We start from the raw sequence: 72,089 nt of genomic DNA on the forward strand, positions 1-72,089 counted from the left end.
GATCGAGGCTGATTCCAGCGCTGCCTCCGCCGTAAGTAAGCCCAGGAATTTACCCCAGGCTTTAAGCTGGGCTAAAAGGCACAAGTGTGCCCTTCATCGCAGGTTCAGGGTCGTGTGTTTGCTTGGGCTCCATGTAGCCCAAGCAGACACAGAGCCAGGCTCCTAGAGTGCCCAGCTCATGGGGGAATCCCTAAATGCACTGCACATTTAGGGATTCCTGGAGGCCGGGATTCATTTTTCCAGCCTCCAGAGATCTGTACAATCTTGCGGGTGTGCAAGCAGCGTGTCCCATAGAAGGCCAAAGATTGCCTGGGGGTAGAGTTGCCATGCCTCCTAAAATTCCGGGTTTCACCCAGTTTTTAAGCATCTCACCCAGATTGCTGAGTCCACCCAGATTTGCCTGGATTTCAACTTTCATTTTAAAAAAGAAAAAAGCTAAGCTCTAGCCCTTGTAGAAGCAGAGTTATGGAGCAAAACGTGCAGGCACTATTCCGCTCAAAAAAAAATTTCAAGCCAATTTACATAATATGCAAATTAGGCACCCAGATTTGGAAAGCCCAGAATGTGGCAACCCTACCTGGGGGTAAGGTAAGCTCGATCTTGCCTTCCCCTCGTGCCCTGCCTACAGCAAATGTTAGTGTGCGCGACCTTACTAGATCATTGCAGAAGTGATAGTAATACCCAGATGCTGATGAAACCAATGTCCTAGAATGGATATGGGAATCCTTACAAAACAGATGTTGTTCCAAATGGCTGAAGAAAATAGCATGTTGCATCAAATCCTTTATGACTTCCAAGTCCCTTTGTGGAGTTCAAGAGTTCTTCCATTTTTTTTAATTTACTAAATGTCTTCATTGTCACATCTTCAGGATCACATCATTCCAGTTCAATGTCTCCTGCATACAGGGTGATCAGCAGTATTGCAGCAAACCCTGTAAGCAAGCCAGCATTTTGGATCAGGAAGAAGGCTAGATCAGTTTTCCTTCCAGTTACTTTCTCTCTCAACATGTCATTCATCTCTGGGAACTAGAGAAAGAGAAACATTTTTAGGTCAGTTTTGCCATCTGGTGGTGATTAAACATATTACATTTGCATTCCAGCCTTGTGTTTAATGCGTCCATTGATTTATTGTACATTACTGTGTAAGATATGTCTCCTAAACTACCAGAAAAGCAGTAGCTTGGGCCTATGCCCAGCATGGAGCTTGGGGCCAAATGATGATTTCACCAAGAAAAGAACAAAAAATGTGTTTTTGACTTAAGCATCTCTCTTTTCAGTTTCAGAGGCATATTCCTATCTTCGACATTCTCTGATACTGGGAAGTAGTGAGCTTTTCTGTAGCAATGGGACTTGTGGAGGAGAACCATGGTTTGAACTCCAGGTCTGAACAGTGCAGAGATAGTGCAAATGCCCTTATTGTGTTTGAGGGTTTATTGGCTGGATGCAGCAGATGCAGGGAGTTTATGCAGTGTGCAGAAAGGCTGCTGCTAGCTCAGTCAAAGTCTTGCCAAGCAGCAGAGTGCATGAATGAGGTGGAGACAGAAGAAATGTTCATTGCTCTCCTTTACTCCCTTAAGTGCTCTTTGTCTTCAAAAATATGTCCCTGAGGGTTGTGCAGCCCTCAGGGACATATTTAGCAAAGAGCACTTACAGAGGGAAGGGAGAATAGCAAAAATTAACCCACTCCCCCCTGCACACATTCTGCTGCTCAGCAAGATTCTGGCTGAGTTAGGAGCAGCCTCTCTCTGTGGGATGCAGTTCCAATGCATCCCTAGATTGCTGCTCTGTATCTCAGCCACTATCTTCTATTTAAAGATATTTTATTTAGTTTATTTGTACAAGCAATACTAAGACCTATTCTTTTCCTTTTTATCTGGGCCAACTTATAATAGCCATGATTAAACTAGTATGGACAGGGGTGTAGCAAGGTTGGATTGGGCCCAGAGACAAGGTTTTAAAATGGGCCCCCCTTACTGAAGCTCAGCTCATGAAGTAAAGAAATCTTAAATGAGGCTGAATAGTGGTAACAAAAAGCAGAGTAAAATATAACCTATGTGCCACAATAGAACATCATCCTAAATTTTTTTTTAAGGGTTTGTAAATTGTGCATGATGCAAGTCATTTAATGGTACTAGAGAAAGACATGCTGTTCTGGTAGCTCCAGGTCTTAACACTCACATCAGTTTCGGAGGATAAATACAACTGAAGAAAGCCCGGGAGGGTGAGCAGCTGGGGGAGTCAGTCATGTGACTTGACTCTGGGGTCCCCCCCAAGGCAGTGGGCCCCCAGACAACTGTCTCCCCCCCTTGCCCTATTATAGTTACGCCCCTATGGAGTTGGCATCCTTGCGGCAGCATCTGGTGAATCACTTAGCACATAAGAGCCACTGGCCACTACTGTAGGAAAATCAACAGAGGGAGGAATTCCCACCCTTACATGCAGCCATTGGAGACATGGGGTGCCTCAGGCAGCCCCATTAAAGTACACATTTGCTGACTCGGTCATAGCCCCAGTACACACTGTGGGCAGCAGCAGGCAGCAATCACAAGCTTGCATTCCCTGCCTCCACCTGTCATTACTGCTACTGCTAAAGGTGGAAATTCCCTTCCCTGTCCCCTTGATCACACTGCAGTACTGACCTTGCAAAGCACCAGGAATGGGGAGGTCTCAAACCAGATCTCCTAATAGCCAGTAACCAACCCTTTTGTCCTACACCAACCATGTCCTGGTCCATCAGTAAGCTGGAGAGATGAAAAGCTCATGGACCAAGTGTGTCCTCTGGGGTGAATGCCAAGCTGAGCATTTTCAGCTGATCTCAGCTTGGCTATGGATGGTTGACCCCTTGGCTCAATAAAACCCCAGTCTGAACAACTGATCAGTGCAGCAAGCAGACTTATCACCTCACTCTGCCTTGCCCTGCCCCTGCTTGACAGACCCTCTACTGGACTGTAGCCCAGTGCCTGACCAGGCCCATCCTCAGCTGCTTTACCTGCCTCTGGCCCTCCACTTCTTACCTGTCCAGATCTCAGTGAGACCTTCATACCACAACCAGTCTTGGCCCCTAATCAAGGCATGACCAACCAGCTTGCAGTTCCTCCCTGTGAGGTGCTACATTGGTCATTGCTAAATCTGGTTGGTGTTTGTATATCTAAATACCATATTGGTACCCACCATAACATAAACAACTTTACCCTGCCTTTGGGATGGGGCGGGTTGCAAATCCATTAAACAAGCAAAAGAAATTCATTCCCCTACTGAGTCATGCTGTTTATTGAACCATTGGTTTTTCTATCTCTATTTAAGCTGCCTTATAGGATTGTGTGGCAAGGATAGCATGAAATAAATGTAAATCAGGCTGAGCCTTCAGAAAAAGGAAGGCACAACATCTAAATCAACAACAACATCTGAAACATTGCACTCTGTCTTTGTTTCTTCTGCAAAACAAAGAACGAATAGCACACCCTTTAAATAAAAAAAAGATTTTCCAGGACTAATGAACCATCAGAGGTTTTGTACAACAAATCCTGATTCTATGGTCAAGGCACATAACAGTTTTCTAGATACACACACATGTATGTACATGTGTACACACACACACACTCAAATGTGTACACAGATTCAAACAGAATAAGAAGAAAGCAAAAAAACAAAACAAAATCCAGAAGCAAGCTTAGGCTGGCAGGTAGGTGCATCCTTTCCACTTATTTGCAGTTTATTATTGCAATACACTCTCCTTGGAAATAATTAATTCAAAGACACTGAAGAAACTTCAGCTTCTGAAAAGTGCTGACAAATACAGATCAACAAAATTGCTGTGCTGGCTGCTTATCAAAGATGAGGTAGGATCAAGTTCAAAGTTTTCAAGCCCTCTGAAACTTAAGTAGTACAAAAACAGGCTCTCTGGAAACATCTTCCCAATACAGCTGAAATCCTCAGAGCAAAAGTGAAGCTTTTTATGAATACACGAATAAAACAGCCAATCTCCCAAGAACCTGCAAAACAATCCATGAGATGGTCCACCCAAGGCCCTTGTGAGAAGGCCACCCAGTGGTCTGCCAGGTGAGGATATGACGGCCTTGCCCCAAGGACCATGCCAGGCATGATCATCTAGCACACCACCAGGTCAGAGAAGGTCAGAAGGTGACCTCCTCACAAGGGCCTTGGGTGAACCCCCACCCCATCCTCCATGAGCCCTTTGATGGGCTTGCTCCCATAGAATCAGGAGGCCTCTGCTTAACAGGCCTATTCCCACCTTCAATTTTGAAGGACGATACACAAGGCCACTGGATGGCTTCGTGGCTGCTTCACTCACTCTGAGGACTTCAGGCTGTGGCTTGGATATGCCACCAGAGGCATTGGCGTAAGGATGCACCAGCTGGACCGAAACCATTTTTCCATGAAGAGCCCCATGGAGTTTGATACTGGATGGTGGTAGGCAGTCCATGCTAATTTTCCCTGTCCCTTGCTGGGAGATTGCTAAGCAACAGATGCCCATGATGTGATTCCATAATGACCACCAGACAGAGGAACTGCCAGTGTCAGTTTTGTGGTCTAATTACCACCTATCTTCCCTCCCCACCTATATTTATTATTTATTACAATCGGCTCATGAGCCATTGCAGGGTTGACCACATTTTTTCTCAGCCCTCGCTGGCGATACCAGGGATTGAACCTGGCAGGGTTGGTTTGATTTAAATCAGACTGGTTTAAATCATGATTTAGATCACAGTTTAAATCGCTTCACAGAAGGACTCAATTGTAATGCTTTAAATCACAATTTAAATTACTAGTCAGGAAGATTCTATTTAATCATTATTTTCTATAAAAGTACATTATTGTTGTCTAATATAACCTTAATTCATAATTAGAGATAGATGTAGGTTGCATATTTAGAAGGTAGATACAGACTTCTTGTAATGCTATTTCATTTGTCCAACCAGGCCTTGTGTTTTGTTGTTGCACTGTTTGCATTTTGCATGCATGCCACAGGAAACTTCATTCAATATCCCATCTGCAGATTAGGACTGATCTGGTCTGTTATCTCTTGTACCCATATACTGCTGTTAACATGTTCATAGAATATAATTAGAAGTTACGATTAATATTCATGATTACATCTTTGACCTAGGTTCTTTATGAAGTGTTTTTTAAAATCAATTTAAATTTTTAAAAATTGATTTTTATCAACCCTGGAACCTAGGACCTTCTGCATGCTAAGCAAATGCTCTACCACTGAACACGGCCACATCCCCCTAAGTCTCTCCGGTTCCATTTTGAAATCCATATTTCATCTTGGAGGTCCCATGCAAGTGGGATGCAGATGGTCCCAAGCAGATGACTTCTGAACATTGTAGTGATGACTTATCCATTCCGATTGGCTTTAAAGACTCAAAAGCACTCTCTCCTCCGAAAGTTGACTCTTCCAGGACAGGAATTGTTAAAATCCTCTCGACTTATGGAAATGAGCCAAGCACCTCCTTGAGCATGCTTCTCTCCCTGGAGAGGCAAGGTTTTTCTTTGAGACTCAAGGCCTTCTGTACTGTGACACCAATTTTCATCTGAATCAATAAGTACAGAATGACCCTGGTTCAGACAAAGAGGCAGCAGTTTTGTTCTCTATGTGCTGTGATAAACAAGGCTTTGTTCTCAATGTGTGCTATGGTAAATAACCACTTAAAGACTTGATTGAATTCAGCTGTGCCTTAGCCCATTCTTCTGGAGAATCTGAGTTCCTTTCTGCAGGACAAGGGCTGAACACGCACCACTTCTTTTGTGAGGACACTATCTCATCATGTCCAGAATCCACAGACGATAAAATGATATCAAACTGAATTCACTGAGCAAGTGCCTAGCTTGGGTACCTGTTACTCCAGGTTCTCAGTAACCCCTTCCCCATCCCAGCAAGATGTGCTCTGACACCGCTTAGCACAGCGGGGGATGGCTGGTCTCAAGCATTAGGAGGCTGAGCATTGTTGGGATGATATCCCACAGATCTCCTTTCAGGTCTTTCCATAGCAGATAGAGATGGGGATACTTACTCACTGCTTTTGGGGGGGAGAGGGGGTTAAATTAAACTGCTCTAGCTTGTTGGCTTGACAAGGCCTTCAAGGCCTCGGGCAAGCCGCCCCCACTCATGGGGATTTTTGAACATTCCCTCAGAAGGTCTGTTGCCTCCGTTCAGTCTACAGCCATGAGTGAGAATGTATATAAGGCAGCTACTTGGTCGTCTCTCTCCATTTTCACAATACATTACATAATCCATTTTGGGTCCAGCTAAGATCGCCATTGGTAGAATTGTGGTTCAGAAGGTGTGAGAGCACAGACTTCAGACAGGGCTTTCCTGCCTGCTCTATTATGCTTCAATGTTTGGGCCACTGAGAGGTGACGAGTAGGGAGAACAGAGAATATGGCTAACATGAGTTCTCTTATTTGTTCATAATGCTATTGATGAATTTTGTACTTACTGGCTCGGAGGGACCGGCGGCCTCGAGGGTGCTAGTGCAGCCATCGGGGGGGGGGTGTCTCCTTAGTCTTCCTCTTCCCCCACCAGCCTCCCAGGTCATGCCAGGCCATGCAGAGGCTCATTGCGCAGGCGCGGTGGCCTCCAAAATGGCCACTGTGCAGGAGGGAAGGCCCAAATGGGTCAAAGAATGGCCAGACAAGCCAATTTTGGAACTAAAGGAGGCCAGCGAGGGGGGACCTCCATGGACACCCCCACCCTGCTAACTTGGATAACTCCCCTGGAGGAGGTAAGTTCAGAAAAAAACTTACTAAACTTTTTTTTTAAACCCACGAACCCCCCAAACTGGGGTGGGGGGGTGGTCTGAGGTTGGACCAAACAAGAGGTGGTTCGGTTCGACCCCGAACAATCAGACCAAACTGGTTCGATGTCAAACACGTTTGACGTCGAAACTGTTTGCACACCCCTATTTTACTTGTGGCTTGAACAGGTGTGTGTGTGTGTGTGCGCGCGCACGCGTGCTTGTGTTTTGATCCTGCCATGTTAGATACAAATCCACATACTACTGTAGTCCTGCTAAGGGGGGAAGAGCTGGTCTTGTGGTGGTGAGCATGAATTGTCCCCTTTGCTAAGCAGGGTCTGCCCTGGTTTGCATTTGAATGGGAAGCTATATGTGTGTTAGCTTTGTAAGATATTCCCTTCAGGGGATGGGTCTGCTCTGGGAAGAGCATCTGCATGCTTGCATGCAAAAGGTTCAAAGTCTACCCCACAGCTTCTCACTACCTGTGACTCCATTTTGCCTAGCACCCCCCCAACCCCACAGTCCCAGGATCCACCAGCCACCACAGCCAACATGTGGAACAATTTAATGTGGCCTCCATACAGTGGCCTGATCAACTGCCTCCAAGGCCTTGTCTATTACATACATATTATATGGAATAATGTTATAGACTGACATTATAAATTCTGGACTTCGCCTCTCCAGAAAGTTCCATGCATGATATACTAATTTACTACATACAGACAGTTTCTTACATGGAAGAATATTTACAAATATGGCACATATCCCACATGCATTTTGAAGTGCTACAGTCCAGAATTGTACCTGATTCTTCATAATCTCTATATATCTCTTAAAGAAGAGCGGGGAAAGAGAACAAGAATTCTAACCCATCCTACCTGTTTCTAGACAGAGAAGAGCAGTGTGAATTCAGCAGAGAAGCAGAAAAGCAGGATTCGGTTTTGAGCATTCACACACATTATCTACAGTTTGTTGGGACATGGCAATAATGTTTCCAGTCTAACTGAAAGACAGAAAGGGTTGAGAGGGAGACAGAGAAACCTATCACCTTTTGTGCCATCTTGGGCCTAAAAGCAGGAGTGTAACCACAGCCAAAGACAGAAAAGAATCAGAAAGCTCACCTGTGATTTCCTAGCTTGCTCTGTGTCTTTCCAAGCTTTGATCTTAACTCTCAGGCAAAGGTAGAAATATAATCCCATTGGGTATCTAATGATAAGGTGGAAATACAGCCCCGTTGGATATCTGTCAATCAATCCAACAGGGCTATATTTCCATCTTAGCCTGAGAGAGTCCTACTTCATCAGGCTCAAAAGGAAAAGAGCACAAACATGCCCCAGAACTCACCAAGTCCACAATGAACCTGGTGCTGGGTCTGATTAATTTAAATTTAATTCAATTTAATTTAAATTTAATTTATTTAGCCAATTTGTATACCGCCCACTACCGAAGTCTCTAGGCGGTTTACAGCATAATCAAACCAAGAATTTAACAGTTAAAACATATAAAAGATCAAATTAAAATCTCCAATGGGGGCTGTGGATGCTGGGATGCGGATGGGGATGGGGGAGGAATGTTGAGTATACCTTTAAGAACATAAGAACATAAGAACAGCCTTGCCGGATCAGGCCCAAGGCCCATCTAGTCCAGCATCCTGTTTCGCACAGTGGCCCACCAGATGCCGCTGGAAGCCACAGGCAGGAGTTGATCTCACCTGCCATTACTCCCCTGCAACTGGTACTCAGAGGCATCCTGGCTTTGAGGTTGGAGATGGCCCACAGCCCTCCGACTAGTAGCCATTGATAGACCTTTAATGATCAGTAGCTGCTGCTGCTGCCACGTCCCAGCATCCCGCGTGGGTAACTCCCTGTGCATCCCACTACTGCCACTCAGCTAGCCGTCACATATACGCATCAGCCAGCTGAGTGGCAGGGTGTGTGGCAGATTGGCCACTTCAGATGCCAGGTAGCAGCGGCAGCAGCTAGGTATACTCCAATCCAACCTCCCTGTCCCAGCTTCCAGTGCTGCTACTATTAATCACTCCTACTCTAAACAAAGTGTATTGATAATTGCATTGGGCCCTCTCTACCCCACTGATTCTTTCCCCCACTGATTCTTTTCCATCATCATTCTTCTGTTTAGTTGTTATTCTTTTAAACTCAAACTCTTGAACCATACTCTGCAAATCCACAGCTGCATATGTGAGCGCACCTTCCCCCACTCAGATTTTTTTTTAATTTGGCAGGCCTTGCATACATAGGTACACACCACTTGAAACACGCACAGTTTGAAAATGCAGTTTTTGTGACTTGGTGGAGAGTTTCTGAGCTAAGAACTGTAAGAAAAACTAAGGTGAAAACACTATTTATGGCATGCAAGCTGCTCGCTCTTCTGGATCATGCACTGGCATTTTAGACTGCAATCCTGCACACAGATTTTCTTCAAATGGATGGATGCATTTGAACTGCACCGAATTGCAGCCAAAGTACCAAGACTAGGGGAAAGTGACATTAAATGAGTACTATTCCAGGTGTCTGTATTGTACAGTACAAGTGTAGTATTCTAAGAAAGACCACAAGAAATTAGTTTCATGATAACAACTCCATAATTTTCACTGGCCAACATGATGGGCAGCTCTCCATCAACAGTAGGGACCTACCAGGGCTGCTGCTCAACTTAAAGTCCTATAGATATATATATTTGTGGAAGGAAATCATAGTGGTTGACATGATAGAAAGCCCTTCATCAGCAGTAGGGACTTGCCAGGGCTGTTGCACAACTTAAGAGGCAGCCCCAACTCTGTTGTCTTGTTTTTATGCTTGTTTTTAGCTTGATGTTTTTACTGCTTTTTACTGTATGTTTTAATTTTTGTAAACCGCCTTGGGGTTTTCTTTTAACGAAAGGCGGTATATAAATGTAAAAATAAACAAACAAACAAAGAAACAAACAAACAGTGTAGTGATGGGGCTGTCATGGAATGATTAAAAATATGTGTGGAAGGCAAGCACAGTGGCTGACATGATCAGCAGCCCTCCATTGACAGTAGGGACCTGCCAGGGAAAGGAGTGCTACACTGCAGAAACCAGCAGTGCAGCATTCCTTTCCCTAGTAGGTCCCTACTGTCAATGGAGGGCTGGTAGTCATGTCAGCCACTGTGATTTCCTTCCACACATATTTTTATTTATAATGCTCTACATAAACACTCACACTCTTATACAAAATAGATGCAAGATGTCACAAGAGCTTACCATATCTGCAAGGGAAATGTACAGAAACATGCCTCCAGCTATTGCGAAGATAATGTTTGGAGCAAAGTTGTTGCCCACTAGTATACCAAAAGCCAGTCCAACATAACAAGAACATGCTGAAAGGAAGTTGAAAAACAAGGCCTGCCTTGTGCTCATTCCTGCATTAAGAAGGATGACAAAATCGCCTGAAAAAGAAAAGAGGGGGAAATGGTTCACCAGCATGTAATATTAATTATTATTGGTATGGTATGTGCTCTAAACAAAAAAACAAAAAAAAAAGATTTGCGATGTATATGAAAATTACAGGAGAACACCCATTTTTCCTTTTAAATGCTGCAACACATGTTTGGATCAGCTCTTGCTTAGAGGCATTTCTTAATGCATTAATTGAACACCTGAATAAATAGAAAATATCTTACCCAGTTCATGAGGAAACTCTTCACACAAGATCGCTATGGATGTGCTAATGCCCTGAAGCAGGGAGAGGGTGAAGGAGGCACCAATGGCTAGCCCATCGATGAAGTTATGGAGAGCATCACTCAGTGTGATCATCCAGGCAATTGTTCCAATATCTGACAATGAGGGTCCACTGAAACATTTACATGAACTGCTCTGAGTTTCTTCTTTCTGTGGAAATAAAAATAAAAAATCAGTTACATGAAGCCTTAAATGGCTGAAAAGGAGCTGATTCGTTGCTTTCTTGTATTTTAGGAAAATATATTACAGAACTGCAAAGGATTTGATAGGGATGGGGCCACAGCTCAATGGTAGGATTAGCATGCTGAAGGTCCCAATTTCAATCCTTGGCTTTGCCAGGTAGAGCTGAACAACATTAACAGCAGTGGTTGGTGAGAAAAAATCTTCCTGGCCTTATTAATTAACACTGGATTTTCTTCAGATTACAAAGAATGCCATTCTATTATAAAATATTACAGGAAGCAAATAATCTGCTGAATTAAAATGTATCAAGTGGTTTGAGCCTATACAATCAGGCTTAAATTGGGACAACAGTCTCCTGTCACATCACAGGTGTTAATTAGCAGGGCTAAGATTTTGTTCTCAAACACTGCTTTGAATTGCCACTGTGCTCATCTTCTATACATATACACAGAAGTGTCACAGACACTTCTTGCATTCCATGGCCATTTGACCTCTCTTTACAGTTTTTTTTAATCTACCCAAGTGTGTATGTTTCTATTATGGTGTATATTTAAGAACATTAAGAACAGCCCTGCTGGATCAGGCTCAAGGCCTATCTAGTCCAGCATCCTGTTTCATACAGACTGACGAACACAATATGTAGGCAAACCATCCACAAATTCTCCATCTTAACAAAGAAATTGAAACGAACTGTAGCCGGACATTTCAACGGAAGCAACCGTAGTCTCACTCATATGGAAATATTTCCTTTTGAGCAATATTCACTAGGCCTGTGCACAGGTGCAAAATTCAGAATCAGATCCGACCTGATCCCATCTGACTCCAAAAATGTTGGGTCAGGTCCTTTGGACCCTTCCAAAACTTGGGGTTGGAGTAAGAATTGGAGTTGTGCTTTGCATCAGAATGAGAGTTGGGAATGGGTTTGGAATCAGACTAAAACATTTTTTTAAAAATTATAAATAACTGCTGATACAGTGAACTCAAAAGAAAACACAGAAATTGCCTGGCACTTGCCAGTGTGAGTGAAAAATTGGCTAAAGAACTTTACCAAAAAAATTAAGATAAGATAGGAATGGGCAGGCAGGGCAGATTGAGGGCAAAAGATTCACACACACACACAGAGAGAGAGAGAGAGAGAGAGAGAGAGAGAGAGAGAGAGAGAGAGAGAGAGCCATGATCACGAACAAACAAAAAACTCACGCCACCATTTGGAGCTCTGGAAAGCTCCAAATTTTTCTGAAGGGAGTCAGAGAAATCTAATCCAAACTGGGGAGCTTAAGTTCAAGTTTGGACTCTCTCTGAACCCCTCTGAATTTGGTAAAATTGGACATGGGCTGATTCTACCAATCCGGTTTTGCACAGGCCTATTATTCACATTGTGAGATGCTGGACAAACAAGAACATTTTTGGAAACAGAGACTCAAAACGCTCACAGCTCATGGATTAACACACATAAAACTGATACGCAACATATGTCCATCATTCTTTTCCTGTCACCTGCCCTGGAAATCTGCCGACACAGCATTTGTAACTGCCGCCTTGTGAGCTGTATGTTGTTGTTGTTGTTGTTGTTGTTGTTGTACACACATCCAACTTACCCGGGGTTGGAGAAGGCTGGCGGGGAGGCAGGATCCTACCTGCTTCCCTGCACATGATCACCTGTTCCCTCAAAGCTCTGCCGTTCACCGCGGTGATTGACAGAGCAAGGAGCTGGAGAAGGAAGTCCTCCGGCATCCTTCAATGCACCTCACCAGGAGCGCAGAGAATTGCGAGATCCTCTCTCAGCCAGGGGCTCTTGCTACCCAGCTCACTTGAGCAAACACACGAAGAGGTGCCAGGTTTAAGGGTGCCCTCATGCCCTTAACCCTGGCTAAAGGCTGGGATTAAAATTTGGGTTAGGTGGGGTGGAAGCGCCAGAATCGGGAGCAATCCTGGTGCTCCATACGAGCAGCTAGCTGGGCTGCCCTAGCCTGGGTTGGGCAGCTCATGAGAATGGCCTTGTTGTTTTTTAAATCCATCTGATGATGATGAAGGTGTAAGCCAAAACATTCAACTAAAATGTTGTTAACTTTCCATTGTCAGTCATCTTTTTGTACTGTATGTACACACACACACACCTGCCAAATGGGGATAACACAACATGCATCTGATGGACTACAGTCCACAGAAGCTTCTGCTACAATAAATGAGTTAGTCTTTAAGGTTCCACTAAATTCTTTGTAATTAGAATAAAATGTCACTCAATAATTTATATTCACAGTCTCGATAAATGAGAATACAAAGCAAACTATAAGCATCATGAACATCCTACGATGAGGCAGGTCTCACAATCGGTGAGACCCGCCATAATGGAGTTTGTGAGCACGCAGAACATGCTAGAGAGACCTCTGAGCCAGGAGGCTACTTTTTAGCCTCTCGGTCGGGGGTCTCCTCATAAGTTGCCACGGCGCGGCAACACACAATCCGAAAGCCCGGGCTAGCGGAGCGCTTGCTCCACTAACCTGGGCTTAGGGGAGGGGTAGTTAAGCGGGTGACCCGCTTAGGAGAAACCGGGCTCGCCTGCAACCCCAGTGGTTCTCACAGTCTGGCAAAATTGGGCTAGGCTCCCTTAGCCTGATTTTGGCAGACCATGAGAATAGCCTCCTTGTATCTCAGTTACCTGGTTCTTATCTCTGGCCTAACAAGTTTGATTGCACAGAGGTTGCCCTCAAAAGCTGAGGTCCCAGAACTCCCTGCAAAGTCCTCTTTGCTTCCATAAAAGTAAAAGTTGGTAACACCTTGGAGGAGTCACTACAATAATCATAAAGCACTTGTTGGCAGCCTGTACTGGAGTGTTCTAAAAATTAGAGTGATGCTTGGTAGCTGATCCACATTGTCATCCTCCAACATATCTGACTTTGGAGGAGATAAAGAAATATAGATATATTTTCATATGCCAATAATAAGTTTGTGCCAGAATTGCTACCAGAGTGTAACATTGTACTGAAGGGTTCAATTTTATCCCTTGATGAAGAGGCAGCCCTGTAAGGAACAGCCAAAAAAAGCAATCCCCATTATGAAAGAACTGCCTTGTATAATTATCCAGAACAGAAAGTTAAGGCTCATTATGGCGTTACGTTAAGGTCATAATGAGACAAGCTAAAGTCAGGCAGCGAATCATCAGGTGAAGTGGCAGAGGGGCCCAGGCAGCATTACCAGAGGTGCTGCACCCAGGTGGTAGGCAGGGTGCCAGCTGCTGCACCCTGCGTACCAGAGATGTCTGTGATGGCTGGCATACTTCACCAGCTTCCTCCTCCTCCACCATCCTTGCTGCCCTTCTCTTTGGCAGTACACAAGTTCCTCCAGTCTCCTCCCACACTTATTGTCACCTTTGATAAAGAAGAGGACAGAGGAGAAGAAGTATGGAGGAGAGGAATGGTGAACTAGAGCAGGGATTCTCAACGTTGGGTCCCCAGATGTTATTGGACTTCAACTCCCATAATCCCCAGCCCCAGAGTCCTTTTGTTGGGGATTGTGGGAGTTGAAGTCCAATAACATCTGGGGACCTGACGTTGAGAATCCCTGAGCTAGAGCATCTCCTGGGAGTTATTCGCACTTGTCTTCATGATGCGGGGTAAATGTTGAGCGAAGCCATTTCGAATCACACGCATGGCATTGAGGGAAGCAGCCCCTCCACTCTGCTCTCGGGTTTCGTTTTGATGCAAGTTCACATGGCATGCCTCTGTGTTTTCCTTCTAGCCAATGGGCGGGGGAGAGAGAGCTTTTTAAAGAGCTATATCTGCATTTCTAAAGAGAGTATCCCTCTTACCATGCTAATGACTCTACTGGGAGCTTTTACCTATTTGCTCCAGTGTTTTTATTCATTCATTCATTCATTCATTCATTCAAATTCATTCATTCATTCGATTTCTATACCGCCCTTCCAAAAATGGCTCAGGGCAGTTGACACAGAGAAATAATAAATAAATAAGATGGCTCCCTGTCCCCAAAGGACTCACAATCTAAAAAGAAACATAAGATAGACACCAGCAACAGTTTTCAGAAAAAGTAGCTTAAAACCAGCATTTTAAAAACCCAGAAACACATCAAGATAAGCTAGAGTTTGGAAGACAAAGCCTGATTTGTGCGTGGAGTGGGTCCTAAGATCTCAAAGGGACTTCAGGGTAAGTTTGGCTGTATGAACGCATACACTGGGGTGCTTCACGTGATGAGTGTGAAGTGCCAGATGGGGTTTGTGCAGGGAGAGCGGGCTTAGCCCACTCTCCCCACACACAAGCAGTTGATTGCTGTTGACCGTCAGAACCACCGGGCTCGCAGCCGGGCCCAGTGGTTCTGGGGCGGCAAACCCGCTCTGGAACCCCTGCTAAAAAGCAGATTTGCGGAGCAAGCGCTCCAGCAAACCTGCTTTTTATGTTCGTGAGTAGCCGCAGTGCAGCTTCGCGCTGCACCTACTTACGAGTAGACCCCCCGGCCAGGAGGCGAAAAGCTGCCTCCCAGCTCAGGGGTCTCCTCAGTATGCCCTGCGCACTTGCACAGGGCATACTGGGGGCTTGTGGGGGCCACACGGCCCTGGTCCCTCCACCCCCCACCAGCTCTGTCAAAGAGCCGACCATCGTGTGGGCGGCCGATCCGGCTGCCCAGGGCTCCCTGCCCACTCATCTGCGGGGAGAGTGGGCTTAGCCCGCTCTCCCCGCAGTTCTTACAAAAGCAGGTCTCACTTAACAGCACACTTTACCTTACCTGGCAACCCTAAGACTGGCACATTCTCAGTGTGTTCCATTTTAACTGTGTGGGAAAGCAAGGTAATTAATTGTTCAAACTGGCCCACTGTCTTAAACAGCACCCTGAGATTTATCAACTGCAACCAAGTAGTACAAAATACTGCCTCAGGGGTACAGGCATGCAAAATGGTGTCTTGGGGGTGGAACCAATTACCTATTGGACCCCATGGGCCATACACTGGGATAAATACAAGACTACATCTAAGTTACTACAAGTTAGGACTCTGACTGCAAACTCTAAAACTGAGCCACAGAGATGCAGTAAGTCTTGGTCAAAGGCCATGCCTGGCACTAGGGGTTGGCATCACTGGGCAGCTGCTGCAGGCTCAGGGCCTGAGACGAACCCACTCTGATTTCTGTGCCCTTAACCTCTGTGCCCATAACCCCTTCTACTGGTGGAACAAATCTCTCCAGGCCTACCTAGGTAGGAGGGAGCCCAAGGAGGGCAGTTTGCCAAGGGCCCTGTGAAATTTGGAGCCAGCCCTGTCAAAGGCAACCAATTAATATTCATATTCTACAGCTGAGGAACACTGAGGCTGAGAGATAAGTGATTAGCACAAGGCCAGCCAGAGCAGATAATGAGGTAACTCACACAATCAAAAAACTGTGATCTACCTGGGTTTGGGAGCTAGGGGTACACCCAATTTTCAGTTGTGTGGAAGCAAGATAGGAGGCACACCTGGGTAGAGGTGATTTTGTGGAAGCAAGGCAGGAGGAAAACCTGCACAGCTTTTCCTCCTACCTGGCTTCCACACAATCACCTCTACCCAGGTTTTCCTCTTACCTTACTCCCACACAACCGTTTCATCCTCAGTGTCGTACCACGCACCCCTTCTGACCTCTCTAAGCTTAAAATAACCACCAGAAAGGATGTTTATAAGAATCTGGATTTTTATTAGAACAAATGTTCCCAACCTTGGGTCCCCAGATTTTGTTGGACAACTCCCAGGGAACCCTCCCTGGGCAGCCGGATAAGCCGCGCAGATGATTACCGGCTCCATCACGTTGAACCCTGTTGGGGCAGCAGGGTTCAAGGGCCTCCTGGCCCCTAGGAGGCCCATAAAGCACTGTGCGAGTGCATGGTGCCTTGTGGTGAGCCTCCCGATGCCAGGAGGCTTGTTGGAGACTCAAGTGTGTGGTGCCTTGTGGGGAGCCTCCTGACACTGGGAGGCTTGTTGTAGATCCCGGTCGTGAGGCTACTCGTGAATCGCTGTGGTGCGGAGCCACACTGCGGTGACACACAATTCTTTAACCTGCTTTTCAGGTGCTCTCGCACCCAAAACCCAGGTTAAGCGGCAGGCTCCATAAGCGGGCTTACCGTTGAGCTGCCTCCGGGACCCGCGTGGTTCCCATTGCTGCACATGAGCAGCAGGAACTGGTCTGGGCTCCCTTAGCCCAGTTCCTGCTGCTCGTGAGAATAGCCTTAAAGTCCCTTGTGCTGGCTGGTGATGCAAAACCTCTTAGCAGTTAGTTTCTGTTGGTTGTTGTTGCCTTCCTTCCTTTTCTTCCTTCCTCTCTCTCTCTCTCTCTCTCTCTCTCTGTGAGGCTATTCCCACAATCACTGGAAAGCGGGCCAAGGGAGCTTAGCCCACTTTCCAGGGATCGTGGGAACCACCGGGCTTGCAGGCTCCCAAGGCAGCTAGCCCGCCTAATTCCCCCTCCCCTTAAATGAGGTTAACGGAGCAAGTGTTCTGTTAACCTCATTGTTTTGCTCTTGTGTCGCCGCGGCATGCAGTGACACACAAGTAGACCCTTGACTGGGAGGCTCGAGTAGACCCCCGACCAGGAGTGCCCGGGCTTGGGGGTCTCTCCAGGATGTCCCGCACACTCACACAGGGCATCCTAGAACGTCCAGGGGCCATGTGGCTCCCGATCCCTGCAGCCTCTGCCGGCTCCGTGACGGAGCCAGCAGTCATGTGGGTAGCCAATCCAGCTGCCCAGGGCTGCTTTTTGATCGTCTGCAGGGACAGTGGGCTAAGCCAACTCTCCCCGCAGACCTGGAAGAAGCTCTTCTCACCAATAGTGAGAAGAGCTTCCTTTTCTCTTTCTCTCTCTCTCTTTCTGGTACATCACCTCCATTCTTGGGGGGGGGGACTTTACAATGTGACTGCCTGAGTAAATATTAATTTTGTGTAAACACAACAAGAGGATTTAAAGGTTGCAGTTGCAGCTGTGAGTGGAATTTAAGAGCACGTGACTAATTAGACATTGACAGGGGTGTGGACAAACAGGCATCAGAAGAAGGCAGGCAGGCAGGCCTAGCTTCATAAAGAAAAACACAGTTTGCAGCCAAGACTGAAACTTGGAGCCTCCAGGATAATGCACTGGTGCCCTTGACATGAACCACAAATTATTTTCCCCCAAGTTCCAGTACAGCATAGCTCCACCCTGACCCCTACGCAACCCATTGGTTCCTTCTGATGTAAACTGGCTATAAACACTTCTGGGCCAGCCCTGGGCTTTTGCCTGGTCATAAGCCCGACTCTGGCCTTGTCTATGTGGCTCCCACGTCACTGCCTATTTCTTCCTCTCTATCCCATGCTTTCCCTGCTTTTCTGCCAGCCTCCTTAGCCACCTGTTTGCCCCCTGCCTATTATTTTCTGTGTTCTTGTTTCAGCTTCTCAAGTAGATTACCTCAGGTATGTCACGTACAAGCTGACTTCCTGCCCAACCTCATACCTTTCAAATGACTCTTACTGTCTGAGGGAGCCCTGATGTGAACCTAATTTTTAAGCAGAGTCTGTTTCTCATTACCCTTGCAAAGCTCATGTGTTCTTTTAGATATGCAAGCAGCTTTGGGGTTGTTTCCCAGGTGACCTCTCCCCCCCACCCTTCATGTCCAGATAAAACTGAAGACAGTAGAAGATGCAAAGAAAGTGCCTAGCAGTGTTCCCTGTAACAGAGATTCCCACAAGTTGTTGACTACAACTCCCATGATGTAGACTACAACCCCCAGCCAAAGGCCATTGCAGCTGAGGATGATGGGAGTTGTAGTTGAGAGCCAGCGTGGTGTAGTGGTTAGAGTGCTGGATGAGGACTGGGAAGACCCGAGTTCAAATCCCCATTCAGCCATGAGACTTGCTGGGTGACTCTGGGCCAGTCGCTTCTCTCTCAGACTAACCTACTTCACAGGGTTGTTGTGAGGAGAAACCTAAGTATGTAGTACACCGTTCTGGGTTCCTTGGAGGAAGAGCGGGATATAATGTAAAATAATAATAATAATAGTCAAGAACATCTGGGGATCCCTGTTACAGGGAATACTATACTGCAGCCTAGTTAGCCTGCACTACATTTGCAGGGAAGTTATCACACACCTCCAGCAAATGTAGCTATGGAAAGCAGGGGGAGGGACCTTTTGCGTGGTTCTTCATATAGAATTGCATACATTTTCCCCACCATTAAGAATATCACTGTTGGCGTCGGGAGTGGGGGAGGAATAGCAGCAGACATCCTGAGTAACACTGCACTTGTGCAAGGGTGTTATGCCACCAGCATAACTAGCACTAGCTGTGCTAGCTAGTTGCGCTAAGTCTGGAGTTAGAATTCCAGACAAGAATAGTGCAAGCATCTTTCTACTTGCTCAACAGGTGTGCAAACTGGGGCACGCCTCCCATGTTTTACAGGGAACCTTTGCACAATTGCGCCATTCCAAAAATCCCCATGGTTTGGCGCAGCTACATGACATGCTTGCTCCAGCACAACTTGGTTCATTATGCAAGAGCTCCACGAGGATGTCAGCCATGATGGAGCAAGTCTTCATTCAGGGGCTGCTAGAAGCCACTGAGGCTGTTCTTGCTTTCAGCCAAAACCAGGCTAAGGAAGTCAAGCCTGGTCTTGGCTGATCGTAAGAACCACTGGGATCATGCCCAATCCCAGTGGCACTTCGGCGGCAAACCCGCCTGTGGAGCCAGCCTCTTAAACAGGGTTAAGGGAACTAGCACTCCCTTAGCCCTGTTTTCTGGATTGTCTGCCAGTTCCAGCTGCTTGCAGCTGGGGCTGGAAGACTGTGGGGCTCCTGCCCATCGCCCACAATGCACTGTGGATACCCACAATGCACTGCACACTGGCATGGTGCATTATGGGATTTTCAGGGGCTGGGACAACACATCACTGCCCCCAATGCTCCGAGCTGTCAGATGAGGCAGCTGAATGTCTGGACACATGGAGGTCATTCATACAATCGAAAACTGTGTTCTACCCGGGTTCAGGATCTGTGTGTACTCCCAATTTTTGATTGTGTGGAAGCAAGGTTAGAGGAAAACCTGGGTAGAAGTGATTGTGTGGAAGCAAGGTTAGAGGAAAACCTGGGTAGAACACAGTTTTCAATTGTGTGAATGACCTCGTGATCTCCATGCCTAGACCTGGAAAACCCTTCAAGCCTTCCTTCTCACACACCCTGAAGCCCTTCTCACTGATTGTGAGAAAGGGTGCATTGTAGTGTCTGTAAAACAGGAATGTGTTCTGTATTCAGCTGCTTAAGGCAACAGAGGGAGCAACAAAAGAGAAGCAGAAACGTCTGATTTGGCATGAAACACAAACCAAGTTGCCAGATCTAAGGAGATGAGAACTGCAGGGTGCAAAAGGTTTCTTTCTACCTCGCCTCCTCTTTACAGGGTTCTTTCAAAACCAGGTCAAACTCTTCCTCGATAACTTCAAAAGGCAGATTCACATATTACACTTCTTTAGGTATACCTTAAGTCTTATTTGCACATTGCATTTTGTGTGTGTACTTCAATCTTAAGTATACACACAAAATGCAATGTGCAAATAAGACCATCATTTGCATTATGCAGGTACATTATTCAGAGAGCCAGAGTCGCTCCAGCTATCTGTCAACGCTTGAGTCATAAGCCTGAGTTTGCTGCCACTTAATGAGGTCATTCACACAATCATAAATTGTGCTCTACCTGAGTTAAGGAGCTGAGTGTGCTCCCACTTTTTGGTTGTGTGAGAGCAAGGCCAGAGGAACTCCTGGGCAGAAGTGATTGAGGTGCTTCACATGACCCGTGTGAAGCGTCAGGAGGGTTTGTGCACACAAGCAGCCTCCAAGTCCTGAGCAGCCAGACTGGCTGCCCACATGACTACTGGCTCCGTCACGGAGCTGGCAAGGGCTGCAGGGATTGGGGGCCACCTGGCCCTCAGAAGTTCCAGCATGCCCTGCCTTGTTTTAGCCTCCCGGCGGGGGTCTCCTCATGTGTTGCCACGGCGCAGAGCCAAGCCATGGCAGCACATGATCAACTGAACGGGGTTAGCGGAGTGCTTGCTCCACTAACCTCATTTAAAGGGAGGGGTAGTTTCGGTAGTTTGCTGCTGGGAGGCTCACATGGCAGCAGATGACCAGGAAAAATCGGGCTAGCCTCCCTTAGCCTGATATCTCCTGGTCGTGGGAATAGCTTCATTGTGTGGAAGCAAGGTAGGAGGAAAACAGTAGCTGTTCCTCCTTCCTTGCTTCCACATAATCACTTCTACCCAGGTTTCCCTCTTACCTTGCTTCCACACAACCAAAAATTGGAGCACACACAGCTCCCAAACCTGGGTAGAACACAGTGAGCCGGGTCTCACAATCCATGAGACCCGGTTTCTTCGGGTGAGCGGGGAGGGAGCCGTGGGTGGCCGGATCGGCCGCCCACACGATTGCTGGCTCCGAGACCGAGCCGGTGGGGGCTGGGGAGCTCGGGGGCCACGCGGTCCCCGCACGCCCCAGTATGCCCTGCGCGAGCGCACAGGGCATACTGGGGAGACCCCTGAGCTGGGAGGCGGCTTTTCACCTCCTGGCCGGGGTTCTACTCATAAGTAGGTGTGGCACGAAGGCATGCCGCGGCTACTCACAATTGTAAAAAGCAGATTTGCGGAGCGCTCGCTCTGCAAACCTGCTTTTTACCAGGGGTTCCAGAGCGGGTTAGCCGCTCCAGAACCACCGGGCTCAGCTGCGAGCCCAGTGGTTCTGACGATCAGCAAAAATCGGGCTAGTGGAGGCTAGCCCGATTTTTGCTGATTGTCAGAACAACCCCAGTTTTTGATTGTGTGAATGACCTCATTGTGCAGGAAGGTCAGAGTAGTACAGGTGAAACTCGGAAAATTAGAATATCGTGCAAAAGTCCATTAATTTCAGTAATGCAAATTAAAAGGTGAAACTGATATATGAGACAAATGCATTACATGCAAAGCGAGATAAGTCAAGCCTTAATTTGTTATCATTGTGATGATCATGGCGTACAGCTCATGAAAACCCCAAATCCACAATCTCAGAAAATTAGTATACAGTGTACTGTGCTTGATTGGCCAGCAAACTCGCCTGACCTGACCCCATAGAGAATCTATGGGGCATTGCCAAGAGAAGGATGAGAGACATGAGACCAAACAATGCAGAATTGCTGAAGGCCGCTAATGAAGCATCCTGGTCTTCCATAATACCTCATCAGTGCCACAGGCTGATAGCATCCATGCCACGCCGCATTGAGGCAGTAATTGCTGCAAAAGGGGCCCAAACCAAGTACTGAATACATATGCATGCTTATACTTTTCAGAGGCCCGATATTGTTCTATTCTTCAATCCTTGTCTTCTTGGTTCCATGTAATATTCTAATTTTCTGAGATTGTGGATTTGGGGTTTTCATGAGCTGTACGCCATGATCATCACAATTATAACAAATTAAGGCTTGACTTATCTCGCTTTGCATGTAATGCGTCTGTCTCATATATCAGTTTCACCTTTTAATTTGCATTACTGAAATTAATGGACTTTTGCATGATATTCTAATTTTCCGAGTTTCACCTGTATTTGTAGGAAGCTAGTACTTGACCGCTTCGTATCTATTATTTTATAAGGAAGTCAGAGGGCATTTAATGTTAGAAACTATCCACACTGATTAAGAGAGCAAGTATCAGAGCCAGAGAGAATAGGAACAAAGGAAGCTGCCTTATACCATTGATCCTTCTAGTTCAGTATTGTCTTCACTCACTGAAGTTAGTCCTCTGCCAACTGAGCAAAGAGGCACCTTTTAAAATGGCGACTCTCTTCTGTTTAGCAGGGGCAGAGCAACAGGCCCTATCCAACCCCAGCACAGTATCTCTCCAGGGGCGGCTGCTGGTGTCTACTTTATGTTTTTTAGACTGTGAGTCCTTTGGGGACAGGGAGCCATCTTATTAATTTATTATTATTTTCTCTGTGTAAACCGCTTTGAGAACTTTGGTCGAAAAGCGGTATATAAGTATTTGTTCTGTTCACTGACTGGCAGCTTCTCTCCAAGGTTTCAGGCAGGGGTCTCTTCCAGCCCTACCTGGAGATGCCAGGAAGTACACATGGTACACATGATTGACAGATGCTCAATCACGGAGCTACAGCCCTATCCCCTAAGGGGAGTATCTTACCGTGGCAAAACACGAGCAAAAGGATGAGGCTAACGGAGCTCACCTAAGAGGAGGGGTAATTAGGCGGGCTAGCCGCCTTGGTAGCACCGGGATCGCCTGCGAGCCTGGTGGTTCCCACGATCCCTGGAAAGCGGGCTAAGCTCCCTTAGCCTGCTTTTCAGTGATTGTGAGAATAGCTTCAATGCTTACATCTAGTCACCCATCCAAACACAAACTAGGGAAGCCCCTGCTTAGCAAAGGGGACTATTCACGCAAGACCAGGTCTCCTTCCCAGGGATATTTAACCCCACATTCAATACTAATATGTACATAGTTTTTCTCTCTCATTCTTTTTCTCACTTCCTCTTGCTTTTGCTATGTAAACCATGTTGTGAACTTTTGTTAAAAAGCAATATATATATAAATATCTATAACCCTACTACTAACCCTAATCATATTAATGTGTTCTCGACTGTTAACAAAACAGCACAGCTGCCTTTGCAACCTTTCTAAATGCCAACGTTCTGATTGCGCTGGAATGAACTATCTACTGGAGGTTGCTTTTTTTTTTTTTTTTAAGGATCAGAGGTCACATGCTCACCCCTTCCTGAACCGGCAAGAGTCTGTTAATTCATACCTGGTCAGAGACCACACTGAGAGTGTCAAAATTCAGATTTCCATTAGCCTCGGCTACGGCAGGATTTGCATAGCACGTTGTTCCATTAACAGGTTTGACTGATTCAACAGGAGGAGGAGGATTCTGGGGATGTTTCAGTTCTTCAGGTTCAAAGTGATGGTGGCCCATCTAAAGACAACAGAATTAAACCAGACAGGAAACCAACAGATCTCAGAAGAAGAAAAGTTGCCCAAATACATCATTGTGCCATGTGAAAGAAAACTACTGACTATTGAAACTGAAATACACAATATTAATCTTCATATCATAGAAAATCCAGAATCTTTATGATGGTCCTCCAGAAATCTCTGGCTTGGTAACATAAAACCCACAACATACATAAACATAAAACCTTTACGACATTCTTCACTTCCATCTAAATACCAGTGCTGCTACCCCTGCACTGGTGCTACAAGAAAGGGGCCATTTTCAATTAACATATTTTTGGGAGGCATAAGCATAAAGGGCTTCAGAGGGAAGGCAAGGTTGTTGGAAAATGTCCCTCCCCCCTTCTCTCACAACCGCACAGCATTAGTCTGGTTGCCAGTACCTGATGCCTCCGTACAGTGCTGGTGTGGATGTCATTATTATGCTTATGCTTTTAAAATCTGTGAATGTATTCATTTATTCATTCCTTCATTATTTCCCCAGTTGGGGGTGAAACATTCCAAAAGTATAGAAGTCCTGAATATGACCAAAGCAGAATCTGACCAAAGCAGAACCCATAGGGTACTGGAATCTTGAGACAATTAAGGAACTGCACTGGAGGATTCTGTGCAGCCCTAAATAAGACTGCACAATATGAATGTTGCATTTAATTACTTTTTAAAAAACAACAAACCTGAATAATAGTTGGTTTAAACCAATGCTCATTTAAAAGCCTAAAATTCTACCTAGATAATGTGCTAATATTTTAACAGTTAAAATTTTGCCCAGAACAGAACATTCATGTATTTCATGTTACGATACCTACTCACCTGGCTATAGGTTTTTAGTATCATTTTAAGAACTCTTTCCACAAAGAAGAGAATGTAGAATCCACCAAACACAGCCACTGCTTTTTCAACATAGTTATCTACTCTGGGATCAAATCCAAATGCCTAGGAAGAAAGTTTAACAGTGAATCCAAAATGTTCTGTCTTTGGTTGGACAATCATATAATAGAATTCTTATTATCCATTTTTTAATTCCATCTGTTCAATAATTTCCATTTGAATTCACCTTGCACTGTCTCCCCATTATAAATTGTTGCTAGAGTAAATATACAGGTGGTTCCAGAAACAGAATCCACCATGGTTCAGATTATGCCTTTTATTTAAGGTAAAATAAGGGAAAGTGTGCTGTCAAGTCAATTGCAACTCCTGGCAACCACAGAGCCATGTGCTTTTCTTGGTAGAATACAGGAGGAGTTTACCATTGCCTCATCCCGCGCAGTATGAGATGATGCCTTTCAGCATCTTCCTATATAGCTGCTGCCCGATATAGTACCAGCGGGGATTCGAACCGCCAACCTTCTGTTTGTTAGTCAAGCATTTTCCCGCTGTGCCACTTAAGGAGGTTATGCCTTTTATTTGGGATCTATTTTAAAAACAAACCTTGATTGAATAGTTTTAGTGGTGTCTGTGGCCTGGTTCAGATTTCATTTAAGTCACTGCTGGCACTAACTATGGTTGATTGCCAAACATACAGTGAAACCATAGTTTAGGTTGCTGAGCTAAGCCCTGCCCCAGAGGGCATATATAAGATGACAACAGCAAGACCCACTTTTCACCTTGTAAGCAGAGAGACTGGAGGATGGAGAAACAACTTTAAGAAAGGCATGCTAAGTGCAGATGAAAAAGTGCAAACCCACTTCAAACACTGGTTTCACATCCTGGTTTTGTAGTTTATACTAAAATACATAACCAAGGTTTCAGTATTTAGACATAAAGCTTAAGCATGCCTAAGGAAAACAAATGGAAAGGAAAGGTTGTGCCATCAAATCGGTGTCGACTCCTGGAGACCACAGAGCCATGTGGTTTTCTTGGTAGAATACAGGAGAGGTTTACCATTTCCTTCTCCCGTGCAGTATGAGATGATGAGTTTTTGTGAAAGGAGGAAGTAGGGAGAGATGGAATTACTCCAGGTGATGATGCACACTTTTAGAGAGAGCTTTGGTCAACAAAAGGCTCCTGGTATCATCATGTTACCAGCTCTACCATAATTATTGCAGTTGTTTCTTCCTTACCTCAGGGATAAGCTGAAAAATTGCATTGGAAAAGAGAGTTCCGATGGCCAACCCCACAAAGTAGGTTAAAATTTTGGGGAAATATGGCTTCCTTAAAAGAGGAGTTAAAACCAAACCAAGAAGGGAAGCAAGGCTGATGATAGTCACAGCGAGGAATCCAAAGCCCCAAACTGTGGAGGGAAAACACACAGTATGAACATCAGAATGAGGTGCTTTCTGTTGACTTTTTTGTTACCATCCCCACAGATAATCTTCTGTTACATCATCAGCATGCTGCCGCATGCCGCATGCCCTCATAATCCATGTTGCTCCATGCCGCACGGATCATACCTGTCGCTAATCCCATGCGTGGCAGCTCTTGCGAGAAGCTGCTGGACTAGTGACGGGACACGGAGAAAACGGCTGGGCCGGGCACAGAGCATCTGCGCCTCTGATGGCCCACCTGGCCTGCTTCTCCCCCCACCCTGTGGTTTCTGGCCGGCTTTCAAGCCGGCCCGGCCCGGCCCCTCCTGCTGCCGCCTTCTCATCCCGGCGACTGGGCCCGCCGCCGCCTCCTCCTGGCAGCCCAGCCATCTCCTCACCCAGCGGCCAAGCCGGACCCACAGCCACCTCCTCATCCCAGAAGCCGTTTTCTCCGTGTCCCGTCACTAGTCCAGCAGCTTCTCGCAAGAGCTGCCACGCATGGGATTAGCGACAGGTACATCTAGGAGAAATAAATATATCAATAACAATAACAACAACAACAATAATAACTACCTTCTGTGGTAGATGGTTTGGAATTTCCTTTGGATATGGATTTTTCACATGGATGGAAAATCAGCTGTTGTAAGAGAGCAGGACACATTGTGGAGAAGCTGGAATCTGTTATCTTACTGCTATTTGGCATTCCATAGGCCGAAAAGATGTCTTCAGCAGACATGCACTGGAGTAGAATGAGATACTCTTGTTAGTTTGAGACTGACAACCAGCAAATGAAGATGATGGCAGTGGAGAGATCTGCCTGCACAAGACTGTGATGCTTCATCATTTAAAACAAAACTAAATTGTCTTTGACTAGATACAGTAAGAAATGCTTGGAGAGGCAATGGGGAGAAAATCCCACCACTAATATATTTCTCATGCTGCCTTTAAGGTTAACATTAAGACTTAACTCTTGATTTAAGGTCCTGCCAGTTTAACCTCCCTGGGTTTTCCCCCCGCCAAGTGAAGAAAGATGACAATTCTCTTAGGTGATTTCAGCTTTTCTTCATGTAGAAAACAATCATAAGGGTGTTAAATTGCCAGGACAACAGGTGCTTGGTTAGGCAGAAACCTTAGACTGACCTTAACTAGACTTAAGATTAATTCCTAAAGCTAACCTTACGAGCAGCATGGGCAATGCTTGACTTCAGTGTGCCCCATGCTTGCAAGCCACACTTTCAGGGGCAGATCTACCACTGAGTGCCCATTGCCCCCAACTGGGGGGGAGGGCAGTGCCAAGGGACCACAGGGCCTGCCATTCACTGCCGCTGGCATGGCCTCCCCCCACTCCTGCCCCACTATTGATTGATTGATTGATTTGATTTCTATACTGCCCTTCCAAAAATGGCTCAGAGCAGTTTACACAAAGAAATAATAAATAAATAAGATGGATCCCTGTCCCCAAAGGGCTCACAATCTAAAAAGAAACATAAGATAGACAACAGTCACTGGAGGTACTGTGCTGGGGGTGGATAGGGCCATTTGCTGCCTCTACAGACACTGGCTGCCATCAAAGTTGCTATGCCACTGCACACTCCATCTGAGCTCAGTTCATACTGTGTTCTTCCACTTATGCACTAAGGATGTGAAAAATCTAGGTACCAGTATACATACGTAAGGGGACAGTCTATAGAAGCAGGTCTGCAGGAGCCATTGGGGTTCAGATCTTCCTGTCTAACTTTGTTCCTGCTTTTACCTGGATGGTTGCCCGCTAAGGTCTGCCCCAATCCAGAGAATGATGAAAACAGCAGAAGGCTGCCTGTATATCACTACCAAGAGATCCCTGGGAGGCAGCGGAGGGGCTGAAGCTCAGTGGCAGAGCACATGATTTCCGCACAGAAGCTTGTCAGTTCAATCTCAGGCCCCTGCAGGTAGGGCTGGGGAAAGCCCCATCTGAAATCCTGGAGAGCCTGCTAGTCACTGAGCCCTTTCTCAGTCTTACCATCAAAGAAAGGGCTCAAAAGGGGCGAGGGGAGGAAGTTTTCAAAAGCTCCCCCCACACACACACACAGACACAGAAGATCCTCTAGAACAAGGATTCTCAAGGTTGGGTCCCCAGACGTTATTGGACTTCAACTCCCATAATCCCCAGCCCCAGTGGCCTTTGGTTGGGGATTATGGGAGTTGAAGTCCAAAAATATCTGGGGACCCAATGTTGAGAATCCCTGCTCTAGAAGAATCTGGGCATGGAGATCGTGTACAGCTGCTTCCTCAGGCAGCATGGAGAGTCAGGGGGCTGGGAGTGTCTCCCCGCTTCCTGGAACTCCCATAAAGCCCCACACTAGTGTGCAGGGCATTATGGGGATCCTCCCACCACCGGCTAGAAGCCCCGCAGTCTCCCAGCTGGCTGACGACTAGAAAAAATGGGGCTAAGGAAGCGCTTGCTCGCTTAACCATGTTTAAGCTGTGAGCTTCGCAGGTGGGTTTGCAGCGGCAGTGGTGCCTGCAGCCGCTTGCCTCCCACTGCTTCACACAAGCAGCCAAGAGTGGGCTTGGCTGCCGCAGGCCGCTCTTGGCTGCTCATGAGAACAGCTTCAGTATAGACCAGGGATTCTCAGCATTGGGTCCCCAGATGTTATTGGACTTCAACTCCCATAATCCCCAACCAAAGGTCACTGGGGCTGGGGATTATGGGAGTTGAAGTCCAATAACATCTGGGGACCCAACGGTGAGAATCCCTGGTATAGACAATACTGACCTAGATGAACTGATACTAGAGGGTCTGCAGCTTAGTAGTAGAGCCCTTGCTTTGCACACACTGTACAAGTTCCCTTGCATCTCCAAGGAGAGCTGGGAATAATCGCCGTTTGAAAGCCGCTGCTGTCAGCATAGACTGTCCTGAGCTACTGATGGACCAATGGTCTGGCTTTGTAGTATGAAGCCACTTTATATGTTCACAGAGATAAAGACATGCATTCTGTTTATATGACAGATTGATTTATTTTTTTCATAAGCAGCAGAACTGATTATGAAATACAGATCTAATATTTGTTTTTCCTTTACTCCTCTGGTCGGTGACCGAAATAAAGTTTGTTGTTGTAGCTTATGAAACTGTTTCAGCATATGGATTACATCCCTCAGATTAGGGCAATTTGCAATATGAACAAAGTGAACATAAAGTTAAGTACTATTCTGAAATGTTTACTTTCACACAAACTAACTCAAGTGTTTCTCAGAACTCAGACAAAACCCTGTGGTTAGAGAATCCTAAACCTCTTCAAGTCAGTGAGCCTATTAATTTCTCTGGAACCACAGATTCACAAACTCCCCACCCCGCTACATACACACACACACACACACACACACACACGTTACAGGAAGTAAAATATAATTACTAATGCTCTTGAGAGTTCTTATTCTTTACATAAACAAACCATGACTCTTCCTGTAAATGCTGACTCTCAACACATAAATAGTTATGAAATCGCTAAATATATTGTATACTTAAAAACACTGAACAGTAACTATTTGATCTTTGAAAGCCTGGCAAAATAGTACTAACGGGAGCAGATGATGTGAGAGTGAGAGTGTAAGGTGAGCATCATGAGTGGGGGAAAACAGAACTAAGGAAAACAGTAGCTCGGTCTATCTGAGAGGACACGGAAGCCCTGTTCAGACATTACATTGTACAAGTGTACAGGTGTACCTGTGCTCATTTTAACCTGGATACAGGCCCCTCAAATGCAAAAAGGAAGTATACTGCTGTGCCTGTGTTCAACATAATATGTGAATAACTGTACCTGTGTTTAGATATGTGCCTGTGTCTTACATCATTGTAAGAGTATGAACATTATGAGGGGGAGGGAGGCAGGGATGAACCTACCTTTCCCCCACCCCCACCCCCGACAATTGGTACGCTCTTCTTTGGTGTGCACCCACACAATCTCCAGAGCCCAGGAAAATAAGTCCTGGCCTCCAGCAATCCCAAAATGCACCACAATAGCAGCACAGAACATTGAGCGATTCCCCCTCAAACAGGGCACTCTAGGTGCCCGGCTCTGTAGCTGCTCGGGCCGCATGCAGCCTGAGCATTCACACAACCCCTGACCCGGGGTTGAGGGCACACTCATGCCCTCTAACCGTGGTTAAGGGCCAGGGCAAAAACTCAGACTGATGAAGGCAAAAGCACTGGGATTGGGAGCTATCCCGGCACTGCACATAAGCAGCCCAACCCAGGCTGGGTTGCCCTCGCCAAGGTTAGGTTGCTCGTGTGCATAGCCTCAATGTCTGCCTAGGACTAGACAGTCACTGACAGTCATCAAGACTAATGCTGTACTAGAGCTATGATGGAGGAGGTTTAGCAAAAATCATCTCTCCCCTGTAGTACCTGCACAGTGTTAGTCTGGATATCATCCAGAAACTGGAATGGAAACTAAAAGACAGCACACAGGTGAAGCACTTAAGAGTGCAGGATTTTTCTTTCTGGGGATTTGATATAACCTCTCATCATTTGTACGAATGCTGTTATTTCAGCTCCCTCTAATGCTTAATCCGTGTATTTGTATGTAAGAGACCTCTCCTCTAAAGGAAGCCAGAGTCCAGACAAGAAGTCTGGAACCTTCTTAGACTTGAGACAGTAAAGAGCATACGTAACAGTATTTTAAGTGGCTGCTGTCACCTTCAAAATTCTGAGTCATATAAGTCCAGGTTTTGTTTTGTTTTTAGAAAGCCCTGCAACCTTAAATCAAAGCCCTTACCACAGAACAGTAAATTTGCAATAATCCAGCTCTATCCAGTGTAGTGCTTTAAAGTACAAAATGAAGCAAAATCCAGGAAAAGCTAAGCATGGTTAAGTCCCATTTCTTTTCATAAATCAGTTAAGCACATACTAAAATTTCTTCCCTTGAAATCAATATGAATTTAAAGAGCCTAACTTTGGCTGCATATTCTTCCCTTTGCATCACACCCCTATTCGGCATTTCTTTGCTAGGTCTATCACTTCTATTGTAATTATTCAAGAGAGTCCCAAAGACTACTTAAATTGATGAACCAAAATTATACCAGATTGTCAAATGCCCAATCAGTGTTGTTTTTAAATGCACAGTGATTCTCTGCTTATGCCCTTTCTCTATTTATATTCCTGTAGCAAACTACAAATTAATAGTTTTAGCATTCATAATACAAACCACCTGCTCATCTGTTAAAATCACTGTCCAATTCCCTTCTTCAGATGCCCCCACCATCCCAGGGTAGGGAAGTGGCAATCAGGGAAAGGACACTTTCTACAATGGCACCTTGACTTCAGAATACTCTCTCCACTGAACAGAAGACATCGCCTTCTACTAAATCAGAGTATTGGTCCATCCAGGTCAGTACTGTCTACACCTCAGCTGCGCCACTTCAGTTCTCCAGCTCTTTTGGTAAACTACAACCACCATCACCCCCAGCCACAGTGGCCAATAGTCAGGCATGTTGGGAGCTGTAGTTTGACATCTGCAGGAGTGCCAAAGTTGTGCAGCCCTGCTCTGCACTGACTGGCAGGAGCTCTCCGGGGTTTCAGACAATGGTCTTTTCCAGTCCTATCAGGGATTGAACCTGCAACCTTTTGCATACAATGCCTATGTTCTGTCACTGAGCCCCTCCCCTCGGCAGCCTACCTGGCACCTAGCACACTGAGTTTTAGGTGCCATGTATAAGCCCAGATGTTAAGACTTAATTTATTCATGATGCTTTGAGTTTTCTTTTCTTGTTTTATTGCTGCTTGGTTTTTAAATAGTTTTCTATTTTTTTTTAATGTGGTTTTTTAATTGTTTCAACTACTGTGAGCTGCCTTGAACATTTTTGAAAAATTAGATGGTAGGGTCTCATGTACACTTTACATAAGTATAACATATGATAGGATCTCATTTATACTTTTGCCCCTGCTAACTGCTTTTGCCCCTGCTAACAAAAGAGGCACCTTTTAAAAGGGGTGACTCCCTTTATTTAGCAGGGGGAGAACAACTGGCCCTATCTATCCCCAGCACAGCATCCCTCCAGTGGCTGTTGCTGGTTTCTGTCTTATGTTTGTTTTAAGACTGTGAGCCCTTTGTGGACAGGGAGCCATTTTATGTATTTATTTATATCTATGTAAACTCTTTTGGAAACCTTTGTTGAAAGCGGTATATAAATATTCATCATAATTGTAATAAAGAATCAATGCAAAAAGAATATTCTCAAGCTGAGCAAGATATTTGCAATATGCACTTATTTAAGTTTCTAACCTGTGCTATCCCAAATGACTAGTACAGGCAACAACTTATTAATAGCAAGCGATTCAGGAGATCTGTGACACTTTTTTTCTTTTAACTTAAATGTCACAGTTTTCTTAATCAAAATCCACATTCCTGTCCGCCCTGTGCAGCGAAATATAGATCTCTTGAGAGGCAAACAGAAACAGGAAGGGGATTAGCAAACAGCATAGGGGGCATGGGTTCTCAAACCAGGGTCCCTATTGTGGCTGAGGATTGCGGGAGTTATAGTCCAGTTACATCAGGGGACCCAAGTCTGAGGATCCCTGGCTTAGGGGAAAGGGTTACCCAACTCCCCCTATAACTGCTATTTCTCCCATATTGGGAGTCTCTTCAACCCATGGCTGCATTTCAGTTTTTAAAAAAAACCCACACAAAGTTGGGTAATTCAGTCAAGGATCTCCCACAGAATGTGTAGTTAGGTCCCTCAAGCTTTACAGCAGGGGTCTCAAACTGTAGCTGCTGTTGGCCTATAACTCCCACCATCCCCAGTCACAATGGCCAATAGCCAGGGATGATGGGAGTTGTAGGCCAACATCTGCAGGAGGGCCGCAGTTTGAAATCCCTGCTATACAGGGTTATTCTGAACCATCTGGACAAGCTCTGTATCCAAAGCCTCATCCAGCCAGGGCTCTGCAACGTGTACAATAAGCACCTTATCCAAATGAAATCATGGTCAAAAATAAGGAAACATGCCCTGAAAGCAAACACACAAATTCAATTCAATGCGTACTGTAGCTCTGTTGACTTGGAAAAGACTGAATATTGTGTGGTATGTTGAATTTGCATTTCGTGTTGATGCATCCTTGCAAAACAGCACCTTTTCTAACACCCTCACTGTCTACTTTATGTATAGGATGAAGGAACAGGCTCCTGTCTATGAAAGCTCATGCAACTGGAAAGGGATGTTTGGGGCTTTCACTTGCATTTTACACACTACCATTCCTAAATCGTTTTAGATCCCATTCACACTGAGCCTCAGCACGTGAGCAGGTCTCAGACTACCAAGCCTTCCTTAATAGCCACCGTAGAACCTCTAGCAGATTCTATGTACTGGGTCCGAGGCCTGTGCAAAGCAGCCCCACTTTGCTTCAGGGACCACTTTGGAACTTCAGCTCAGCCCCTTTCAGCCCTGTTTTGTGTTGGCCCACTTTGCTTTAAGCCAAATCCTTCAGTTGTTTGAGCAAAGCTTTGGGGGCCCCTCACCCCACCCCTAAAACTCCTTATCAGGACTGACAGGGGCCAGGAGAAAAGCCTCTGTGCTTCCTATCTGTTTCCCACCACAAGGTACAATAGCAATAGCAATAGCAATAGCAATAGCAATAGCACTTACATTTATATACCGCTTTATAGCCGGAGCTCTCTAAGCGGTTTACAATGATTTTAGCATATTGCCCCCAACATTCTGGGTACTCATTTTACCGACCTCGGAAGGATGGAAGGCTGAGTCAACCTTGAGCCCCTGGTCAGGATCGAACTTTGTAACCTTCTGGTTACAGGGCGGCAGTTTTACCACAAGCAGCCACTTTCTTTCCACAGCTTAACTTTTAAAATGACTTTTCTTTTCCCGTGGAGTCCCAGGAATGACCACAGCCTCAGAAAAGACTACACATCCCAGAAGCAACTGCACCATTCCTGGAACTCCTTTAGAGGGGAGTATAGAGGCCCCCGTCAGTCCTCATAAGTTTTTTTAGGGGTGGGCCTGAAGCAAAGTTTTAAGCGGCCAAAGAGTTTGGTGCAGTTTGCCTCACTTCAACCCCACTTCATGCATTTTGCTTTGTGCTGAAGAGGGTAGAAACAGGTCGAAGCAGGCCAAACTTGAATATGCACGTGAAGTGAAGCTTCATGCAACCCTACTGGGTCCTGTACAGAGAAATGCCTATATGAGTAGACCTTGCTCACAGGATCCAATCTCCTTTTGGTGGATGCATTCGTGGGACCTGTTCACATCAGTCTGTGCATACGTAAGTCTCAGCTGGAACTAGAATTTGTACATGGAGCAGGGACCCAAGTTCAGCTTGCTCTCAACACCTCACCACATGTGAAACTGAATATGTTGAAATATTGTGCAGACTGCAGACCAGACATTAGACTTGCATGATTATCATAATTATCCACACATCAATCCTATGCATGTTTACTCAGAAGCAAGTCCACTCTGTTAGCTTACTCTCAAATAAGCGTTCATAGGATTGCAGCCTAAATTACACAGCAGCTAATGCTAATTTGACATTTCTCTGAAAAGAATGTACGGTATTGAATCTGGGGTATTGGGTGAAATGGAGGAGTTGAGAACCAAGAGCAATTTTCAGGGGATGTGAGAAATTTTGCAAAATATGTGCTGGCTACTTACTGCTGCAATGTCTGTCTTTTTTACTTTTGTTCTGCTTTCTCTTTGGCATTAGCAGCAATGCCAGCAGTAGAGTTCTGGATGGCCAGTTCCTGCCAACCTCTCTCTCTCTCTCTCTCTCTCTCTCTCCTCTCTCTCTCTCTCACACACACACACACACACACACACACACGCCACAGAATGCATTGAGATTCCTGGTGTATTTGGGGAGGAAATCATGGCAGCTGGTAGGAACCAGAAAAGCTCTACTGTTGCCACCTCTGTCAAAGAGATGGAGAGGGGAGATATTAAAGGGACAAAATGGGGAGCCACTAGTCAACAGGAAGATACCAACAATTATTTTGAAAAATTTAATGTATCTCTTAATCAATGAAATGGCCCACCATTTTCACTCCCATGATCGGAGTGGCAACAAATGTGGGAAGTTCACATCAGCCTGACAGAGTATGGTTAGTGCACATCCTCAGGGCTGGATTTAGAAACAGGCAACCCAGGTGACCACCTGAGGCTCCAGGCTTGGGAGACACCAGGCATCTCTGTGGTTCTTCAGTTTAAAAATTTTTATAAAGTTAGAAGCTTTTGCTTTCTTATCTGTGGCATGAATAATAAATACAGATTTACAGATCCATGTATGCAAATTTATCATCTTAAGAACATAAGAACATAAGAACAGCCCTGCTGGATCAGGCCCTAGGCCCATCTAGTCCAGCATCCTGTTTCATACAGTGGCCCACCAGATGCCACTGGAAGCTACAGGCAGGAGTTGAGGGCATGCCCTCTCTCCTGCTGTTACTCCCCTGCAACTGGTGCTCAGAGGCATCCTGCCTTTGAGGCTGGAGGTGGCCTACAGGCCTCCAACTAGTAGCCAATGATAGACCTGTCCTCCATGAATCTGTCTAAGCCCCTTTAGCCATCCAGGTTGTTGGCTGTCACCACATCTTGTGGCAGAGTATTCTATGACAGAGATAAATAATGCATGCAGATTGTACATCAAAGGTTTGGTAAGCACCAGAAATGCAATAAAATAACCAAATGGTAGAAAAATAGAATTTTAAGAACATAAGAAAAAGCCCTGCTGGATCAGGCCCAAGGCCCATCTAGTCCAGCCTCCTGTTTCGCACAGTGGCCCACCAGATGCCGCTGGAAGCCACAGGCAGGAGTTGAGGGCATGCCCTCTCTCCTGCTGTTTACTCCCCTGAAACTGGTACTCAGAGGCATCCTGCCTTTGAGGCTGGAGGTGGCCTATTTTAGAGTTTTATTATATTCTATTTTATTTTATTCTATTTTACAATTTTAGAGTTGGAAGGGACCTTGGAGGTCTTCTAATCCAACCACCTGCTTAGTGGACAAGCCCACTCCTCCTTTTTCTGTGTAAATGCAGTATTCAACCCAAAAGCAAATGGAGGAGATGCCAAATGTGTTCTGCCTAGGGTGCCCTTTGGTCTAGGGCAGGGGTTCCCAACCTCTGGTCCTCCAGATGTTGCTGAACTTAAAATCTCATCACCCCCAGCTACAATTTATTCAGATGTTGCTGAACTTAAAATCCCATCACCCCCAGCTACAATTTGGGAGTTCAGCAACATCTGGAGGACCACAGGTTGAGAACCCCAGGTCTAGGGCCAGCCTCTACATCTACCACTGCCACTAGCTCCCCTTTAGTCTACTGCTCTTCATAAACCCCTGACTGCTTGCCCCCTTTCCTTGTCCAGTCTGTCAAGCAGCCGGTTCAGAAGAACACCTGCTCTATCACGTGATCAAGACGGGGTTGTGCCGAGAACACACAAGGGTCACTACAATAAGCGAGGCATGGAAGGAGGGATCTGCTGTTTTGGTCTTTTCTAAAAGGATCTGAGGTTCACATGAGAGGCACTGGGGTTGAGATGTGATGCAAAGCTTTGCTTCTTAAAAAGATGTCATGCACACGGCCTCGCTGGGGAGGGTGGGCAGGATGCGGGGAAGGCAGATGCTCGTCTGCTTTCCCCGGCAGAAAAGCAGCTGCCGTCCTCCTCTCCACCATGCCATGCACCCACATGAACAGTGGTGCAGTGAAGGGAAACACTGGGAATGGGAGGACTCCCTGCCCTCCTGCACCCAGGGTGCCCCAGGGCACAAGGACAGCAGCCGCTTTCATTAGAACAGTCACCATGCTCAGCACAGCCACTCCCCCCACCCCACCCCGTTCACTGCCAGAAATGGCGGCAGGCCAGGGGGAAGCTGCTTAACCCAGTTGCAATTGCCCAGACAATCGTCAGCCGAGATTAAGTGAATCACAGGTTTGCTTAACCTCAGCTAAATGCTGGATTTTAAAGTGGGGCTTGGTGTGGGTGCAGCTCCAGGAGCAACATCGCTCCCGGTGCTTCATGCACACAGCCTAGCCCTCACCTGGGTTCAGCTGCACATGTGAATAACGTCTATTTAACTCCTAACAGAATGACCATTAAGAACACTTGTTGGGATGATGTCTATCTGTGAACTGAAGAGGGTCAAGAAATGCGTTCTTGGCACTACATGTATCTTCTTTTTAATATATTGGGACTTAGCATTTTCAGCATACTGGGGCCATTATCCATCACATCCATCTTTATTGCCATTATCTCTGTTCTCTTTGCTAGTTGTTTAATATGGTTCTTTCCTCCAAATCTTTTATGAACTTGTTCTTTATACTGTATTAAAACTTTACATTATTAGTACTCATGGTTTCTGTATTTGTGTTGCGGTTTTGTCTGAGTACCACCCCTCTTTTGCATTTATTTTATGCCACTGCAGAACATCCCAATGTGCTTTCAGGGCATTATTTAATTTCATACATTCTTTTAAAAAACACACACACACAAGGTTTTCAAGTGCATGTGGAGTAGCATTCAGATGATATTCACTTCATGCAATGAAAGGATGCCCTGGCAAAACACCAGGACATTCTGCAGTGGGGCCCCCGGGGCAGGTGCATTATCGCATTCTCCTTCACACTAATTGGAACCAGCCCATTTTACATCTAAAATTAAACTGGGGGACAGTTTGTCACTTCTATTTTCTGACAGCACCTAACAGAGCAATGGCCACAACAGCAACACTTCTAGCTCCACCACCTGGTACAACAGCACTCCGTTAACGCTGACTATTTCGCCCATTAACATGCATTCACATGGGGAGCTGAGGGTGGGATTCCATCCTTTTACCATCCTGAATATGAGACTGCCAGGCTGGTCTGTAGGTGCTGCTAAGGAACGGCTAATCCGTGATAAATGATCCTGACCACTGGCCTCAGAATGGGGAAAGGGGATAAAGCACCTTTGCGCGGTCATGTTCTAGGTCTGGAGAATTCAAATCTACACTGGATAGGATGTACATTTGAATGTACATTTCACAAATGCTGAACCCAACAAAATACACTGGATACACAAATGTTCTAGGTCTGCAATTCAAATCTACACTGGGTAGAATGTGCATTTTCTGCAGGGCTCAGCCATGCCCACAATCCGCGGGAAAGCTGCTTAGAGGCGTGTGCGTCTGCCTGCATGCGCAAGTGGGTTGCGAAATCTGGGAAAGGTCAGGCAAGTAAGTTCAGATGATCTTTTCCAAAGACTGACTGGCAAGACTTGGGCACGTCACTCTCTGGCTCAGCCTCAGTTGCTCCTCCGTAAAATGGTCAGAGAAGCACAATCGAGAACCGCGGAGCGCTTGGCAAAGGCCAGCGCTGAGGGCGCGCGGGCTGGGAATCGGACAGAAAGCGGCCGTACGTACCTGGTTGAAGTGCAACGCCAAATGTCCCGCCGGCGGCCGCGACTCTTCTAGCCTGTGCACAGCTCCCATCTTCTGTAGCATCTGGCTGACCTGGCCGGCCGAGAGGCTCTGGTTGCCTCCGAACATGGACAGGACATCCCGAGCGAAGAGCAGCCCGGCCGAGGCAGCTGCTGGTGCTGTTGGATCCCCCGCTGCCCTGAAGGGGTCGAGGGCAGCCGCTTGCAGAGCGAACGCAGCGGCCGACAGCGGCCAAGCCACGAGCGGAGACATCCTCATCGTCACCCTGCAGTGCTGGTTTTCACTGCTGCCCTGCCTGGAGCTCTGGAAAAAAGGAGGCGAGGCCAGCCGCGGACGGGACCTGTAGAAGCGCACAGAAAGAGAGCGGAGGAGGCGGCGAAGGTGCGGGCACTCAAGAGTTAAACGGCAGGCGGAGGCGCACGCGCTCGTCTTCCTAGCCAGCTCCAGGCGGGAAAGAACCAAGTCGCCGGCTCGTCCTCAGGCGCTCTGTCTCTTCTCTTGCGACTCGCGCTGGAGCTTCTTCCTGCCCTCCTTCCCTTGGCAAGGTCCGGGTTCGTAGCGCTTCCTCGGCCCTTTCCAAACGCGGGAGGCCAGGCTCAGAGGGAGAGCGCGCGCGTGTGACAACAAGGCGTCTTCCTTGGAGGAAACAGGCTGGACAACGAAATGCCAGATGCACGCAGCTCCTCCTGTGATAAGAGAGAAAGACCCACGGGGAGAGATACGGGCAGCAGGCGGGGCTTAACTGACAGGAAGGGACGAGGGGGCAGCGGCTTCTTTCGGAGCAGGGCTCGGAGTCCTTCTCAGCAGTTAACAACCAACATTGCAGATAGCTGGGGTTTTGTTGTTGTTTTGTGTGGGGTTTTTTGGGGAGGGGGTCCATTGGGGTTGCCAATTTGACTGAAGATGTTCCTGGAGATTTCCCCTCCCCCCAGTATTTTTCACAATATCAGGAATCCTGGCAACCCTAATTAATTGATACATATTAATAATTAATCATTGATCTGTATTTGTTAGCCACCTCATAACAAGTTAGGGAAACAGCCCCCAAGAACAACAAGAGCATCATACTTCAGTTAGAACCTACTCCTGAAACATAGTGGGCATCGCTGCCTCAGCACACACTCCAAATATGTACTAGACCACCAGGATGGGATGGCCTGGCTGAGTGAAATGTGGTCTGATCCAGCCCAGTGTTTCACTCAGGGGTGTAGCTATAATTGAGTGGATGGGTTCCAAGAACCCGGGGGGGTGGCTCCTGAGGGGCCCCCAGCTCCACCCCTGCCTATTTTCTTCATTATCTCCCTCACTCCGAGGGGCCTCCAGGGAGAAGGGTGAACATGGGCCCCCTCTCCTCTGGCTACACCTCTGGTTTCACTGCTGTTTGGTTCCAAACATCCAGGTTCAGAGAATTCCTGCCTCTAAACCAGCAGGTTCTATGGCTAGTAATACAGCTAGAGCTATCTATCCTCAATGATTTTTTTTTTTAAACAGGCCCCCTTTAAAAGGTGAAGTGTGCCATCAAGTTGGTTTCGACTCCTGGCGACCACAGAGCCCTGTGGTTTTCTTTGGTAGAATACAGGAGGGATTTACCATTGCTTCCTCCCACACAGTTTGAGACAATGCCTTTCAGCATCTTCCTATATCACTGCTGCCCGATACAGTACCAGTGGGGATTTGAACCAGTAAACTTCTGCTTGTTAGTCAAGCATTTCCCCACTGCGCCACTTTAGGTGACAGTGATCATGGTGTCTTAGACCTTTTAACGCACTGGAAGTCACTAAGAACAGGAGCGTAGCCACTATTGTGCGAACGGGTTCAAAGAACTCGGGCCGCCCATGGTAGGTGCCGCTGAAGCTCCCAGAGAGCGTGAAGAGCCCTGAACAACCCCACCCACACACCCAGGATACTAAGAGCCCCAAGTGTGTCACACTCAAAGGGGCCATGGCCTCGAACTCCATGAGCCCGAGCGAGCACTTCCCTCCCTCTCTGGAGGGAGAGAAAGGGGAATAGATGCTTTCAGGCAGCAAACGCCCCTGGTGGCGCAGTGGTAAAAACTGCCGCCCTGTAACCAGAAGGTTACAAGTTCGATCCTGACCAGGGGCTCAAGGTTGACTCAGCCTTCCATCCTTCCGAGGTCGGTAAAATGAGTACCCAGAATGTTGGGGGCAATATGCTAAATCATTGTAAACTGCTTAGAGAGCTCCGGCTATAGAGCGGTATATAAATGTAAGTGCTATTGATATTGCTATTGCTATTGAAAAGGATGGGCAAGCGCTCGCTCCTGGGCAGGGAGAGGATTTCTCAGGGCTCAGGCACGCCCCTTGTGCATGACGTCACATGCACGGAACATAGTCAGGGGCGGCCGGGCAAGGCTGGACCCAGGCCACTGCTCAGCTGGCTCTATGCCTGACTAGGAATGTGCATGGGGAAGTTGATAGAGGGCTTAGGTCCCATTCATTAGGAGCACATTCATTCATACTTCTACAAAGGACCCTACGGTGTTCTCTACGGTAGGTTCCAGTCAGGAACTCTGTCTCTGCAAAGGCACATGCAAGGGCATTTTTCACGAATAAGACTGGGTGGACAGAGCTTGTCACACCTCCTTCCTACATGCATTCATTCATTATGCTATGAATTTTAAATGCCTGGAAAAGGCTCTGGTGCCAGAAAATCCTGTTATTTGTGTGTTATGTGACCAAGCACTTCTCTATGTCTGTCCAGGATCTCCTGTCCATCAACATCATTGGGTCATCATGAGTTCTTGGGTTAGGAAAGAAAGAGGGTTTTTTCCCCACTTTCTCCAAACTAGTTATAGGAACATAGGAAACTGCCATATACTGAGTCAGACCATTGGTCTATCTAGCTCAGTATTGTCTTCACAGACTGGCAGCGGCTTCTCCAAGGTTGCAGGCAGGAATTGTACTGTATGCTTTGGTAGTTTGTTGGTTCAATAAAAAAATCTTGTCCTATATTTAAAAAAAATAAAATCTTGTCCTATCTTGGAGAAGCCAGGGAGGGAACTTGAAACCTTCTGCTCTTCCCAGAGTGGCTTCATCCCCTGGGGGGAATATCTTGCAGTGCTCACACATCCAGTCTCCCATTCATATGCACCCAGGGCAGACCCTGCTTAGCTATGGGGACAAGTCATTCTGGCTACCACAAGACCAGCTCTCCTCTCTTCGTGACATCTTTATCATGCTCTTCCCAGTAATCTTTTTTGCTAAGCTAAAAAACAAACTCCCCCCAACACTTTAGCCTTTCCTCACAGGGAAGGTACTCCAGCTCCCTGATCATTCTTGTTGGCCTCTTCTGCACCTTTTCTGGTTCTACAATATCCTTTTTGAGATGGGATGACTAAGACTGTACACAATATTCCACATGAGGCTGCACCACAGATTTATATAAAGGAATTATTTTACTAGTAATCCGTTTCTAATAATCCCTAGCACGCAGCTGTACACACTGCCCTTACTCTACCACCAATACCAGATTTCTTTCTCTCCACTCTCAAATGCAAGCAGGGCAGGCTGCTATTAAGGATGTGCACAAATCAAATCTTGCAGTTCAATTTGAATCAAAATCTGCCCAATTCAATTCAAATTTGAATTGAATCGGTTCAAAACAAGATCAAGATTCGGCCCTGTTTGGGCACCTTTTTAACGAATCAGGGTGCCTGAATGGATTTTAAAAGGTACCAAATCAATCCAAATCCATCTGAATTCAAATCAGGCCTGATTCAAATCCGAATTGAATTACCCTTTTTAGGGGTGATTCAATTCGAATTCAAATCACTCAAATCACCTAGATTTGAGTCAAATTGATTCAAATTTCAATCAATTCACAATTCCCTAGGGGCTATACACCATTCTGTGACCTCTTCAGTGCTAGTCTTTTTTTCCTAAGTGAAAAGGACCTTGGCAAATCCTTGCTGCCATCACTGTCCGCATTAAAACACTGGCATACATCCTGACTAATGAAGCACTTGCAGAAGGAAGTCACACTAGCACGATGCTGTTGCGCTAGCTGTTTGCACTAAGCTTGAAGCTTGTGTTGCAGACTAGTGTTGCGCTACCACATGAATATTTGCAGTGGCACAAGTGCAGGATGTCTCATTTGTTTTACAGGAAACTTCTGTGCAGTTGTGCAATTGCGCAAATCTTTGGTTTTAGTGCATCTGCATTGTCTTCAGTTGTCTTCATTGGCCCCTGCTAACTGAGCAGAGAGAGGCACCTTTTTAAAGTGGTGATTCTCTTTATTTAGCAGGGAGAGAGCAATTGGCTCTGTCCGTCCCCAGCACAGCATCCCTCCAGTGGCTGTTGCTGGTGTCTGACTTATGTTTCTTTTTTAGATTGTGAGCCCTTTAGGGACAGGGAGCCATATTTTTTTATTTATTTATTTATTTATTTATTTATTTATGTAAACTGCTTTGGGAACTTTTGTTGAAAAGCAGTATATAAATATTTGTCATAATCTTGTGTTAGTGCAGCTTTGCTTATTAAACAAGCGCTTCATAAGTCTGGATGTCAGCCACTGGTACCAATAGGAGCTTCCCTACCTGGGAAACAGCAGCCAAAATTGTGGCAGAAGAGAAGGATTCAAGCCTCCCTTAACTTGCACCAGAGTCCCAACTCCAGATTGCTCCACAATGGGCCATGTTGATATTTTAAAATAAACCAAGGATGTAAGGGGACAGACTACATATTTAACATAATGTACAGTGTGGGCATCATCTCATACTGTGTGGGAGATGGCACTGGTATTCTTCTGTATTCCCCTCCTGTATTCTACCAAAGACAACCACAGGGTTCTGTGGTCTCCATGAGTCGACACCAACTTGATGGCACACTTTACTTTACAGTGTGGCCATAAGTGGAAAAGGGTAAGAAATTTTCTTTTAAAAATATTATTAAAGTGAAAGACACACTGAAGAGTTAATAAGAGGGGGCACAGCTTGCGATTTTGGTAAACAACAGTTCGCTGGGCTTTGGCTCTTGCTCTGAAAAGTCAACACTGGGATATGCAAATATGAGAGAATCTTCCAGGAAAACAGCAGGGTTATTGCCAATACCAGTGGAGGAGCTGACTTTATCATCCTTCTCTTCAAATGATCTTATTGAGACATGGATGCAATCTTCTTTTTTAAAAAATTCCATTGTGCTCATTCAGTGTGCACAATCTCTCTATTTAGCCCACTTTCTGTTAGAGGTTGTTGATTTTTACCCACAATAGGTAAAACAGCAGAGCACTAAGGAATGAGCACACACTCCAGTTACAGAGTAGGTAGCAGAGGATGGTTTGGATATTACAGCTGTTTAGAGAAAACACATGGAGATCCTTGTATGACTAAACACTAAATATTTATTGGTTAAATACACTTAGATAGGAAAGACCTATCTCTAATCTAAAGGACTACATAGTGGATGGGTAAGGAGAGAGAGAGATGTTTCCATCTGCTCTCTAGGAGGAAAGGAAGGATTGTGACTCAGCACAGGAAGTGCTGCAGAGTCAGTTCAGGGGTCATAGAGTAGGGACAGATAGGGAGACCCTGACTCACTGTCTCTACTCCCAATGCCCCTAGTGGTCATTAGGACAGTTGGTGCAAAAGGTCGATGCACTGGAAGTTTATCTCCAACACTTTCATATCACAGTTGTCCACATGGCAGATGCAGAGAACTGTGCACACATAGCACCATCCATGGGGAGGCAGAAATCATGTCTACATAATCTTGTACGTTGTAACTCTCCTTCCAAACATTGTTTTCTACACTTATATTTTAGCACTTATGCACCAGACTTAGCGTATTGGAAGCTCCCATGTACCTCTGCCCTCAGTAAATAAAAGCTTTTAAGACCTTTATGCTTCACTAGGATTGCTTCCATTTTCCTGGCAGAAATTCAACAGGTGCCATAGCATCACTTGTTGGATTTCTATTAAAGGTGCAGGAGCATCATTAGGGGCAGAGATCAGTGTGGCACTTTACATTTATCAAGGTGCTCCTCCTTTCCTAAATTGAACATTCCCTGCATACTTTTCTTTCTCAAGTTCTGCAGCCATTTCACATGTGAGGAGAGCAAACAGAGGCTTGCCAAATGCAGGAATGTCTCCACCGCAGGGAGCTCTTGCGAATACTTCCATTTATATGCCCCATGCTAATTCATTCTGATAGTTACAGACTCTCACAGCACAGCTGCTGACAGTTTCTAATTCTTTTTCACACCCCGTCCTCGCAATAGCTTCTGCCTCTCTCTCTCTCTCTCTCTCTCTCTCTCTCTCTCTCCCTCTCCTGGTGTGGGGAGACAGCCTGTCCTGCTCACCTCTTTCTGTCATTGATTATTTCTGCAGTCCCTGAGGAGCCGATTCTTCTTCCATTGATAAAGACTTGTAGAGGAAGGCAGACTGCAGTTCAGCCACTTTGCACTGCTGCCAGATAGCAGCTACGCACAACTTCCAGGGTTGAAGATCAGCCACCATTTGCCCCTCCCAGCAGAAATTTTAGCCTTCTTAAGTCAGAGCCAGAGTGAATTAGGTAAGGGAATAATTCCTGCTGCCAACTCAGCAGCTTCAGCTCCTCATATCACACAGTAAGCACCTTGTGGCTGGATGTTTATGTCTGTATTGAGAAATAATTCATGCTTGCTTTCAGGATCGCTGCTTAGGGGACCCAGAGATGGGTTTTCTTACTTGTATTTCTGTGAGTTTTAATACTTTGCTGTTGTGAATGGTTAAAACCTTTTTTTTTGGACTTTAGTAGTAAACTAAACTGAACGGAATAGTTTGTTTCATCTATGTTCCAGAATTGATTGATTGTTTCATTTATATGCCACCCATCCTAAAGTGGCTCAGGGTGGTTTACATTAAAAATTCAAACCATTTAAAATGTTAACATACAACATAAAATAAAAGCAGATTAAAATATTAACATAAAACCCATTTAAGAACCATTTAAATTAGAACATTGTTGCACATCAGGATATGTTTAGATTCACGGGAATAGACAGTTCCAATTATAAAGTGGCCAGCTCTTCACTGCATGCAAACTTGTATATGTGTCGGGAGATTAGATTTTGTCATTCTCACTGTATGAACTGGTCCTTTAGATAGTCCTGAATACAACCTTAGTTGGCTCTTTGCCAAATACATTTCTCCCATTGAAGAAGCAACAGGATCTGAAAGCTGTTCAAAGTTTCACTCAACAAACAAGTTATATTTTCCGCTTTAGAGGTGCAATCTGTATTTGCATAATAGTGAAAAGTTCAACTCCTGGGCAATTCCAGTAGGAATTAGTTTCTCTTTCCAATCCCCTACAGAATGAAAATCCTTCTCTGTTTTGGGGGCTAGCCAAAGTTTTCCCTAAAAACTGGCGTACTTTCACTTTATTGGCTAAAAGAGTTTTTAAGCTGCACATTATTTGTAGAGTAGCTCAAAAAGCTAGAAGGAAACAGTAAATAAGGTCGAAGAGGATAGACTTTCAGCTTATATGATCTAAAGAGAAATTTAACGGTATCCTATAGTATATGTCCATCATAATTTAGAAGCTGACCACTTTCCAGTGGCATCTTTCAAAGCTTTTGTGTGTAGCTGCTAAGGGTGTGAGCCGTAAGCCAAGAAATTCTTCATTCATTGTGAACAATGTGAAGGAACCTTTTTTCATATGTGGTGGTCATGCGGGAAGGCAAAGGCCTTTTGGGATATGATATATAATGAGCAGAAGAAAATTTTTTAAATGACATTTCCTAAGAGGCCAGAATCCTTCCTGCTGGGAATAACTCAAGGAGAGTTCTCCAGAAGAAATTTAACATTTTTTATGTATGCAGCCATGGCGGCTAGAATAGTATATGTGCAGAAATGGAAAGACAATAAAATGCCCTCAAAAGAAGACTGGTTGATAAAAATTTTGGAATATGCTGAAATGGCAAAACTTACAGCACTTATAAGGGATGAAAATTTGGAATGTTTCAAAGAAGATTGGGAACCATTTTTACTTTACTTAAAGAACTATTTTTCTAATACGGACCTTTCATCAGGGTTTGAAATATAGTAATAACAGCAGGTTGGGTTGGGTAAAATTGAGTAGCAATGTGGAGTATATATGTTTTGAATTATTATAGCAATGGTTTATATGTATAGTTAACGTGAACCACGCAGACAGGTAAGCAGGAAGTCAATATTTACTTACCGTATTTTACGGACTATAAGGCGCTACGGACTATAAGACGCACCTTAATTTTAATCCAGTTTTTCAGAGTTTTAACATATTAAACTGTTAAAACATATAAGACGCTCCTGAATTTTGGCGGATATTTTTCGAGGAAAAAAGTGAGTCTTATAGTCCATAAAATACGGTAATCAAATAAATGAATTTAGTTGGATTGTAAAGTTATTGTAAAAGCCAATAAAATTTAAAAATAAAATGCAAAGAAATTCTTCATTCATAGCTTTCTTGCATATTCGTTAACTATGAAGCATGTGAATTTGGGGCATTATCATCAGCACCTGGACACTACAGCATGTACAATCTTGAGTCCCACAAGTGCAAGCTCCATGTGCAATCAAGGCTTTCCCAGGACAAATACCCGATGTGTGAAGCAACTCTCAGAAAGGGTGAACTAGAAAGATGAACATTGAACCATGATGACTTGGGTTTCAAGGCTTTGAGGACCACCATTGCAAGTGTTTCCTTTCTAGTAGGTTTGAAAACTATTTTGTCTCATTGACAGATATAGAGCCACTGTAGTCTTCAGCTAGTGCTTGACTGGATGGGGGGAATCTGGGTTCAAGTCCTATTTGCACCAGGAGGAATGGTTGCATTTCATTCTGGACAAGCAGCAGCTATGAGGGGGAATGCAACTCCAGACTGGGGCAGTGGCAGATCCAGAATGCAGATCCAGACTGGAACAGTGGCAAGGCAAGGGATAAAGTCAGGCTTCCATGTCTGCTGCTGACAGAAGAAAAATTAAGCCGGTCAGAGGACTTAATGAAACATTTAACATCCCATGTAGTTTGGCTCTTAGCTGTCACTAGGAGGATGAAGTGCCATATTGGACTGTTGACAAACACTGGGGCAACGATGGTGCCTGTGGCTGCCCCTGCACAGGGGACAGTGCTGGTTCTAAGCAACAGCACAAGAGAATCAAGTTTACCGTCCTATGCACATTTGATTGAGATTGCGCAGGGCGGGGTGATTCCTTCCAAGTAAGCAAGCACAGGGTTCTGGGAGCCCAAAACACAATCCCGTCACCTGATATGTACAAGAGAAACATTGAATGAGGTTGTATGCTCCGTGGGAACAAATGGGACTGATACTTTATTCAGTGACTGACTGGCATATTTGTGATCATTGTACATGATTACATGATTACCAAAAATCTTGGCTTGCATCATCATGGCATTACTGCAAAGAGTTTCTGCCAACCTGGACTACTACAGGTTTAACAAGTTACACCTCTCTCTGGGTGGATATAACAAAACAGTCTTATTATTCCATTTGCTCTTGCATTAAGAAGTCAAAGCCTTTGTAAAAATTACATTAAATCTCAGTATTGCTTGAGCAGTCACAATTTATTTATTATATAGCCAATGACCATTACAACATAAACAAATATACACAGACAATCCAGAGATAGAAATGAAACAGCTTAAAATTATAAAATATCTGTTGCTAAAAGAAAGGCCACAATAAAATTCTCTGCAATTAAATTAGAGAATCCCCTGACAGTCAACATAATTTTTGGACACAAAAAGTTCTCTCAGCTTTCTTGCCACTAATTTAAATAATGCAACCCTGTAGATAACAAAACTATCCATATGTGCCAACAACCACCAAATCTTAAAGTCTTCTGAATCTCAGTACTGAATCACAGAGTGATAACCTTAACAATGCATTTTCCTCAGACTGTAGCAGAAGAAAACCATTGAAATGTGCTCACCTGAGAAGGCCTCCCTCAACCCTCTCCCTGAAGTTCTCCCCCAACAGGAAGGAAATATTGGATCAAACAAGCTTGTCTGTAACCATATCTGCAGATTTGCATAAATCTGCATATTTTGCATAATTCATATATAATTGTAGCAGATTTAACCCAGCCCTTCTCTCAAAGCAAGCTCACATGAGGGGAGGAAAATGCTGAATCATTCCCTCTCTTGCTTCCCTTCACCCACAAAGCCTGTTCCGTTAAACTTAGACTGTTCCTTTAGTAGCTCAATCGCTGCCACCACACCCTAATTATTACAGAACCACCACCACCCCAGCCCCCAGATTTGGGTGAATATCCAGGGAGACTCTCCTTCTCTTTACTATTGGAAAAGTACACAAAAACCTCCACATGCAAGCCTACACATGATGAGAAAACTTGGTAGAATAGCTGAGCAATCAAACTTGAGGCATGTGTTGCACCAGAGTAAAACTCCTTTTCCTGAGTTAAAAATCCACGCAGAAGCAGGTAAAATACAAAGAACAAAAAGCGGAAAACTTTTTTCATAATACTACAGACTGCTTCAGTCTGAGACTCTCTCAGCTTTTAGTTACCGCTAAAAGTAGTTGCAAGAATACTTCAAAAAGCACCCCAGTTGCAAGGAACAGGGATATAGGAACCTTTAAAAGCACCTCTAAAGGTTACAGAGACCTTTGTAGCACCATGGATGCAGAATTGGGCTCAGGCTAGTGTTTCTTAGCTTGTTACGTTACAGATAAAACACAATAAAACAGTTGTAAGGATTTGCAAAGCACACCAAAGTAAAATAAGAAGTCTAACGTGAACTAACTAACTAACTCTTCCCTAGACTAAACATTTCCCCGAAGTCCAAGCCTTAGCTTCTTTCCTGAACTCACCAAATCAATGGTAGAAACTTTAGGCCCCTGCAGTCCTAACTTCCCAGGATTGCAGTCCTCCTGGTTGCAGCCATTTCCTGGCCAGCTGACAGGTTGTTCGCCCTGCCTGGCTCCAACTGAGAACAAAGAACCCCTTCTCTTCCTGCCGCAAGGCCCTCAAGGTCCACCCATAGTGTGCTGAGTGGCTGATCCCTAGAGGTCACTGCCTGTCAATCAAGACAGGGTTCACTTCTGGTTCACTTTTTAGGGGAAGGAGGGGCTGTTCACTACAATAATGTACTCAAAATGAAGAATATCCAAGGAGCAATGAATGGCACTGAAAGTCTGCACCTAACTAATTCCAATGGACCCTAATCCTGAACCCTGTCTTGATTGACAGGCACTGACCTCTAGGGATCAGCCACTCAGCACACTGTGGGTGGATCTTGAGGGCCTTGTGGCAGGAAGAGAAGGGGTTCTTTGTACTCATTTGGAGCCAGGCAGGGCAAACAACCTGTCAGCTGGCCAGGAAATGGCTGCAACCAGGAGGACTGCAATCCTGGGAAGTTAGGACTGCAGGGGCCTAAAGTTTCTACCACTGATTTGGTGAGTTCAGGAAAGAAGCTAAGGCTTGGGCTTCGGGGAAATGTTTAGTCTAGGGAAGAGTTAGTTAGTTAGTTCACGTTAGACTTCTTATTTTACTTTGGTGTGCTTTGCAAATCCTTACAACTGTTTTATTGTGTTTTATCTGTAACGTAACAAGCTAAGAAATACTAGCCTGAGCCCAATTCTGCATCCATGGTGCTACAAAGGTCTCTGTAACCTTTAGAGGTGCTTTTAAAGGTTCCTATATCCCTGTTCCTTGCAACTGGGGTGCTTTTTGAAGTATTCTTGCAACTACTTTTAGTGGTAACTAAAAGCTGAGAGAGTCTCAGACTGAAGCAGTCTGTAGTATTATGAAAAAAGTTTTCCGCTTTTTGTTCTTTGTATTTTACCTGCCTCTGTGAATACAGCGATAGCCTTAGTTTAACTGCCGGAGGGGCCACTTCGGCAGTTAAACTGCAACTCCCAAACGGAGCCTCAAGGCTCCGTTTGGGAGCCAGACCACGCCTCCCATGCCTGACGTCAGACGAGGGGACATGGCTAGCCCTGCATCTGATGTCAGATGCGGGGGCGGGGCTAGCGGGGGTGCCCACCACAGCTGCACACGGGCCACCAGCGGTGTTGCTACGCCCCTGATCTCCCCCATTTGAGCCTGGGTAAACTGGCCTTGTTACCCAGGTGCAAACCTGGGGGGAGGGGGTAAGTTCCTCTTCTACCTGGGTTCTGCAGCTCTAGCTGCCAGAGTCCGTCAGGACCATAGAGTCCTGTGGAAAGTGTGGCCAGACAGAGCGCAGCCACTGCAGTGTTGCAGGCTGTCATTCTGCTGCCCATGCATCGCACTGTGGGATACTGGAGGACTTCCTTCTCCCAATCCCACTTTGGGAGATTGCTGCTGCACTGCTTGTATGAGCGTGCAAGCAGGGCACACCTAGCCAAAAATGGTGCCCAGACCCCGCCTCCGCAAGGCCCCCCTGTATTTAGGGGGCCTCTTGCCACCACCCCACTGCCACCCCACCCCACCCCACCACCCTGCCCTGCCCTGCAAAAAGTGACCTTCCTCTAGCTACCAATGTGCGTGGGTAGGGGTGAACCAAACAGGCCTTCCCCACCTATGGCAGCGGTGGCTGGAGCGGCCGCTTGGTGCCAGTGGTCCTTCCAAACTACAGGGTGCACGCTGCCACTATGGGGCAAGGGGCTCACCACCCTCACTTACCCCTTGGCTCACCCTCCACCCCCTGGCCCTTTCACATTGGCAGTGAAAGAAAGGTAACTTTTAGCGGCAGGGTGGGGAAGTGGCAGGGCGGGGAAGTGGCAAGAAGTGGCAGGAGGCCACCTGGAGGACCCCCCATCCATTGGAGGCCCCCTGTACCTTGGAGTCCAAGGGCCGGGTCCCCAAGGTCCAGGGGCTAGAGCACCTCTGTATGCGAGTGGCAGAGTCTCTTTGGGTAGGATCCTGTCTCCACTCCAGCAGTGTTCCCTCTAACAAGGATTCCCAGATGTTGTTGACTACAATTCCCAGAATCCCCAGTCACAATGGCTTGTGCTTGGCGATTCTGGGAGTTGTAGTCAATAACATCTGGAAATCCTATTAGAAGGAACACTGCCCCCCCAGCCCTCCCCACTTTGGTTATGTGAACTACTTTAATGACTATTTACCACTAAAACTAAAGAAGGCTGATACAGGAGTGGGAGACATTCCTGTACTAGCATCTTAGGCTGCATTCACACAGTAATGGCAATCCTGGTTAAAGAGTTAGCCAGGATTGTTAAGCCCTGTGGTGCTAATTATGAGAACCCAGCATTTCTGGGCAATCTTGGTCAAATCACTGTGGTGTGATCTGGTTCTGGTTATATATCCTGGTCAAATGTAGTGTAATCACAGTGATTTGACAAACGTTGCCCAGAAATTCTGGGATCTCACAATCTGCTCCACAGCTTTAGCAAAACTAAACATGAATTTGCTGTGAAGCATGACTGAAATTGTGCTTTTGATTCTTATTTATTCATCAGATTTCCAATTCCTTAGTATGCAATTGCTCATTAGAATGAAAACAAGTTCTAATAAGAACTAATCAGCCTACTTTCCTTGCACTGTCTCTACATCGGGACTAAATTTGGTGCAAATTGGGGTCCACAAGTTAGATCTATTGCACCTCAAATGTACATGTGTCCACCATCTAGGATCGGGGTGGATGTTGTCATTACAAACTGCACCAGTGAGGTGTCCCTGTGTGTCATTCACTAAGGCTGTTCTAAATTTGATTCAAATCAGTTAGACAGTCTTCATGTCTTGTGCCTCAAAGGTTTATGCATCCTCAATCTTGGATCAGGGTGGGTGACATCATCACAAACTACATCATTGGGGCATCCCTATGTGTCCATTCAGCTGTAACAAATTTGGTTCAGATCAGTTAAGCAGTTCACAAGTTAGCCCACTTGCACCTCAAAAGTTTATGCATCCGCCATCTTGGATCAGGGTGGATGACATTATCACAAACTATCCTGTTGAGGTGCCCCTGTGTGTCACTCACTGCAACTGTATGTAATTTGGTTTAAATCGGTTATGCAGTCCAAATTAGCACACTTGCGTCTCAGATGTTCATGTGGCCACCATCTTGAACTGGAATGGATGACATCATACTATTTGGGCATCCCTGTATGTCCCTGCAGCTGTAGCAGATTTGGTTCAAATTGGTTAAGCGGTTCACAAGTAAGACCACTTGCGCCTCAAAAGTTTACATGGCCACCATCTTGGATTGGAGTGGATGACACCATCTCAAATTCCGCCATTGAGGTGTCCTTGTGTGTCATTCATTGCCACTGTACGTAATCTGGTTTAAATCGGTCTGGCAGTCCACAAATTAGCCCAGCTGCCATCTTGAATTGGAGTGGATAACATCATCAAACACCATGCCATTTGGGCATCCCTATGTGTCCCTTGTAGCAAATTTTGTTAAAATGTTTAAGCGGTTCACAAGTTAGCCCACTTGCACCTCAAACGTTTACGCGTCTACCATCTTGGATTGGGGTGGATGACATCATCACAAACTACGCCATTTAAGTGTCCCTGTGTGTACCTACAACTGTATCTGATTTGGTTCATATTGGTCCAGGCGTTGAAAGTTGATAGAGGGGGACACACAGATACACACACAGAGAATGCCGGGTGATCTCATAAGCCTGCTGGAAAGTAGGCTAAAAAAGGCATACCCACCACTGTAACTCAGCAAATTCCTTACATAAGCATGGGGGCATTCTACAAAACTCATTTGTTAGCACTTTACCAGACTATGTGTCAGCCGATAGGCATAGTCACAATGATGAGTGACTCTGCACTGAGAGGTGAAAAGAGCCTGAAAAAAGCACTTGTTAAAAAGATATCTGTATTATCAGGGCAGAAATCCAATCTCATGCCCCTGATATACATTTTGACAATACTTGCAGTTTTGTGGCAAGCATCAATCATGTTATCACTTATGGCTGCTGTTGTAAATGGTTGCTGTACCAGTCTTTTGTGCATTTAAGCCTTACATAAAATTGTCATAGACTGCAGCCCCCTTTAGACATCTTCCATTGTAGGGACAGCAACTGCATTAAGGGGGGAGTGGAAGTACACCAGCAAGCCCTGCCTCATGCATCGATGTGCGGACTAGCCATGCTCCCTGGCCTTCCACGAATTTAGCACCTGGCCACATGTAAGGCAAAGGCTGGTGGGGTCTGCCTCACCCTTGGATTTTTTTTACTTTCTCCTCACCTGCTCAAACCCTGAAGGATACGCATATCACAGTATCTGTTCACTGTTATTACAACCCCACCTTCTTTTGTACGCAAGGAATAATAATTTCAGGAAACTGTATCCACTGCTGTTTGCTTCTGTAAATGTAGCGTTAAACATTATCTAATAAAAAGTTAATGTATCTGCAGAAGCTAGTGTTAAATGCAGTGAAACCTTCTGCTTGCATCTAGAACTCTGCCACATTGCCAAAGTTCTAGAACATGATCCATTGTTTCCATACTTGGGTACGTAACGTATACTCTACCTACGTACATCATTTCTGAATAGGGCTTCTTTGTTTGCTTGATTCACAGTATGTATTCTTCTTCTCTCCTTTGCTTTACCTGGCAAAGAGTGCATTTTGTTTTACTGTGATGAGCACTTATTAACTAGAAACATTTGCATTAAGAAAAAGCCCGATTAACTTGAAGAATGCTTTGCTCCAATACATTGTGGAAGAGTGGACTTTGCACATGCTAAAAATACCGTTGGGCTTCTACACTGATAGCAAAACATATTAGGCAGAATTATGAATGAAACATACAAACAAATGCATCTTTTACAATTTAATGAGGCTATTCTTATGACCAGCCTAACTCTGCCTGGGCTGCCCCAGGTAGTAGGCTGGTCATAAGAAGCAGTAGTATCCTCATGGATCCGTCCGCTTCCTGCCCGCCTAACCCCCTTAAACAACTCAGCTGTTAGCTCTCGCACCCTTAACCCAGCTACTGGGTGCCGTGTGACTCTTTGGGCCGTGTGCGGTCCGAGGATTGGCAGAGATGGGCACATAGAATGCCTGTCTGATGGGGAAATTCCGCAATGCACATGCGCATTGAGAGATGTCTGGAGGCTGGAACAACAAGTTATGGCCCCAGATACCTCTGCCCTGCTCCATCCTTCACGGAGCTACACAGAGCAAGGCTACCCATGTGGCCACGTGGGAGGTATGCTGAAGAGGTGCTTGGTTGACCAGGGGAAGGTAAGGTGAAGGCAGCCTTCTCCCTGCCCAGGGCAATTATGTGAATCGCTTCATAGAAACATTTCAGCAAGCAGTCACAGGGCCAAGATGTAGTTTAAACATTACTTGCAGCATTACTTGCTCCATGCGATAAGGACATATGCATCCCCCACTCACAGCACTCTAGAGGGCTATTCTTACGATCACAAAAATCGGGCTAGGAAAATCAGGCTAGGAAAAGCCGAGCCCGGTGGTTCTGGAGCGGCTAACCCACTCCTGTAGCCCGCTCCTTAGCCCGGGTTTGCGGAGTGAGTGCTCCACAAACCCGGGCTATCTGCTCGTGAGTAGCCACGGTGTGACTCCGCGCCACAGCTACTCGCGAGTAGACCCCCGGCTGGGAGGCTTAAAAGCAGCCACCCGGCTTGGGGCTCTCCCCAGTATGCCCTGCGCACTCATGCAGGGCATACTGGGGCTTCCGGGGGCCGCGTGGCCCCCAAGCTCCCCAGCCCCTGCTGGCTCCATCTCAGAGCTGGCCATTGTGTGGGCAGCCGATCCTGCCGCCCAGGACTCCCTGCCCACTCGTCTGCGGGGAGAGTGGGCTTAGCCCGCTCTCCCCGCAGTTTTAACAAAAGCGGGTCTCACGGATCGTGAGACCCGCCTCTAGGTCTCCATTCTTTCATTACACGGAACTACGATTCATTGCAGTCTACACATGATGTGTAGTGCATGTAGTGGAATAGGTCAGATGAACCTTGCTCCCACACAATTAAAGAACAGTGCCCAGGTGCACCAGGAATAGGGAAGAATGTGCATGCTTTGTGTGATTTGCTAGAGATTTCAGTTGGATTGAATTTGAGTAGGTTTAATTCCATTTTTTTCCCCTCCCTCTGAAACCATTATTTCAGCATCTTAATGCCATTGCCCTCCTTGTCAATGATTTACAATACAAAGTGATTTTTACATGGATGTATTCAAAATCTCACGGAGACACATTTCTTGGACAGAGTCCATGGAAAGTGGTCCAAAAGACCTTTGCTAATGAAAGAGAAGGAATTGACAGGCACACTTCATCCCCAATGACACTGGAGTGGAAATTCAAATTATCTCAAGTTATTTCTAACTTCAGGGTATGTACCCTTCATTAATGAAAACGGAAAATACTTAAAGTTCACCAAAGTTGTGAAAAATCAACCCTCTTTCAAGATTAATCTAGATCTCACTGAAATGGTAAGCCTATGTTCCACTTATGGCTATAACCTGTTCTGAGATGAGCCAGAATCTCCACTGAGATAAGGATCACTGGAGTGCCACTGACCTTGGACAGCTCCATGGACCAGGATTCAGGACGTTGGTTAACACCAAGAAGAATCATATGTTCTGAATATGGCAGTATTAACTGAATGTTGCTCCAGCAGCTTCTTAGAACAGACTGTTGGCTTGTAAGGCTGCAGCCCAGCAGAGTGACTTGACCTTGCCTAGGAAATGATTTATTTCTTAAAGGGACCGCACCTGATTGTGTAAGTGCTGGCAGTGGGGGTTGGGGAGGTTATCTACTAAAGCTGGTAGGTTCTCAGGGGACTCACTTGAACTGGGTGACAAAGACAGGGCTATGTCCTTGGGTTGTTGTGGTGGAGGTGTGGACTTAGATTCCCCTGATTCTCCTGGTGTGGGGGTCCCAGTAGCATGGGGTCACTGAAGGTCTGGGTCAGAGGTGCCTTTGACCCTTTCCCATCCACTGAACTGCCCACCTCATCCTCCATGTGGGGAAGGTCCTGAATCTGAGACATGATTTAAGGACTCACATGATGGAATATCCCCACATGAAAATATGTGGGAATATTGGGAATGAGCATTTAGGGAGGTTATACCGGAAACCTTCTCTTTGCCCACATGGCTCAGACAAAGGTTTCCCACCTCAGAAAGAATGAGGGCAATCTCAGTAGTTGGTCTGTTAAAGCCAGTGCAAAGGTTCTGGTACACACACTCTAATACAGCAGCTAACATTCACTGGGGACCTAACTGGTTTCTTCTTGCCAGTTGTTATGTATCATAGATTGGCAGCTTGTAAATCTAGATACTGCGCATGCCTATTATTGCATCATAAGTCTTGAGAAAGATTGACATGCAGTTGTTATGCTTCCCTAAAAGTCACATTTCAAAAGAGCTTGATCTTGCTTTGCCTGTTTATCACCAGCAGCTGCTAGTTGAGAGTGGGTTAGGCCTACAGATATTGCATCTTGAGAGTTTGTGTTTTGCCTGATACTCTGCATGGTCCAGACCTACAGCTATCTCTTTCGTTGTTTGACATTTAAGGCCTCTTTTTGTAAAAGGTTTTCTTTTCTTCTTCTTTTCTGTCACCCTGGGGTATATCTCTTCACTTAGGTAACCACTTCATGCATCTGAAAAACCGGGCTCTGATTCAGATCATAGAGGAAGTGCAGCCTGGACAGGCTTCTTGCATACTTATCAACAAAAGATTGTTGGAAGACAAATGCCAGTCCAGACTACTGGGGGTGTGCGAGCTGGCTATTTGGTTCGAACTGGCCCAGTCTGGGCTTGGTCGAACCCGGTCTGGTCCAGTTTGGCCATCAAGCTGGCTCACGGGATATACTTGTCAAGGGGAATCTGGCTAGGACTCCCCTTTACAAGTAACGGGGATTCCCGGTAGGGCAGCAAAAGGGGAATCTTCACCTTTAGTTTTCCACCAATGAAAATAGAGGACTTGGAGCCATAGTGGGAATTGGAGCCAGAGATTCTATACCTTTAATATAGAAGAGGGAATTTTGGCAAGCACAACTTTTCATGTCATCGTGTTACACTATGCACCTACTGAAAAGTTTATTCACCTGCTGAGAAACTGCACCCGCTGAAAGTTTTGGTGTGATCTTCATTCTTGTTTTCAGTGATAGCTCAAAAAGATTCTGGTCTCTTAATTTGCCTACCCAATCACAGATGGCAGTTGAATGCTGAAGAAATTACTCTGTTCACCACATAAAGCTTAAATGCATGGGCTGGAAGCTCTTGTTAATGCTGATGACAGACTGGCAAAACCAGAACTGCAAGACATACATTAAATCTGATGTATTTAGCTGATAGTACAAGCTAGCTTAAGTGCTGTTGTAAAGAGGGGTGTTTTTTGGGGGGGCGGGTTAAGGGAGAAAAGAATGCACTCCTAAAAACTGGGCAATGGGGATGGTTTTCAGGATAGTGTCAAGATGTTCTGCATATATGCACAGCATAAAACTCCAATCCAGACTAGAATCACATAAACTGACATTAAACTCCACAGGAAGACTGAATGTAGGCCGTAGTGCTATGATTCAGTTCCCGAATTGCATTTCGTACACATCTCTATGAGATTTCATATAAATCAAGAGATTTTCCAGATGGCAATAAACTACAGGATGTTGAAAGCTTTTGTGCAAGTTCCAACTTACTCCCCATACACATGCTGCACAACAATATAACCTCAATTTTATGAACTCCAGTCTTACGAACTTCATGTTGTATGGACAGTGTCTGAACAATTTTTATGTTCATTGTGCTGCATGATTTGGATTTTAGAGAGTCCACAGAACCAGGTTTTTTGTCTGATGCAGAGGCGTAACTAGGGAAAACGGTGCCCGGGGCAAGCACTGAAATGGCGCCCCCCCCACTGCGCGCCCCCACCGCCCCCCCAACATACTACATTATACTTAGGTTTTTCCTCACAAGCGCCCGCCGACGCTGCCAAGCCAGGCCACTGACTGGCCGCCAGGCTCCAGCAAAGCAATGCGGGGGGGCACAGGCGGCGCGGAAGGGACCACTCGTGGGGAAGGGGGCACCGACGCGCTCCCTTGACTGCTGCAGTGCTGCTGCACTGAGCAGGAAACATTTGTATTAACAAAAAATTAAAAATTAAAAAAAAAATTGGTCATGGCGGCGCCCTCCACGTGACCAGAAAAGATGGCGCCCAGGGCAGTGCCCCCCCTGCCCCCCCTATAGTTACGCCTCTGGTCTGATGAGCCATGAACAAGCCACATGACTGTGTATATACACAGTTGCATATACACACAATTGGCAATAGAGATAATCTCAGAAATGTGAGTTAGATGTTTCAGTTTCTGCCTCCTCTCTCACACACGCACGCAAGTGCACACGTACACACACGGTACAGTAATACTGTAATCATAATACAGTGCTATTTTTCCTACCTTATTTTAGCACTACATATTGTGGCCATGTTCTTTCCACCTCAACCTTACAGACTTTTCCCTGATCAGGAAAACCCTTAACCTCCCCCCCACCATATAGTCCATAGAATCAAGGTTTTACTGTACTTCATAGCACAATCTTACACACATACTAAGCGGGGACTTCACACAATCTTTGCAGCGCCACCTGCTGACCAGCTTTTGCTTCTTGAGAAGAACTGTTTTCATTACTACTTTTGTAGTACCTGGGGGAAGGAGTGGGTTCCCACCCCCTTCCAGAATGCAAGAGCTGGCCAGCAAGTGGTGCTATGAAAATCACACGAGGTCCCTGTTTGATGTGTGCACAGAGGGTAAGATTGTGCTAGGAAACAGCATGAAGCTTGCTGCAGTGTGCTTCCACTGCAGGGGAGCAGGATCACACAAGACTGCACTTGGGATTTGCATGAAACCTTTCAGCATCCTGCAGCTTATTGCCATCTGGAAAGGCCCCAAGAATCTGCAAACAAATACCAGTCATTCCAATAACAATGACTACAAAATGGATAGGTTGCAAACACTGTTTTAAAATGGCTTTTTCACAGAGGTAAGTATGTAGATTGTCAATGAAATGCACATCGTTTATATTTTGACCTCGATCAAGACAAAGAAGAAGATTGGATGAGACGAGATTTCCAGTGTATAAGGTGTGTTGTCATGCATGTATGGGGATTGTACTGCATGTTCCCCACTTCCCATAGCAATAAGAAGTTACAAGGACAGTTTTGATTTGGTTTGGAGATTTATAGCATTTTTGCAGTATCTGCTTTATTGACAAGTTATTTATTTATTTAGCATATTTATTTACTACCCAAAACTCACATCTGTGGATGGTTTACAATAAAGTATGCAAGTAGAGTATAAGTGGAGGCAAACAGGAACTTTTACAAACCAATAGCCAACTTTGGCCCTCCAGCTGTTTTTGGATTACAACTTCCACCATCCCCAGCCCATAGGAACATAGGAAGCTGCCATATACTGAGTCAGACCATAGGTCCATCTAGCTCAGTATTGTCTACACAGACTGGCAGTGGCTTCTCCAAGGTTGCAGGCAGGAATCTCTCTCAGCCCTATCCTGAAGATGCCAGGGAAGGAACTTGGAACCTAGATGCTCTTCCCAGAGTGGCTCCATCCCCTAAGGGGAATATCTTACGGCGCTCACACTTCTAGTCTCCCTTTCATATGCAACCACAGTGGACCCTGCTTAGCTAAGGAGACAAGACCAGCTCTGTTCATAACAGTCAGGGATTATGGGAGTTGTTGTCCAACATCTGCAGGAGGGCCAAAGCTGTGCAATCCTGTAATAGATCCACATCAGATGATCTCCAGAGAGAGGTCCTATACTAATTCCTGAAGGCGCTTTCAGTAATCCCACAGCTTTCTCCCTCTTCCTCTGTTTCTGCACACACACACGCACACACACACACACACACACACACACACACACCCTTTCCTCTTAGAAATATGTGTGTAACTAAGCACTAAAAGGCTAGAGCTGAGCTTTAAAGAATGTCTGGAAGAATTAATTGCCCGTAATTGGAAAACTGCTGAAAATTTGAATATCAGTAATTGGTACAAAATAATATGGGAATATATGCTTGAGGAGTTTGTTTCAGCTCGATGTAATAATATTCAACAAAAGTTAACTAGATATGATTTCAAGCGAGTATGGAAACCTGTTATAGATACTATTGAGGTAAATAGGATTTATTATAACCTGAGTAAGATTTTGGTTGAAATGATCAGCAAGATGATGGATTGAAATATCAAAAGTATTTAACTGTGATTGATATACCTGCTAAATATGGTTATACCAACTGTACATATTGTAAATGTTTATTTTTTAAATTTAAATTTTCTTTCTCTTTTATTTTGATGTACTACCAATGCATTACTCATCTTAAATAATAATGGAAATAATAATAAAGAAAAATATATTTAAAACAGGAAACAGCATGAAGCTTGCTGCAGCGCGCTTCCACTGCAGGGGAGCAGGATCACACAAGATTGCACTTGGGATTTGCATGAAACCTTTCAGCATCCTGCAACATCTGGAAAGGCCCCAAGAATCTACAAACAAATACCAGTCATTCCAATAACAATGTCTGGAAGACAGAACAAGTTTAGAAGAGGGGACCAGTTCATGAGAGACACTGTCCCAGTGTGACCAACTTCCAGGAAGTTTTTCACACCCCGCTTTTAGTTTGCATCTCCTCCAGAATGGAGGTGTGCATTCACATATCAGCCATATTTACCCCAGAGTCCCTGCAAGCAATCAGGGAGCACTTCACAAAACACAATTCAGGTTTTTAATCGCACATTGGCGTATAGCCCAATTTATATCCAGGGTAAAAAAATCAACTTTTTGCGTCAATTTTGGCGGCAACTTTGAACTCGCAGTAAAGCCTCACAGAAAACCCACGGTGAACATACCTGCTGTATGGGAAATCTCCAGGTGAATTGAAACATATTGGCAGCAGATCCATATTGTGGTTCTTAAAAAGGCTTTGACTGGCCTACTGTTATTTGTGTAAGACTGTGATTTTCTTTTATCAGGCTATTCTGTTCTGAATCCATGCTTTGAGTAGCAATAATAATAATAATATTTGTGTAGCATTTTAGAGGATCATTTTGCACACATTAAAGAACCTGATGTAGCATAACGGTGTTCCCTCATTCCTGAATAAAATAGCTAAATGGGGAAACCCATCCCTATGATGTGAATAACTTGATTCAAATGTGTTTGTAAGCCACCTAGAACACCTAGTAAATATTAGACAGGCAGGAATATAAATCTGTTCAATAAATAAAGAATAATGTATCTCAGTAATCTTTACAACCACCTTGTAAAGTAGGTACTTATTTAGTTCATGGTTGAGAAAAGATACAGTATAAAGATGTAAACAAAAGACTTCCCACAGTTCCCAGATGACAAATAATCACAGTCCTAGTAACCACATCACACCAGTGGTAACCACTCCTCTTTAGTCCTTGAATTGCAAGCCGATCATTTAGTAAAATAATGTCCTTAATTGTTAAATCCATGTATCAATGGATGCATTAGCTATATCTGTCATCATGACCAAAGCAAAAAATGTATTGTGGAAAATCATGTCATCATAATGTGTAGGCAAAAACATGTATCCTTAACATTTGCAAGGGTGTTTAATCTGACTGTGGTGTAATGCTGATTTAACTTAATCTTTGCTAAAATGTAATTAGATTTACCAGAAGGCATAAGTGGTATTGTCACACTAAACCTATATGTGTGCATTTCATTTGCCTGCCAGTGAAATTATATCTCTTGCAAAGGAAAATCCCAAATTGTGTCATTGCATCTGCAGAAGTGGTTTTGATATCCAGAACACAGTTTCTTGTTGTTTTTCTGTATCAAACTGGAAGGGCACTCTTACACTCAAAAAGACATATATACATATATACATACATACACACACACACCACCCAAAATTTGCTTCTCTGGGTGGTTTACAATTAAAATCATCTAAAACATTAAATCATTAACATTAAAATCATTTAAAACCAGAATTAAAAAATTAAACCATGAATCTAATTAAAAGCCTGGGTGAATAAATGTGTCTTCAGTGCCTTCTTAAAAGTTGCCAGAGATGGGGAGGCTCTTATTTCAACAGGGAGCGCATTCCAAAGTCCAGGGCCAGCAACAGAGAAGGCCCATTCCCAAGTAGCCGCCAAGTGAGTTGGTGGCAACAGCAGACAAACCTCTCCAGATGATCTTAACAGGCAGTGGGGCTCATGGCAAATAAGACATTCTCTTAAATATCCAGGGCCTAAGCTGTTTAGGGCTTTATAGGTAATAACCAGCATCTTGTATTTTGCCTGGAAATGTATCGGCAGCCAGTGTAGTTCTTTCAACACAGGAGTAATATGGTCTCTCCTAGATGATCCAGAGACCAAACTGAGTGCTGCATTCTGGACCAACTGCAGTTTCTGGACTACATACAAAGGCAGCCTCACATAGAACACATTGCAGTAATCCAGCCTAGAGGTTACCAGCATTATGTACCACCGTTTTGAGGTCGTGCATCTCAAGAAATGGGCGCAGCTGGCATATCAGCCGAAGCTGATAAAAAGCACCTCTGGCCACTGCCTCAACCTTGGACACTAGGGAGAGGTTCGGATCCAGAAGCACCCCTAGACTGTGTACCTGTTCCTTCCAGGGGAGCATGACCCCATCCAGAACTGGCAGATCAAAATCATCACCCAAATTCCGACCCCACACAATAAGTACCTCTGTCTTACTGGATTCAGCCTCAGTTTGTTATCCCTCATCCAGCCCATTACTGCCTCCAGGCAGGCATTTAGGGAGGTTATGCTTTCTCCTGACGATGTTGACATGGAGAAATAGATTTGGGTGTCATCAGCATACTGATAACACTCTGCACTAAATCTCCTGATGATTTCTCCCAGCAGTTTCATGTAGATGTTAAACTACATCGGAGACAATATGGAGCCCTGAAGGACACCATACGATTTAAGATTTTGAAGAACAACAGTCTCCAAGAGACACCATCTGGAATCTGCCCATGAGGTAGGAGTGGAACCACTGTAATGCAATGCTTCCTACCCCCAATCCCCTCAGACGTTCCAGAAGGATACTATGGTCGATAGTATTGAAAGCCGCTGAGAGAGCCAAAAGGGCCAACAGCGTCCCACTCCCTCTGTCAATTCCCAATTGGAGATCATCCATAAGGCCAACCAAGGCAGTCTCTACACCACAGCCCACCCAAAAGCCAGTCAGGTCATATTCCTAGTCAGGTCACAAAATAATGACCATGCATTCTCCTTGCAACTACAAGATAGCCCCGTTAATATTGCCTCCCAACATCCCTTCATCTCCTTTGCCTAGGCAGCATTTCCTGTGGTGCTTTCTGAGATGCTGTATCCCACCTGTAGCACATGCTGTGCCAGAGAACCCTGGAACGTTATTATACCCTCCACTGAAATGAAGTCACTCCACATAAAATGGTGGATAGAGAAAGATGTAACTGCACTCATATCAATGCAGTCCCTCGTGTAATGGACTTCAGCAGTAAGTGAATCCAACATGGTGGTCTATTTAAGCCTCTTACTTAAGCTACTTGCATGATCTTTCCAACTATAGAAGCCAACACAAAATAGGTAAAGGTTACAAAGGGGGCCAAAGTAAACTAGAACCTCAGTAAAAACCCAAAATATGAACCATTTGGAAAGAAAAGGATTTTTTTTTTTTTACAACAAACTGTAAATGTAAGCAATACCAAATACATTCATGTAAAAGATATAGAACAGACTTGTATGATGGGTTTTCCAGATAGCTACTCATTTCAATACTTTATCAAATATATATGAAATATAAACGTGCAGGTTTGCTAGGACAAAAGTGACTGACATGGTCTACAATTCCAAAATGGAACATGTATAAGACTGGATTCCTTAGCTTAATAATAAAGAGGTATCAAAATCAACAAAATTACTCCTTTGACAAGCTCCTTCCTTAGCTCCCTGGCTTGAATGCATTTAAGATCCAAAACAGGCAGGCTGAGTTTCACAGGGATCAGAAGGGCCAGAAGCAAGTGTATACTCAAACCCAAGCAGAGGTCAAGATGCAAGGCAGCAATAGAAAATCAAAATGGCCAGAAATAAAGTGCATAAAATACAACAAATATTTATATACCACTTTTCAACAAAAAGTTCCCAAAGCAATTTACATTGATATAAATAAATAAATAAATAAATAAATAAATAAATAAATAAATAAATAAATATAAAATGGCTCCCTGTCCCCCAAGGGTTCACAATATAAACAAAACTGGTGTTTTATAGCTGCTTCCCTCATGAACACAAAGTAGTCTTAACTTGGTTTAATTAAGACTTTATTCAGAAACAACTCTATTTTTCTCCTTCTGCTCTATTTTCTTTCTGATTCCTCTCTCTCTCTCTCTCTCTCTCTCTCTCTCTCTCTCTCTCTCTACGGGATACCCTCTCGGAGAAACTTAAAACATCACAAAACATAAAAGGCTACTAGATAGAAGACAACACACCCCTCCCCTTTATAATAACCAGAGCTGAATTGATTTAAAATACAGTGACAAAGTCTTGAAGTATTTTAGGTCATGCACACTTCTCCTCATTCTTGGGGTCTCTGGCACAGGAGCTGTTAGTGATTAGTTTTCTGGTACAGGAAGTTGTTCTTCACTTTCATCAGCCTCCTCTGTGAAGGTCAAAACTGGAGGCAAGGCCAAAGTCCTCTCCAGTTCCTCTCCTGAGATCAGTCTCCCTTCCCTCTTGTCCCATATTGTGCATACTTGATAGTCTCAAACTGTTCCATTTCTTTCCGTCATCCAATATGACAGAGTCTCCTTGGATTATGATTATTTGTGTTGTCCAGAGTATCGGAAACATCCCTTTCTCACTTTATAAGGCAACCGTACTTGAACAAAGTCCCCCACCTGAAATGTTGGCTGTTTTGCACCCCATTTCCAATCCATATAGAATTTATATTTGTGTTCCTTCCCCTTACCTGATCACAAATCTCTGCATCCTCAGGGTTTCATCAGGGTGCCATCTCATGCTATTGGCTGTCGCCATTAATAGTAGTTTGGTTGTAGCTTTGCGTCCTCTCAGCAGTTCAAATGGTTATTTTCCTGTAGTAGAATGAGGAGTAGTTCAATAAGCAAATAGAGTTTCATGGATTGCCTCTTTCAAGGGTTGTTGTTGTGTAATAGCCAGCTGTAAACTTTCCTTCACTAACCAGTTCACTTTTTCCACTAAGCCATTCCCTCAAGGATGGCACAAGGAAATAAGTCTTGTACTTTATCCCATGGTTATGCAAGTATTGCTCCATTTCAAATTAGGTAAGCTGTGTTCCATTGTCAGTCACTAGTTCTCCAGGAAGACCTTCTCACAAAAACTGCAGACATGAACTGGATCACTTTTTTTGTAGAAATGTTGTCAGCAAATGAAACTTCTGGTCACTTGGCATAGTGTGAGCCAGTGCAGCACAGAGGCAGCTGGGGGAGAGTGCCACTGACACACACTGATAGCTGGTGGGAACACCGCCAATATGGCAATGGTAGCAAGTGGAAGAAGAGCAGAGATGGACCTGCTCTGCTCCATGTTAAAGGGGCTGTGGAAGCCCTCAGGTTTAAAGGCATTGTGTTGTAATTCGAATGCTGAATCACATTTCAACACATCTCTAACTGGATGGATACTCAGCCTAGCCAAATGTGTTTAGATCTAGGTATATCCACCTAAATGTCACTCTTAAGTCCAGAGTTCAGTCTACCAGGTACAGTTTAAATAAAATGCTGGTAGCACAGAAGGTAAGCCACTATTGTGTGATTGCTGGGAGCTCTGGTTTCAGAATGCACATACCCAGTACCCCACATTGACCTAGAGCAAGTTTCAGGGAAACTACAAGATGGATCAAAGCAACTGCAAAAATATGCAGGAAAACAACAGATGGTGTATAGGAAAAGACAATGAGGTTGCACACACGACCAAAAATGCTGGCGGGGAGGAAGGCTGATGGGGAGGCAGGCTCCTACCTGCCTCCCCACACATGAGCAGAGAAGTCAGAACAGCTCTGCTGCTCATGCAGCACATGAGCTGTGCTGCACTGCAACGAGCAGCAAAGCAGGGAGGAGGAGGAGGAAGTCCTCCAGCATCCCTCAATGCACACACCAGGAGGCACTCCTGCTGTCCAACTCTATGTGCACTCAGGCTGCGTGCAGCCCGAACACACATATGACTCTGGCTCTGGGGTTGAGGGCACACTTGTGCCCTCCATTTAAGGGCTGGAACTTAAAGTTAGGCTAGCAGCGGCAGAAGCACTGGGATCGGAAGTGATCCTGGCACTCCACACAAGCAGTCCAGCCTAGGCTGGGCTGCCCCAGGCTGGGTTGGGTTGCTTATGTGAATAGCCTCAATACCTAGACAATATATTATTTCAGTCCTTTACCATTTATGAAGTGGTTTTGCACAGGATTACTGCCTTATCTTCAAGAACATTTATAAAGACACATCCCATGAGAACCTAAAAATGTGTCAGGAATAATATATATTGTCTTTTTCTACATGGTTGCTGTTATGACTTTACTACATAATTATCTAGCTTTACAGAGAGCCGTAATATGTGCTTTGTATATAGCCCCAGCCAGTTAGGGCACAGCTAATAAACAGCTATGAAATCAACCAGTAAATCCTGACCTGCAAGAGATGCATGAAAGTATGCCACTCTTTACTTACACACCCATCTCCGAGTGTGTAGTGAGAAATTACAGTGTTGCTTAGATTCTGGTTTATTTTGGAGGAGAGATCACTGGAGGCTTATGAAATCTTATTAATATTTTATTTTAACAGTTCAAAGTAGAACTAATAGAACCTACTTTCTACTGTCGGTGACTGAGCAGGAGAGGGATGTTGGGGTCGTGGTGGACAGCTTGTTGAAAGTGTCGACAATGTGTGGCAGCTGTGAAAAAGGCTAATTCCATGCTAGGTATCATTAGGAAGGGGATTGAAATAAAACTGTTAATATTATAATGACCTTATACAAAACGATGGTGCAGCCACACCTGGAGTACTGTGTACAATTCTGGTCACCACATCTCAAAAAGGATATTGTAGAACTGGAAAAGGTGTAGAAAAGAGCAACCAAGATGATCAGGGGCCTCGAGCACATTTTTTTTTAATGAGGCAAGTCTACAACACCTGGGGCTATTTAGTTTAGAAAAAATATGACTGCGGGGAGACATGATAGAGGTCTATAAAATCATGCATGGTGTGGAGAAAGTGGATAGAGAGAAATTCTTCTCCCTCTCACATAACACTAGAACCAGGGGTGGTCCCATGAAATTGATTGCCAGGAAATTTAGGACCAGCAAACAGAAGTACTTTTTCACATAACGCATACCGTAATCAACTTGTGTAATTCTCTGCCACAAGATGTGGTGACAGCCAACAACCTGGATGCATCTGAATACCAGTTGCAGGGGAGTATCAGCAGGAGAGAGGGCATGCCCTTACCTCTTGCTTGTGGGCTTTCCAGCAGCATCTGGTGGGCTACTGTGTGAAACAGGATGCTGGACTAGATGGGCTTTGGGCCTGATTCAACAGGGCTGTTCTTATGTTCTTATTATTTTAACATGGTGATGCCCAGCTGTCAGTACATGAGTTACAAAGGGGTTTTATCTATACTCTGAATGGCCACCATCTTGAACCATCATATTTACCCAAATCCCAGATGCGGTTTCTTCCAAGTTTTTTTTTAGAAAGTGAGGAATCGTCTTCAATGTGCATACCAGGAAACCCTGCTGGGGCATGTTGTATTCTATCCAATATCTTTCATGTTTTGTTCTTTAGGAGTTTGTCCCAGTGGGGATCCTGTAGTGAATGTGTGGGGTGGAGTCAGAAAGGGAAAGGGAGAGAAAGGAGAAGGGGAATATTGAGGTTTTCTGAATAAACTCTTTGTTAAATCTATATAAGATTACTTTGTATTTGTGAGGGACGCAGCTATAAAACAGGGCAGCAGGCTGTGGTGAAAAGCACAGTAGCAGTTGCCTCCCCTCAGAGCCAGCACTCCTGTCCACACCCTGAGTCTTGGAGAGTGTGCCTACATGCCTCAAAACCTCTTTCTCCTGCCTGGGCACACAATCTTCTCAGGTGCTGCTACCTGCCTCAGAGGAAGGAGGACTGTGCTTCCCTGTCATGCTGTGGTAGAAGAAGAAACTGGGAGAGGCTCACTTACTTGGGGCGGGCCTTCTCCGTTGCTGCCCCGAGGCTTTGGAATGCGCTTCCTAGTGAAATAAGAGCCTCCTCATCTTTGACATCTTTTAAAAAGTCTTTAAAGACACATCTGTTCACCCAGGCTTTTAATTGATATTGTTTTTGATTGTTTTAGTGTTGTTTTTAGGATATTGTTTTAAAATTTTAAACCGTGTTTTAAATTTCTTGCTTTTAAATTTTCTGTTTTTGTTTTATTTCATGTTTTACTGTTTTTATTTGTTGCTGAGACCTTGGGTTAGGGCGGTATAAAAACACACTAAATAAATAAATAATAAGTATTGCACTCAGTGGGACTTATGTGCATAATTAATCCATGGAATTTTTTGCCATAAGATGTGGTGATGGTCACTAGTTTGGATGCCTTCAAAAGGGGTTTGGAGAGATTCATAGAGGACAGGTCTATCAATGGCTACTCATCTGGTGGCTATAGACAACCTCCAGCCTCAGAAGCGTGATGCCTCAATAACAGTTGCAGGCGACCAACAGGTATGCCCTCACCTCTTGCCTGTGGACTTGCCAGAGGCAACTGGTGGGCCATTGTGTGAAACAGGATGCTGGACTAGATAGGCCTTGAGCATGATCCAGCAGGGCTGTTATGTTCTTATGTACTCCGGTGTAAACAAAGAGGAGCTCAGGTTGCTCTGTGGAGGGATTCAAAACTAACAAGTTGTTCTAGTAAGAACTAATCAGCCTACTTTCCTTTCACTGTCTCTACAACTGGACTAAATGTGGTTCAGACTGAGGTCCACAAGTTAGATTTCTTGTGCCTCAAATGTTCATGTGTTCACCATCTTGGATTGTGTGGATGACATCGTTACAAACTACACTACTGAGGTTTCCTTGTGTGTCACTCACTACAACTGTACCAAATTTAGTTCAAATCAGTTAGACAGTTCTCAAGTTAGTGCACTTGTGCCTCAAAAGGTCACACGTCCACCATCTTGTTTGGGGATGGATGACATCATCACAAACTACACCATTGGGGCATCCCTATGTGTCCATACAGCTGTAGCAAATTTGGTTCAAATCGGTTAGACTGTTCACAAGTTAGTGCACTTCACCTCAAAAGTTCAAGCATCCACCATCTTGAATTAGGTTGGATGACATCATCACAATCTACGCCATCAAGGTATCCCTGTGTGTCCCTATAGCTGTAGCAAATTCGGTTCAAATCGCTTAAGCAGTTCACAAGTTAGCCCACTTGCGCATCCAAAGTTTACACGTCTGCCATCTCAAATCGGTTTGGATGACATCATCACAAACTATGCCATTGAGGTGTCCCTGTGGGTCACTCACTGCAACTGTACCCAATTTGGTTCAAATGGGTTAGACAATCCACAAATTAGCCCACTTGCGCCTCAGATGTTCACATGGCCGCCATTTTGAAATGGAGTGGATGACATCATCACACACCATGCCATTTGGGCATCCTTATGTGTCCCTATAGCTGTAGCAAATTTGGTTCAAATCGGTTAGGTGATTCACAAGTTAGCCCACTTGCGCCTCAAAAGTGCATGCGTCCACCATCTTGGATTGGGGTGGATGACATCATCACACACTATGCCATTGAGGTGTCCTACAACTGTACCCAATTCAGTTCATATTGGTCCAGGCATTGCGAAGTTGATTGTGGGGGGGGGGGGGTGACACACGGACAGACACACAGAAAGCATTGTGATCTCATAAGCCTACTGGAAAGTAGGCTAAACAGCTGTCAAATCCAATGATTTCATAGAGAGAAAATTACATTTATCTTTAAAGTTATAGTCACAGACACACTTCATAGAAAAGAAGTTCCAAGTGGAATTTACTTCCAAGTAAGCAGCTACAAAGGTTGGAGAAAACACACTTTCACCAAGCTCTGCACTCTGTGCTTACTCAAAAGAAGCCCCACTTTGGTCTCTTACATTGCCCCATGCTTTCACCAAGCTCTGCAGCTGCTTCCTCAGAGTAAACTTCAGCTGCTAGCAACAACAAGTGACCCTTCCTTTCCTTCTCAGCATTATTGAACATACACTCCCAGTTCACACAAGAAAACAGTAAGATGAAGCTTGAGAAATGCTGGTGCTGCTGAAAGCACTGGCAATCATGTGGGGGGAGGGCACATCTTTATGAGCAGACTAATATCTTTATTGTATATTGATTACAGTTATTATATGTAATAAAAGCATTTTTTGTGTCCAGTATAAGATTTTCTTTTTTGAGGGAGGGTCATCTTAAATTCAGGGTCCTCTTCCTTTTGGATAAATACTTGTATAACCTTCTTTTTTTAGGGGAGTCATCTTAAATTCAGAGTCATCTTAGATTTGGGTAAATATGGTAATGTGGTGAACTTGCCACACACACACAAACCTGTCAGAGTCCTCTAGGACCCCTTCCAATGTGCTAGAATTTGGTTTGTATTGGATTGTCAATACATGGGTTACAAAAGGTTGTTGCCTATATTTTAAGTGACTTCCCTCTTGAAACACTGAAGATCAGCAACCTCACCTCACCCCCCCCCCCACAAAAACCCAAATCCCTCTGTCGATCCCCTAGGAATTGCTCCAATGTGCCATTAATTTTCTTTGTATGCAACTTTCAGCACATGTGTTACAATCGGTACTGCCTGTTAGGTCAATGCAAATAAGCTGAATCCAGATAAGACGGAGGTACTTATTGTGCGGGGTCAGAACTCTAGAGACGATTTTGATCTGCCTGTTCTAGATTGGGTCACACTTCCCCAAAAGGAACAGGTTCACAGTCTGGGAGTACTTCTGGATTCACACCTCTCCCTGGTTTCTCAGGTTGAGGCGGTGGCCAGGGGTGCTTTCTATCAGCTTCAGCTGATATGCCAGCTGCGCCCGTTACTCGAGATCAATGACCTCAAAACAGTGGTACATCTGTGGTGACCTCCAGACTTGACTTTTGTAATGCGCTTTATGTGGAGCTGCCTTTGTACGTAGTCCGGAAACTTCAGTTGGTTCAGAACGTGGCAGCCAGGTTGGTCTCTGGGTCATCTCAGAGAGACCATATTACTCCTGTGTTGAAAGAACTACATTGGTGCCGATACATTTCCAGGCAAAATACAAGATGCTGGTTATTACCTATAAAGCTCTAAGCAGCTTAGGCCCTGGGTATTTAAGAGAACGTCTTCTTCATTACAAGCCCCACCACCCATTGAGGTCATCTGAGGAGGTCCGTCTCCAGTTACCATCAACCCGTTTGGTGGCTACACAGAGACGGGCCTTGTCGGTCGCTGCCCTGAGATTGTGGAATGCACTCCCTGCTGAGATACAATCCTCCCCATCTCTGGCAATTTTCAAAAAAACCCTGAAAACCCATCTTTTTGCCCAAGCTTTCTCGGCTTCCTAATATTTTGTATGTGTATGTATGCTTCTCGGCCTTTTGGCTAAGATCAAGTGTAGTGTGTGTAATATTTTTGGGTTTAAATATCTAGTTATTTTTAAATTGTTAAATTGTTTTTAAGTTTTTGTATATGTTTTTAACAGGTTTTATGTTATTGTAAACCGCCCAGAGACGAAAGTTTGGGGCGGTATACAAATTTGATAAATAAATAAATAAATAGGCAATTATTTTATTTGGTATTCAGATTCAGTATTTTGATACTATGATTTGGTGCTTCGGGTTTCCCCCAGA

At 45.0% G+C, this 72,089-nt stretch overlaps 1 protein-coding gene across 2 annotated transcripts; it reads right to left on the reverse strand.

The window, feature by feature from the left end:
* Positions 1-375: 375 nt before the first annotated feature.
* SLC39A8 (solute carrier family 39 member 8) lies at positions 376-38,893 on the reverse strand. 2 transcript variants are annotated; one of them, XR_008308668.1, is made up of 9 exons: positions 38,262-38,893; positions 26,457-26,622; positions 25,701-25,870; positions 24,451-24,573; positions 23,435-23,602; positions 10,426-10,633; positions 10,007-10,191; positions 7,640-7,764; positions 983-1,026 (listed from the first exon to the last, which is right to left on the reverse strand). XR_008308668.1 is itself a non-coding variant. In XM_053256450.1 (8 exons), exons 1-8 carry the CDS (start codon positions 38,535-38,537, stop codon positions 877-879), a joined length of 1,446 nt encoding a protein of 481 aa, XP_053112425.1. In that variant the 5' UTR covers positions 38,538-38,893; the 3' UTR covers positions 376-876. The 2 variants fall into 2 exon arrangements, 1 of the variants encoding a protein (XP_053112425.1); XM_053256450.1 differs by lacking the exon at positions 7,640-7,764 and having other exon boundaries at positions 376-1,026.
* Between the last annotated feature and the right edge of the window lie 33,196 nt (positions 38,894-72,089).

Source organism: Hemicordylus capensis, chromosome 5 (assembly GCF_027244095.1).
Source record: "Hemicordylus capensis ecotype Gifberg chromosome 5, rHemCap1.1.pri, whole genome shotgun sequence".
NCBI classification, from domain to species: Eukaryota; Metazoa; Chordata; class Lepidosauria; order Squamata; family Cordylidae; genus Hemicordylus; species Hemicordylus capensis.

Coding starts and splice junctions, on each gene's coding strand:
- SLC39A8 (XM_053256450.1), bottom strand. CDS start 38,537: ATGAGGATGTCTCCGCTCGTGGCTTGGCCGCTGTCGGCCGCTGCGTTC. Junction 25,871..26,456: donor CAAACCATCTACCACAGAAG/GTAGTTATTATT, acceptor TTCCCTCCACAG/TTTGGGGCTTTGGATTCCTC. Junction 10,634..23,434: donor TCAGTGTGGTCTCTGACCAG/GTATGAATTAAC, acceptor TTATTTCCACAG/AAAGAAGAAACTCAGAGCAG.